The 58,982-nt window shown below is 41.3% G+C and overlaps 11 protein-coding genes, 1 long non-coding RNA gene and 1 pseudogene across 14 annotated transcripts; 7 read left to right on the forward strand and 6 right to left on the reverse strand.

Annotated features, from left to right (window-relative positions):
• Window positions 1-1,632: 1,632 nt before the first annotated feature.
• Window positions 1,633-2,135, forward strand: LOC116189982. The gene is made up of 2 exons (XR_004152579.1): window positions 1,633-1,830; window positions 1,949-2,135. It is a non-coding gene; the product is annotated as an uncharacterized LOC116189982 (long non-coding RNA).
• A 3,983-nt stretch (window positions 2,136-6,118) lies between these two features.
• On the forward strand, window positions 6,119-8,889 carry LOC116189970 (PXMP2/4 family protein 4-like). The gene is given in 5 exon segments (XM_031519636.1): window positions 6,119-6,350; window positions 6,352-6,604; window positions 7,423-7,651; window positions 7,950-8,074; window positions 8,519-8,889. Coding segments are annotated over 5 exon segments (783 nt in total). The 5' UTR covers window positions 6,119-6,264; the 3' UTR covers window positions 8,609-8,889.
• Window positions 8,890-9,308: 419 nt separating this feature from the next.
• On the forward strand, window positions 9,309-10,975 carry LOC116189976 (40S ribosomal protein S29-like). Its single transcript, XM_031519645.1, has 3 exons — window positions 9,309-9,466; window positions 10,459-10,558; window positions 10,783-10,975. Exons 1-3 carry the CDS (start codon window positions 9,405-9,407, stop codon window positions 10,789-10,791), a joined length of 171 nt encoding a protein of 56 aa, XP_031375505.1. The 5' UTR covers window positions 9,309-9,404; the 3' UTR covers window positions 10,792-10,975.
• Window positions 10,976-11,791: 816 nt separating this feature from the next.
• Window positions 11,792-15,177, forward strand: LOC116189972 (ATP-dependent Clp protease proteolytic subunit-related protein 1, chloroplastic-like). Its single transcript, XM_031519639.1, has 9 exons — window positions 11,792-12,117; window positions 12,558-12,673; window positions 13,000-13,203; window positions 13,279-13,383; window positions 13,560-13,622; window positions 13,910-14,021; window positions 14,378-14,439; window positions 14,517-14,699; window positions 14,821-15,177. The coding sequence occupies exons 1-9, from the start codon at window positions 11,865-11,867 to the stop codon at window positions 14,905-14,907; spliced, it is 1,185 nt and encodes a 394-aa protein (XP_031375499.1). The 5' UTR covers window positions 11,792-11,864; the 3' UTR covers window positions 14,908-15,177.
• A 349-nt stretch (window positions 15,178-15,526) lies between these two features.
• Window positions 15,527-18,317, reverse strand: LOC116189973 (mitotic checkpoint protein BUB3.2). The gene is made up of 9 exons (XM_031519640.1): window positions 18,055-18,317; window positions 17,750-17,880; window positions 17,476-17,558; window positions 16,910-17,176; window positions 16,583-16,658; window positions 16,420-16,500; window positions 16,252-16,330; window positions 16,071-16,171; window positions 15,527-15,823 (listed from the first exon to the last, which is right to left on the reverse strand). The coding sequence occupies exons 1-9, from the start codon at window positions 18,172-18,174 to the stop codon at window positions 15,736-15,738; spliced, it is 1,026 nt and encodes a 341-aa protein (XP_031375500.1). The 5' UTR covers window positions 18,175-18,317; the 3' UTR covers window positions 15,527-15,735.
• Window positions 18,318-18,863: 546 nt separating this feature from the next.
• LOC116189974 (zinc finger protein-like 1 homolog) lies at window positions 18,864-22,820 on the forward strand. 3 transcript variants are annotated; one of them, XM_031519642.1, is made up of 9 exons: window positions 18,864-19,141; window positions 19,289-19,476; window positions 19,570-19,650; window positions 20,109-20,229; window positions 21,031-21,102; window positions 21,371-21,595; window positions 21,738-21,846; window positions 21,937-22,120; window positions 22,472-22,820. In XM_031519642.1, exons 2-9 carry the CDS (start codon window positions 19,463-19,465, stop codon window positions 22,557-22,559), a joined length of 894 nt encoding a protein of 297 aa, XP_031375502.1. In that variant the 5' UTR covers window positions 18,864-19,141; window positions 19,289-19,462; the 3' UTR covers window positions 22,560-22,820. The 3 variants fall into 3 exon arrangements, with proteins under 3 accessions (XP_031375502.1, XP_031375503.1, XP_031375501.1); XM_031519641.1 differs by lacking the exon at window positions 19,289-19,476 and adding an exon at window positions 20,371-20,465 and having other exon boundaries at window positions 18,866-19,141; XM_031519643.1 differs by lacking the exon at window positions 19,289-19,476 and having other exon boundaries at window positions 18,865-19,141.
• A 302-nt stretch (window positions 22,821-23,122) lies between these two features.
• On the reverse strand, window positions 23,123-24,969 carry LOC116189975 (vesicle transport v-SNARE 13-like). The gene is made up of 6 exons (XM_031519644.1): window positions 24,812-24,969; window positions 24,599-24,692; window positions 24,336-24,394; window positions 24,063-24,251; window positions 23,686-23,856; window positions 23,123-23,496 (listed from the first exon to the last, which is right to left on the reverse strand). The coding sequence occupies exons 2-6, from the start codon at window positions 24,690-24,692 to the stop codon at window positions 23,347-23,349; spliced, it is 663 nt and encodes a 220-aa protein (XP_031375504.1). The 5' UTR covers window positions 24,812-24,969; the 3' UTR covers window positions 23,123-23,346.
• A 5,343-nt stretch (window positions 24,970-30,312) lies between these two features.
• On the reverse strand, window positions 30,313-33,396 carry LOC116189981. Its single transcript, XM_031519649.1, has 4 exons — window positions 32,486-33,396; window positions 32,141-32,398; window positions 31,921-32,012; window positions 30,313-31,524 (listed from the first exon to the last, which is right to left on the reverse strand). The coding sequence occupies exons 1-4, from the start codon at window positions 33,215-33,217 to the stop codon at window positions 30,798-30,800; spliced, it is 1,809 nt and encodes a 602-aa protein (XP_031375509.1). The 5' UTR covers window positions 33,218-33,396; the 3' UTR covers window positions 30,313-30,797.
• Window positions 33,397-34,587: 1,191 nt separating this feature from the next.
• LOC116189980 (probable beta-D-xylosidase 5) lies at window positions 34,588-37,808 on the forward strand. The gene is made up of 5 exons (XM_031519648.1): window positions 34,588-35,311; window positions 35,400-35,569; window positions 35,655-35,752; window positions 35,982-36,746; window positions 36,961-37,808. The coding sequence occupies exons 1-5, from the start codon at window positions 34,634-34,636 to the stop codon at window positions 37,641-37,643; spliced, it is 2,394 nt and encodes a 797-aa protein (XP_031375508.1). The 5' UTR covers window positions 34,588-34,633; the 3' UTR covers window positions 37,644-37,808.
• Window positions 37,809-37,925: 117 nt separating this feature from the next.
• LOC116189979 (5-oxoprolinase-like) lies at window positions 37,926-42,479 on the reverse strand. The gene is given in 3 exon segments (XM_031519647.1): window positions 37,926-39,593; window positions 39,596-41,877; window positions 42,320-42,479. Coding segments are annotated over 2 exon segments (3,807 nt in total). The 5' UTR covers window positions 41,862-41,877; window positions 42,320-42,479; the 3' UTR covers window positions 37,926-38,052.
• Window positions 42,480-44,965: 2,486 nt separating this feature from the next.
• Window positions 44,966-47,629, reverse strand: LOC116189971. Its single transcript, XM_031519637.1, has 8 exons — window positions 47,403-47,629; window positions 47,128-47,218; window positions 46,936-47,016; window positions 46,098-46,180; window positions 45,903-46,009; window positions 45,713-45,823; window positions 45,356-45,456; window positions 44,966-45,224 (listed from the first exon to the last, which is right to left on the reverse strand). Exons 1-8 carry the CDS (start codon window positions 47,419-47,421, stop codon window positions 45,038-45,040), a joined length of 780 nt encoding a protein of 259 aa, XP_031375497.1. The 5' UTR covers window positions 47,422-47,629; the 3' UTR covers window positions 44,966-45,037.
• A 1,002-nt stretch (window positions 47,630-48,631) lies between these two features.
• LOC116189977 lies at window positions 48,632-49,774 on the reverse strand. The gene is made up of 2 exons (XM_031519646.1): window positions 49,253-49,774; window positions 48,632-48,873 (listed from the first exon to the last, which is right to left on the reverse strand). Exons 1-2 carry the CDS (start codon window positions 49,715-49,717, stop codon window positions 48,703-48,705), a joined length of 636 nt encoding a protein of 211 aa, XP_031375506.1. The 5' UTR covers window positions 49,718-49,774; the 3' UTR covers window positions 48,632-48,702.
• A 2,970-nt stretch (window positions 49,775-52,744) lies between these two features.
• LOC116189983 lies at window positions 52,745-55,843 on the forward strand (annotated as a pseudogene).
• The last annotated feature ends 3,139 nt before the right edge of the window (window positions 55,844-58,982 follow it).

The raw sequence follows: 58,982 nt of genomic DNA on the forward strand, positions 1-58,982 counted from the left end.
AAGAGAAGGCAGTCTTTTGAGAATCTTGAACACGGAAAAGATTGTTAATATGATTGTTTGAGAGGCTCAAAGGTTTGCAGGAAAATGACATTTCTTCACTGGCTACAATAGTTGCAACATGTGGTTTAAATGCTGCCCTTGCTGAAGTAGAGAGCAAGAAGTCTCATGAGCCTGGGGCTTCTTGTGAGCATACCAATAATTCCGCAGAATGTCATCATGTGGAGTGGGAAGTGGTAGAAATTATTATCTCAAAAGGTTCACAAAGAGAAGTCAAACAGAGTCTGAACTCCCGAGCCTGGACAAGTTTTTGGTCAAGCACGAGACAAAGCTTGAAAAAGAAGTCCGAGAAGCCAGGGATCATAAGAGTAACCAGGCTAGGGATGAAGCAACAGTGGCTAGTAACAGTAGTGACATAAGCGTGCACTCAGAACTTCCTGATCTAGAGAAGTCTTAGTAAAGCATACGTCAAAACTCGAGAGAGAGGTGCTAGAAGCCAAGGCTAGTAAGACTTCTACGGATGTTAGGAAAGTCGTAGAACAAGAGGTAGGGGAAGTTTTAGATAATGGCTCTGATATGAGACGTCGGAATTCAGAGAAAGGTGTCCCCGAGGTTCCCAGCCTAGACAAGGTTCTTCTGAAACATGTCCTCAAGGCTTGAAAGAGAAGTCTTAGAAGCAAGGAACAGGAGGACTGAACTTGTCGGGAAAGAAAATATGAAGTCGAATCTGGCTGACGGGGAAGTGAGGGAAGGTGCGTTGATATCTTAGTCAAGCCCGTGCACCGTCTAGAGAAGGACAACAGCAAGCTCTTTCTTCTGGAACCAATTATGAATATCAGAAGCACCAAAAGAAGCAAGGAAGAGATGGAAATTGTGCCACCGACTGTGAGAGTTTGGACAAAGTTTTGGTGAGGCATGTGTCTCGACTGAAAGAGAGAGAATGAAGATCAAACCAGAGGACTTTTTGCCAAAGCCAAAAGGAATGATTCAAATAAGCACTCATGGGAAGAAGAAAAAGACGGCCTCGACATATTTTCGTGAGACACAAGTCGAGGCTCGAGAGGGAAAAGGCAGCATCTCATCTAGAGCCACGAGGGGGACACCAAGCTCTCGATTCGCGTAAAGCAGCACGGGAAAATGAGTTGCAGGAAGCTTGGGGAGGTATGAGCCTGGGGAATGTCATGAGGAGCGATTCAAATATGCCTCGCAGGAAGAAGAAAAAGACGGCCTCGGCCATATTTTGTTGAGGCACAAGTCGAGGCTCGAAAGGGAAAAGGCAGCATCTCATCTAGAGCCACGAGAGGACACCAAGCTCTCGATTTCGCGTAAAGCAGCACGGGAAAATGAGTTGCAGGAAGCTTGGGGAGGTATGAGCCTGGGAATGTCATGAGGAGCGATTCAAATATGCACTCGCAGGAAGAAGAAAAAGACGGCCTCGGCCATATTTTGTTGAGGCACAAGTCGAGGCTCGAGAGGGAAAAGGCAGCATCTCATCCGGAGCCACGAGAGGAGACCAAGCTCTCGATTTCACGTAAAGCAGCACGGGAAAAGGAGTTGCAGGAAGCTTGGGAGGTATGAGCTTGGGGAATGTCATGAGGAGTGATTCAAATATGCACTCACAGGAAGAAGAAAGACGGCCTCGACCATATTTTGTTGAGGCACAAGTTGAGGCTCGAGAGGGAAAAGGCAGCGTCTCATCCGGAGCCACGAGAGGAGACCAAGCTCTCGATTTCACGTAAAGCAGCACGGGAAAAGGAGTTGCAGGAAGCTTGGGGTGGTACGAGCTTGGGGAATGCCATGAGGCCGCACCTCTCGAAACTCGAACTAGATAAAGTAAGTTCTCTTTCTCAGTTTCGGATTCGGATTTTTTTTTTTACTTAACTACCAATATCCATGTACGAGGGATAACTGATTTAAAAGCTTTCTGTTGTGACTGATGTTTGTGATCAAGGCTGCCTGGATCAAAGCTGAAGAGGAGGAAAGGAGAAAAGCTCTCAAGGGGATGTAAATGCTGTGCTGTTACTCACAAACTCTCGTGTCAACCCTGTGAGTTACATCAAAAAGCTCTGTGAATTGCTCACAAACACTTGTGTCAACCCTGTGAATTACATCAAAAGCTCGGTGAATTACTCACAAAACTCTTACGACGTCAATTCTACGACAAATACCCGACTCGTCATTTTGTTTCTTCAAGCTGTTCAATAGAATGTTGACTATTTCTCGTGTCCCGTATTATTCGTTGCTCCCAATTACCGGTTGTTTTTAAGCTGGGGTCCTCTCAGAGGAACCGTTTATCGGAGAGTTTGATATGGACATGCACTATATATATAGCACACGAGGGAGACGCAGATAATCATGTTGAATCAGAGATTTCCTTCGAGTAAACATTACAAAGAGTTGTTCCCTTTTTTATCAAATGATGAAAAAGTGGGCAGCTGCTTTCTGTGATTTTAGTCTGCAAGGGTCAAAATGCATTCCACAAGTTGATCTGATGAACAAAGGTTTATAAATGGTTCAGCATCAACCGGTTTGGTTGGGTTCGGTCGGGCTATCTATATATTATTATCTATATATATACATATATCTATATAAATGTTACGTTGTTTAGAATTCTGTATTCTCGCGACTGTGATTCGTTTTCGTTTATTTTTGTTATATTTTAAAAAAATTATTTTACTTGTAACATATTCTATTCGACTTTCGATGAATAAACTAACGAAAGTAATAAGTGTGTTCATATTACTATTTCGTCTTATTAGGCAAATAAATTTTTAAGGATGAAACAAATAATAAAATTATAAAGTAATACAATAATAAATACGTTGTTTAACGATAAAGTAAATAATAATATTATATAATATATTACTATATACGTTTACTCAATTATAAGGTAAATAATATTAATATGCTATTTTATTTTTCTATAAATTTTACAACAAATTAATTTCAAGAATCTATTTATCTCTCTCTATCTTTATATCTATATGAATGGTGTGCTATTTAGTGCGACATAAGAGAGTATGATTCGAATTTCGTATGTCTCTCTGCGATTGTAATTCATTTTGTTTGTTTTTTTTATTATATTTTTAATAAATTCATTATATATATAATATATTTTAGATCAAGCAGATGATTTTCTCACATACAACATACCCCAATCTACCATTCCGATGCAAATGTTCAGATCTATTATGACATAGTCTTTTAGGATTTAAGGTAGTATGTGTACTATGCAGATTCTATACTATACCATACTTTCATTTTTTATATATATATTTTATTGAAAAAATAATAAACTTTATTGATTTGTCACATTTACTTGTTGAAAGTTAATTAATGTGTAGCTTTCAAATCATTTTTCACAAATTACAAAATGTGTTGTTTTTTGCCGCTTAACTAGCACATGTTAATTTTGACATTATCCAAGGAGAATGATTCCTAGGTTCATTAATTGCTTCAATTTAATTTTCACCGACTATGTAACATTGATTATCCTATTAATTTTAAATTGATCAATCTCACATAATTCTTTCCATTAACTATCCTATATTAGTTTAAATGCCACAATAAAATATTTTCGTAATAACATCATTAATGACCATGTGCGTAACACGGCCATCACCCCAGTTTCATTAGTGTTTTGAAACCCATATGGGAAGTTTGCAAATATTGAATCGATGAAATTAGGTTTTTTATTCTAAGTGAGACGGTTCATAATTCTTTCCTACGCCATTGGTTAGATCTGTTCGACTTTAGCCTAAGTCCACTCTTCTCTTGCTCTGGTGAATGAGTTGATCTGCTCGCTTCAATTCATCATCCTGTTTTCAGCGTCTGAGTTTACTGACAGGACGTGTGAGTAATCTTACTTGACACACACCGATTTGATAACCCAACTACAATTTCAGCAAATGCAAGCAAATGATGTCGTAATTTTTACTTTTATTGTAGGAATTTCATTCGTTTTACTTCGCCACATATCCGTAAGGTAAGATGGAGACATATCACATAATAAGTCAGTAAAATAAGCAAAATTGGAAAAACTAAAAAAGTATCGGGGGAAAATTCGATGATAAAAAACTTCTGGGTAAAATTAGGAGATTATCTAAAACATTGCCTGGCGCGTCTGTTCTGTAGTTGAGACGGACTACCGGTTCACGTCCAATGCGTGAGATTGGCTGCCCCATTTGTAGGGCCGAAAATCCCAGCTGAGCTGTTTCCGAATATTCGGATTTTTATACCCTATTTTTTTTTCCGGTGAAAAGGATTTTTTGTACCCAATTTGGCTGTAGAGTTAGTCACATTAATTTTTTTCTCGTTTACGTGGGGAGGGCACTTCAAGGTTTAATACAATAAAATTGAAACTCTAACAACTAATAAAAGGAAAGCAATAGTATCACAACGAGTATCAAATCTAGAATCTTTTGATCAACATGTGAGGATATACGCCATGCCACTGATTACACCCTCTTTGATACGCGTTGTTATTTACCCGTTTGAAAATGTAAAAATCAACCAAATACCCCTGACATGTCTTGAGTTTATTCAAATTTTAATATATTGAAATATATTGGGGTTGTACGTTAGAAATTATGATGGTTTGTGAAGTGAATATTGCTAATGATGGTGAGTCGCAAAACGGATTATATCATCAAAATAATAATCTCCTGCGATGATAGATGATTCTTTAGAAAGGGTAACGGAAATTGTTCCTTAGGCTGTTTTTAGTTGGACCGGGGAACCAGCAATGAAAAATTGCCCTATTTTGCAGCTATGCCTAAATGTCTATTTGATTTCTCTCGCTTCTGGATTTGATAAATCTGCTCATAACATCAATTTGAGAATATCCTTTTATTTTTTTTATTTTGTAAAACTGATCAAATTCTTTTGCTTTTTCTCTGCTTGCTGAATCACTCGAAGTTGTACACTTTCAAAAGTGCCTATCTTTAACAAATATTGATTCGGTAATTTATGCAGGGAGCTATACAGGGAATGATATTGAAAGAACATACCAAAGGAGCTGGGAAATCTAACGAATCTTGTCAGCATCATGGATTTGTTTAGCAACAAAACAGAGGGACACATACCGAAATCTTTCTCCTAGTCGAAGTCACTCAGATGTCTGTAAGCATTACTTACTTCCTTTGGCTTCTTGAAAATAGAGGAAGTCTTTGCAGCTTCGATTCTTTTCTTCTCAAGAGAGGAGAAAATCAGGAAATGCGTGAGGTTCATTGCGCTTTCAAAAGGAAAACTGGTATTCTTTTCTCATTGTTAACTTGATCTTCCAGTCGTCTCAACGATAACAAGCTAACAGGACTTTATCCCCAACGATAACAATGAGTAATTTAAGATACCTATCCGTGCCTTGTAGAACGCAGCAGGTTTGCATATCTGAACATAAACTGAAAGTCGATGTAAGAGCAAAATAGTGACTGGAGATACGAAAATCCAAACTTCTACTAGTTTAGGGTGCGTTTGATTTCAGAGTTAAAGTAACTTTGATTTTGATTTTGATTTTGATTGTGGAAAATAACAAATATGATGAGATTATAAATTTGACTTGGAAAACGTGTGTTTTTGTTGTGTAGTGTGTTGAGTTAAAATCACACTAACAAATCAAACGCAGCATTAATGATCTGAGACGTCTTAGACTAATGTTTGTCGAATTTGCCATTTCCAGCAGTTCCTTTGCGAAATTTTTGATATCGAAGCACCCTACAAGCCAGAAATTTAGTAAAAACTAAACAGGACTGCAGCCAGCAGGGGTTCACTTGAAACAATAATCCAGAATGCGGGGTGGTCAGTCAGATAAGCGAGATTTCCGGGGACATTTCTGTGAAGAAGCTGCCAGTCAGGAGCATGAATGAAACGCGTTTGGTCGTTTGGACACGTGGCATCACGGGATGGCTGGGTTGACACGTGTCACGAGAACGGTGGCTCGCCTTCAGCCATCAACGAGCTTAATTTCTTGCTTACGACAAAAGAGAGATTTCTTCTTCTTCAACCTTCTCGCGAGTACAGAAATTTCATACTCGCCGGGACAATTCGGAGGACAGAGTAGAGACGCATGCTCCATAGCGCCATTGTTTGTCATTTCCTCCCTCCCTCCCTCTGCTCCCATATATTTGCAATCTCTCTCTCTCTCTCTCCCCAAACCCTTCTTCCTCCTCCTTGCTGCAAAATCCTCGATCCATAGTCCTCCATAGCCGCCCAGCAAGCCTGTGCTCGGTCTCGTTATTCTGCTGAAGAGACCGGAGCTAGGAGGCGAAGATGAGTGGTGTGCTGCGGAGAAGCTCTACCCTGCTCCGCACGCTGCAGAAGCAGGGACCCAGTTTCAGCAACCACCGGTTTCCCATTCCCACCATTTCCCGGGAGCCAAGCGCAGAGCAGGCCCTACTTCGGTAAATTACCCAACTTTCCCAGGAGAATCAGGGAGTGCAATGATCTTACCCCCACGACCGCGATGTTCTCCTCCTCCTCGTCGGCTGGGGCGGCTTCGTCCAAGGTCGGCCTTGTCGGGTGGTATTTGGGGATGGTCAAGTCTAGGCCTATCATCACGAAGAGCGTCACCTGCGCGCTTATTTACACGGCTGCTGATTTGTCGTCTCAGGTGAAGAAAAAAAATGAGTTCTTGGATGTTTGGGTGTTCTCTATGTTCCTTGGATGGATTGAATTTGATTTGGTACGTTTTTGGTTTTCATCATTGCATCGCTTTGTGGTACGGAAATGTGAGGACTCGTTTGGAAAAGGTTGTTCTGTTTTAGTTTCTACTTTTTGCTGGAATATGGAGAATGTGATAAAAACATGTCGGGATTATGTTAATTATTGGGAATGGCCGTGTTTAAGTAGAAAATGGAAGAGTTTCTGGCACCACATGTGCCCTGAATCTGTTCTTTTCTTGTCCTTTCAGAACATGTTGTGGGATAAACATTTGGGCGTATGTTTAATGTTCTGATTCTTTGAGTGGATAATATGGCCTTGCTGAATTCCTGGCTTTGGTTGCTCACCGATATTCTCTGTAATATATAGCATATGACCCTTTATCTATCAGTCGAATTCTCCGTGTTGAAGTGCGTCGAGGATATACAGTACTGCTGAAGTATTAGTGTTTTTGCATTCGAATGCCTAAGAGTGTCTTGCTGATTTGAAGTAAAATCCTCATTATCTAGTTGCACTTTAACAAAGGTTTCGTTGGTACTATTGGCATTAGTGTGAACCAAATTGTTTTGACAATATCAAGCCTTGTTGATATTTTAAGTATTGTTCATTAATACCCGTGTGAAGTCCATATTGTATCATCCATTTTGTGCTTAAAGTTAGGTATCGTATCAACTCTTCACTTGTATTACTGAATGAGTGATCATGTAGTTGTGCTTCTTTCACCCATATCATCGATGACTTTCCACTCACAATTGTGTTTTTTTGCAGACAATTGCAAGAGCACAATCAGATTCATATGATCTTCAGAGGACACTAAGAATGGCTGGATATGGGATGGTTATATTAGGACCTTCCCTTCACTTCTGGTTCAATCTAGTGTCGCAGCTCTTCCCAAAACGAGATCTCATCTCCACTCTGAAGAAGATGGTCATGGGCCAGGCCATCTATGGACCCATCATGACTGTTGTGTTCTTCTGTGTAAATGCACATCTACAAGGTATTTAGACATCTGAATGTGTTTAATCTTCTAATCTGTCAATGCATACTAGACCCAAGATTGTCTCCCAACTGATATGTAGAAAAATCATTAGAAGTGACTGATGTGTTGTTAAGTTAACATAGCATCTGGTTATCTAACCTACTCTTCAAGATAATCGGAAGAAAGGATGTTTCTGCTTATATTACGTTGATTACTTGAGACATTGCAGTTGGAGGTAGTTTCAAAAGCTTAATGCCAATTGCTAAACTTGTGCCAACGACACCTCTAAGGCATTTCGTATCATTCCCATATTCAGGTGAAAATGGGGCAGAGATCGTTGCACGATTGAAACGAGACTTGGTCCCTACATTGATTAGTGGTGTTATGTACTGGCCCGCTTGCGATTTCATCACCTTCAAATTCATCCCTGTCCATCTACAGGTATAAGAGTTTTCCCATTTCTTCGCTTTTATGACTCGTTTTCTTTTTCTTCGCCTCCTTTTAGCCTTATGTGCTTGCTAATTCTGCATTCACTCTGTGTATGGTGGATAATATGTCAAATCATGTTCAAGATGCTATCAAGGAGACTCTTTTATGGGAGAATGTTTTTGAGCTCGGGTGTATTGCGAGCTTTTCCTAATTATTGCAAATAGGCTTTTGTGAGTTGCAACCTTTTATAAAAACCGTCAGCTGCAACAGTTTTTCAGCAACCTTTGTTTGCTTCAAGGATAGTTTTTTGACACTATATGTTCCGAATTTCCTTCACGGCTACTCTCAAGTGGCTCCATAATTGCACTAGATTAAGCTAGAATGGCCTCTTTAGTGTTTTCTCCTCTTTAGTTTAGTGTTTTATAAATCCATGTTTCGTGGTTTTGGATTTTGCAGCCACTGATGAGCAACTCGTTCTCGTACCTGTGGACTATTTACCTCACTTACATGGCAAGCTTAGAGAAAGTGGAGACTTCTTCTTGTTGAACACCAGCGTTAGTCAACTACTCCGCCCTCGGCAAATAATTTCACAGCGGATATTTCGGACTTCAGGCACGAGAAATCGTCCCCGAAATTCGGTACTGGCGGAGTCTCTGATCCCATAGTCGGCTCATAGTTTTGGGGCAGCGATCAACTCCCTGGCTGCAAATTATTTTACTGCAATTGTTTGAATTAATTTTGCTTACAGTAGTAGGTGTAATTTACAAAGTGTAAGAACAGTGCATCTTTGGATGTCAATGTGGCAAAAGAAGTACCCTTTCTCGTAATTCTTGTCGCCGAATACTCCTTCCCCGATGTTTACTTCGTATCCTCGGAGTCTATCGATCGAAAAGCAGAGTGTATTCTTATTCTAAAGTCCCGAAAGGAGGCTGCTAAAATTCAAAAACGATGAGGAACTTATTGGCATTTATTTTGAACACGACACTAGTATCAACGTGCAATATATCAACAGAGGCCCGGTCCGACTCGTTGCATCACGTATTATATTACTTGGTCTTCTCAAAAAGCTTTTAATAGCCTCCTTTGCGAAGTTAATAAGAGTTAAAGACTAAGACCATTTCCAGAACTGATCGCCAGTGGAAGGGCTTAAAAAGCATGTCACGAAAAGTTGGGTGGCTAAAAAGTAATTACGTACTTTTGTCCAGCTGGGAAATTAGGGTTCCCCGAGGTGTCCGTCCATATATAAACACCAAAATTGCGGAGTTCTCCTCCTCCATCTTCTGCAGCGGCCCCGCGCAATTTTCCCGTAGCAGTCTGCGTTCTCTGCGTCGAGCTGAAAGCAATGGGCCACTCCAACATCTGGAACTCCCATCCCAAGAACTATGGCCCCGGTTCCCGCGCATGGTACCCCTCGCTCTCTCTCTCTCTCATCATTCTCCCGGAAGTCGCTCAGTAAATGAGCTGAAGTTCCTCGTTTGGTTGTCCTCTGATCGTTGTACTTTAGAGATCGTAGAATAGTATGCTAAAGGTTGCATCTTGTAGTCTTACTTTTGATTGTGAGAGCTCGGTTAATGGCGGCTGAGCTTCTCAACTCTTTCGCTATGTTTCTTTCCTTTTTCTTGTCCGGGATTTGCCGAGTAATTATTTTGTAGTTTGATATTGGAGTTTTTTGGACTGTAATTGCTCTCCAGTTCAATTAGTGACGGCATAATCATGTTCAGTCTTCTGCAGTCTGTCGAGTTCAGGATTACAAGTAATTGTGTGCGTGTCTAACGCGTGTTTAAGGTTTTTGGTTCGGTTTATTTGGCAAAACTATGATGAGAAAGAGGGAGAAAAAAAAAAACTGCGCTGGAAATCGGATGCATCATCCAATAAGGAGATGAGTATGATGTTGAACCCAATTGAGCAGTAATCAATTATGCACTATAGCAGTTTATATATTTGAGTTACTTATAATCGAGAGAGAACATGATAATGCTGAATCGACATTAAATTGCGTGAATATCTTAAGGTAGGGTTCGTGAAAGTAAAGCCTATGTTATTGAGACCTGATCATACACTGGTGAATCTGAATTTTCGTCATCTAAACTGGAAAATTCCCTAGAGGATAGGGTTCCTTATAGCTTAGCTTCTGTACTTTGAATCCCCAATGTTGTATTTCTCCTGAAATAACCATGCGATGTATTGATGCTTTGTGTGGAACCTTTGGCTGCAGTTATCGTCTAAGACTCCATCATGGCGATGCTTCCACTGAAATTTATTATCTTTTCTACTAGCTTCTGGTGTTTGCATTAGATAATTGCCATTTCCGTGCAGTTTACTACCTGAACTGATTTTTCTGCATATTTTGCAATACCTTGGTTAAAGATTGATGACATTTCTGTCACCTATTACAGCCGTGTGTGTGGGAACCCCCATGGGTTGATCAGGAAGTATGGACTCATGTGCTGCAGACAGTGTTTCCGCAGCAACGCCAAGGAGATTGGCTTCATTAAGGTATACTCTCTGAGTTTTCAGCTCCATCATCTTATTAAGGGGATAGTGATTGGTAGATCTATTTTCATACTTGCCATCTCTTGGGCATTAAAAATGTGACTAGAAGTTATGATTTATTCTTCGGTTAGTGGTCCCAAGATCACCAGTACATTTTTCTTCTCAATCTTATGATGTTGAATCACAGTGCTGGTCGCTTGTTCTTATGTTTTCTCATTGATTTGCAGTACCGCTGAAGAGCCTTGCACTTTCCCGGGCTGCTGCGCCTAAGCATCTGAGAACTGAGATAGTCTTCCAGGAACTTGCATAATGTATTTCTTTTCCTTTACGTGTATTTGACATTGAACCAGATCGCCTATCTTCATACATTTTGGCATTATTATTATTATTATTATGGATTGAATATATCTAATTCCTGAACTCCAGTCCATTTTCTCTCTAATGGCCCTGAATGTTTGCATGAAAAGTCAATCGCGGCGGCCCTGATGGTCACTCGCATCATCAGACATGATCTTAATGGAGCAGATAGCTATTTTCAAGTTACCTGACGTTTTGAGTTGTGGTCGGAAAGTTTCGACATAGTATAAGAGTTGGGTATTTGTTTGCTCATCTGTTCCGACAATTAATTCTGAGTTATGGTCACTCTTTTGGCACCATGCCTAGTAGATAGTAAACTGCGCATTCATCTTGTTAGCTTGATATGGTCTTCCTATAGTCTACTTTATTGTTCCTCTGAGTTACGAGTCATCAATAGTCTACAACTACTGCTTAGAACAATAAAACTGCATACTCAAACTGCCCTCCGACGATGATCGGGGAATTCTGGGTCTGGTGGGCAGGTGAATTAATAGTTGATCGAAATTCGAGGCCATTTTATTTCGATAAAAGATCTACACCCAAGTTCTGTAGCCTTGGGTGGGTACGCTATTCTGATCGCGATTTTCCTATCCCGAGTCCACACCATGTCATTGTGAGAAAGAGTGCAAAGTTTTTACTTATAGGGTGAAATCGAACCTTTCAAGTTTGGCTTTGGGGACTCGGTGAACGTTTTGTGAAAAACTGACAGGCCTATCCGGGCCCGAAATTTTCTATCAGGACCGGCCCGATTCTAAGGGCACAGATCACGACAAGGCCCGCCCATTCTCAGCCCGATCATGACGGGCCGGACAGTCCAAAGTACGATGCATGAGACAGAGAGGGAAGCATCAAGCAACCCACCGGTAGCCCCGGAAGTCTCCATCATAAAAAATCCGAGCTTTCTTCCTACACTCTCCCTCTCTCCTCTCATTCTCCTCGAAAAAACTCTTCCATGGCGACCTCTGTGATGCTCTCGTCCACAATCCCAGCTGCTTCTCCGACCCCGGAAGTGGGTCCCTCTACTGGGGTCCCGAAGTCGCCATTTCTGAGCTCCATCAAGCTTTTGGCGAGCCGTTCTTCACTTTCTCAGCTCAAAGCAAGCGTGGGAGTTGGAAGGAGCAGGAGAAGGGAACGGGGCCCGGTCGTCAGGGCTTCGCTCGACCACATACCGAAGCAGTTCAGGCAAGAGAATCTGAAGGAAGGATGTGAGTGTTGAAAATCTGAACTCTTTTCGGTTGCTGTGGTTGTCGAGCTAAGTCTGCCCCGGGGAGGTCATGTTCTGAGTTTTCCGATTGGATAGTATTCAAGTTGTGGTTGATTGCAGAAATTGATGCAATTTGAACAGCAATTACCATGTAGGATTGTGTGTTCAGGGATTAGGAAATCACTTTTGTTGTGTAAGCATGTTTGGAAATCGTCTTATCCGTTCCTGAGTGCCTGAAACTTTTGTTTGAGGTCAAAGTACTCGTCTTATTGATGAGCTAAGCTCAAGTTTCGTTATTTTCTGTAGAGCTTAAGAGTATTTACTCATAGCTCAAATTTGTAGGGTGTTAAGCTATTGGAAATCAAGAGCGTTGAAGTCTCTCTTCGCCTCATCGCCGTATAGTCTTTAGGGTTGTCTAATATTCTTTTCTTCCATTTGCAGTGGCTGAAAATTTTAAGAATGTTCCCCAGTATCTTTATGGCCTGTCACCTTCGCAAATGGATATGTTCATGACAGAAGATAATCCTGTTCGCAGGCAGTCACAGAAAGTCACTGAGGTCATATCTTACTTGCCCTTCTTATCCACAGTGGTTGTCTTGTGGGACTATCATTGATACAGTGGTCTAGTTGCATGTTGGCTGGAGAAAAATCTTGAAAAATTGTAATTCTTCTTCAAAAAGTGAGATCCAAGTAGATAATGCATTCTGTTATTGTTTAAAAGGTTGTTCTTAATATGGAACTATGGAACTACTCTTTTACTCGTGATAATGGAAAGAGAAACATGAGCTTGTTTAACCACATGAAGTGGGAATTCTCTATCACCAAATAGAAGTATGTCTATTGCGAGAGACAAAATACTGAATAACTGTGGGACTCCTGACAGGAAAGTATCTCATCAGCACGAAACTATTTGGATAATGGAGGCATGTGGAGTTTATCAGGAACGGACTACAAGAGTCCTTCCAAATATAGTATGAGTGTGAGCATGTATCGAGGAGGTGCCAGAGGATATGGAAGGCCGAGAACTGCTCCGCCGGATTTGCCTTCACTGCTCTTAGATGCTCGAATATGCTACCTTGGCATGCCCGTAAGCCACTATACATCTTGAGATACCTTGTTGCTTTGATATGTTACTGACACATTGTCTTTGCGCCTGCTGCAGATTGTGCCAGCAGTGACTGAGCTTCTAGTTGCTCAGTTCATGTGGTTGGATTATGATAACCCTTCAAAGCCTATATATTTATACATCAATTCACCTGGGACCCAGGTAAAATGAAAATACTTTTGTTTGTGATTCTAATTTACGAGTCAATATGGTGTATTCATAGTGTTTTGGTACTGCGTGAAGGATATTTGCATTTATAGTTCTTTTTTCGTGGCCATCAATTTGAAGTTCTTTATACATATATAATTACTTGATTCTTATAGTGATACGTATTGCAGAATGAGAAGATGGAGACTGTGGGATCTGAAACAGAGGCATATGCCATCGCTGACACAATGGCTGTGAGTATCATTTCACCCTGAGTTGGCATCTAGAGCGATAGTTATTACATAATCAACACAATGAAATGCTCAAGAGGTCATAGGACTTCTGGGATTATTTTTTATGATAAGACGAAGCTTGACATTCTGCTGCTCACACATATATTGATAATTCAGATTCAGGAGTGTGTCAAAATCTGTTGGATTTGAAACTGGGAAGAAAAAAATTAAGATCCATTAGTGAATTTCCTGTGACTTACCCTACTTGATTCTAACATTTGAGTGGTTCTGCTTTCCCTTGTTGAAAGTACTGCAAATCTGATGTTTACACTGTGAACTGCGGGATGGCGTACGGTCAAGCAGCAATGCTACTGTCTCTTGGAACTAAGGGTTTCCGTGCTCTCCAGCCAAACTCTTCCAGTATGTTCTATTCTTTCTAAACATAGCTCTTTTTCCCTGATTTCAAATGATAATATTGTTTGGATGCTCTTTTATCGTGTCTGGATTAAGTTTTTCACGGTTGCTTGTGAGAAATTATGGAATCAAATAGAAGAATTCATCGTTGTGCTGTTACTTCCTAAGTATATTCGGAAGTTGGACAGGTATTATACTTTCAAAGGTAAATTAAAGCATCTAGAAATCAAAGTCCGCTGTCAGAATTTTGTTTCTGTTGTAATTCGCTACTGCAATTGATTGGTATAAATTTCTTCCATGCTCGTTTTTATAGATAGTTATAGCTATGTTTATGTATTCACTTATTTAGCTTTGAAATGCAGCGAAATTGTACTTGCCTAAGGTCAATAGATCAAGTGGAGCTGTCATAGACATGTGGATTAAGGTACCATTTCTCTGTCCATCTCTCTCTCTCTCTCTCTCTCCCCCCCTCGATGATATCATGACTCAAAACTTTCTCAGGCGAAAGAGCTTGATGCCAACACTGAGTATTACATCGAACTACTAGCAAAGGGCATAGGGAAGCCCAAAGAAGAAATTTCTAAGGACATTCAGCGGCCCAAGTACTTTAGAGCACAAGAAGCCATTGATTATGGGATCGCTGACAAGATTATCGACTCGAGGGATGCTGCTTTCGAGAAAAGGGTACTGTTACCATTTGCCGACATCTTGTACTCACCCCATAAGAAGCAGTCTGGAATTTGTATTTTTCCTGACCTCTTTCTGGTTTTGTCATATAAATGCTAACATTTACTTCTCTGAGCAGAACTACGATGAGATGCTCGCTCAATCAAAAGCAATGCGAAGAGGGGCTGGAATCGGTCCACAAGCTGCTCCATCTGGGTTTAGGTGATTGCAAAAGCCACTTCTTTTCATCTATGTATAAAGGACAGAAGTTGGAGAGCTTTCCCTTTTCTTCCCCCCTATGTGTACGATAAGCCTCGAACATGCTCTTCTGTGGGCATATTGGCTCTTGATATTCACCATACTGGAAGTGGGTTCGCATGTGGTTGATAGAGTAGAATACTACTCAGCTTTGCCTAGAATTGTGTACTCATAGGATTTTCGAAATACGTTTTTACAAGCCGTATAAAGTTAAAAAGGAAAGCTTTAATTATCGCCAGTACAGGTTCTCACTGCTGTTTCCGCTTAATAGCTGGATAGCTGAAACATGGAAAAGCAAGCATGTCTTGGCATCCATAATCAGGTCCTATAATTTGCAGATACTAATTCCCCTATTCATTTTGCACAATCATCTCGTTCAAGTAATGTAATTGAGACTAAATTCCAAGGAGTTTGACATAATGATTAAAGAGGAGCTCTAGTATCAACCCAATCTCAAGTTCAAGATCCCTTGGAGTTATCGGAGCGCTTCTGACGTGATTATTTGCTCCGTGCGTCGTCGGAGGTTTACAGAGCCCTAGAGATTAGTCGAGCGAAAGCCTAGACACTCCGGATTAGCAAAAAAAAAAGAAGTAATTGAGACTAGTCCTCGCTATTTCCATTGATCTCAAGAAAGGAAACAGGGGAAGTGAGAGCAGAATCACACTACTATACGAATAAAACTTGAATCAAGTGTATCACGCTACATTGGGAAGATGAAGCCTCTAGAAGGGTCTTATACGGTAATACATCTCCACACCAGAATGACACAGTAGGAAACCTCATATATCATTCAAATCTATGCTGGGGGATTAGGATAAACTTTTGGCTTTGGCTTGACTTCTATTTCGTTTATGCTTCGAACGAATATTGCATCAGGTTCATGCCTGCAAAATGAACAGATAACTCAGAAAACAAGGTATGCTAAAGGCGTTTGATCTCTATATAACAAGTTTCAAATGTTACTGGGAAAACATCCGAAGTGGATATGAACAGAAATTTGATATGATTATTCCATGTGCTTTGAATGGATTAAACTTTCTGAAGACAGAAACAAGTCAACATGAAATGAAGCTGGCCTGAATTATTAACAGAAAAGAAATGGTAAATGTTGTGTAAGAGAGAGAGGATTACGGTTTATCTCCTTCCTCGTATGTGTAACTTGAGGCCACAGCTAAAAGGCGGCCATCTCTGCTGAAAGAGAGGGCGGCTATGCTTGTTGGGTATTTAGAGTACTGGACAGTTCCAACAATTAGTGAGAACCACATAGATGAAATATAGTCATATTATTGACTCTTCCTGGACGAAATCTTACCTGGTAGAGCCGCTTCTTGTTGTTCCCATCCCAGACATTGACAAAACCGTCGCAACCACCAGTAGCAAACGTGCCATAGCTGCAGGTTTGCATTAATGAGTTAATATCCCAAAAGAGAGGTAGGATATGCACTCAGGCTATGATCCTCTAGTCCATAGAGGCACTTACATTGGGTGGAAAGCAATGGCATTAACTGGGTACACGATGTCCCTTCCTGCCTCTGATTTTCGATGACACTTGAATGCATATCTGCAAGAAACTTGAAATGATTAATGATCAAAACAATGAAGATTGGAAAGTAGCATCCGACCTCAAAACCTGCTGTGCTTACTTTTTAGCTTGACTAGCTTCAGAGAGATCAAAGAACTCCATGGCAACCCTTCCTTCAACAGAGCTAAGGGCATATCCTGCAAAGATAATAGGCAGTTTGAAAGACTAATGGATCAATATAACATAGTGCACCCAAGTAAGAGAATTTAATTAGACTGGCAGGAGGACTGATCCTATTCTTGGGTGACCAAGAGTTCCCCCTACAACTAAAACCTAGAAATCCAAGTTCAAAGGTCCTGGGCCAGTTGGAAGCAACCCAAGAAGAATTTCATGCAAGATGATCATTCATTGGCAGTTAATGAAACTCAAGTATATGATGGAGGCATACCTGTCCCATTTGGATAACAACGGACGCATCTGGTTTGATATTTCAGAGAAGATTCCCTACGCTGCTCTGGTTGAGACATATTTCGAAGATCATAGATATTTACATGTCTTCCTGCAGTTGCCACCACCAGACGATTTCCAACAAGAGACAGCGAGTAGATACGTTCAGGTTGTGGGTATGTCCCAACAAGAGTCCGCTCCTGCCCACTAGCACCTCTAGGATCCCAACATTTTAATTTTTTATCCCAGCTGCCAGTGATAACTTGCCCTGTATCAAAGATGGATGAAAACATTATCGAGTGTGTCAGGTTAGTGCATGATAACATAAACAAACAAGTTTGGTACTCTGTGTCCGTCTAGAAAGAAAAGCCATGGCCTTATAACAACAAATTCAAGTACAAGAAACAGTATGAGCTAATTTGCGAAAAGAGAAAAGATTACTGCTTACGCTTCAAGGGACGACACAATACATGAATTATTGGAAAAAGTCAATCCAATTATTTCATCAAAAGTCAGCCAACATCTCTCAGACCAAAAGGTAACACCTTGTTGGAAAGCAAAACCCACCTGCAGAATAAGAGTACTCAACACATCGAACGGGAGCTTCATGCTTTCCCAAAATATCCTCTTTGCCATGGTTGAACACAAGCCTGAACCATCACGTTTCAAAAACCCCTAATGAGGAAAATTTCTAATTTTCAACTGCTTAGCCACTAACCATGAGTACCAAAAGTAAACAGCAAGCAAGCAATATCAGGTAACAGTACAATTAGTTGAAAGTTACTTAAAAAGAAGAAAAAAATCAAGACAAAGAAGAACATAGAGAAGTACGAGCACAAACCGGCGGACAGTATTATCAGCACTGGCACTGAAACCAGAGGAGTCATCGTGGAAGCAGCAGTCGAGCACTGCACCACCGTGCATGAACTCGCCTCGGAGGACGTTAGCACTTGCATCGTACAATCTCACCGTCTGTTGCACTCAGAAAGAAGATTTTTTAAGCTCAATTCAGCAGAGATGGACACAACACCCCATTTTAGTAAGAATCAAAGTGACATGGGAATGGCATCCTAGCACTACATAGCTCAGGAAGTGAGCTAGGGTTTTGAGGATGAAGGAGAAATGAGAGACGGAGCGGCCGCGTACCTTGTCCCAGGAGGAAACGAGGAGGTGGTCGCTGTGGTTGGAGAACCGGAGGTTGGATACGCCGTCGGAGGGCGGGTTGGAGAGCTCCCGGGAGGCCGCCGGCGGCTGGACGGAGGCCATTTGGCAGGACCTGGCGGCGGGCGGAGGCGATTCAGGGAGGTAGGGTTTTAGGGTCGCCGAGAAAGATGGAGAAGGAGAGGGAAATGGATTCGATTTTGAAAATGGGGAAATTTGATTTGAAAGCCAATTCGGCTTTTGAATTTGAAAGAAGGGGAGACGAAGGGGAGGGGCCTTTATGCGACTTCCTCGATTTTTTAAGGGGCATAAATAAATTACTCAGTTTGCCCAGTATTCATTAAAATTTAAAATACACCCTTATTGTTTGAGTTGATTTTGGATCTTCTGAACCAGTGCTTGTACAACTATCATGCCCAGATTGGTCCTTTACTCGGATTTTATGCTGATTCTACACCTTACCTTCTCGGCAGCGTGCTAAGGAAGTGACAAGAAACACCCTCGAAGTCTGCCCTTTCTCCGAGCAACAAATTATATTTATAAGTTTATGCTGCAATTAGTTTAAAATACTCATTGTTGTTATTTAATAAGTTTTGGTCTGCAGTTGACACACCTCAACTATGTTGTGTGATCTCGGAGAGAGATTTCGAACCCGCAGTCATCGGGACAATCGAAGCCACTGGGGTGAAGTGAGAGGAGGATAAAACATTTAGGAGTAAAATGAAATTAACTAAAGACAATGGATTAGAACTTAGAACAGAAACATACATCTCCGACATGGCAGTAATTGTAAATTCGACCAATCGGGTTCTGTTGGCCTTCCCTCTTCTGCGAGAGATCGGCAGGAAGGCATCTTCTGTCTCTGCTTCAGATCCATCTCTGAGCTGCCAATTGCTGATTCGAGTTTGCGCCCTGACGAGATTTCTCCCAATTCAGCTCGAATCTCCGGTTTTCCAGGCAGAGCAATCTCATGCTCAGCTGGTATAGTGTGCACTGACAGTGATTGCTGACCCGGTCGTGTCTTCAACTTGGCTAGCTGCTCACTGCAATGGTGGTCTGCAAATGCCGCAAGGTAATAATCGGTTGGCCGCGTTAGGCATTGGGATGTTCAATTAGTGACGGGGGCGTTGGTGATGGAGTGTTTGGAGCTGGAGGTTTAGATCTGATCGAGGTTTACTGGCGCTCTTTTAGGTTTCTGGTTTGATTTTGATGTCTTTAGGTTAATTGGGGCAAATCAAATTGGCGTGGCAGTAATCAGAGCTCGAGAATTTAGGAGGAAAAACTGAGACTTCGGCGTTTCCGCACTCGATAGCTGTATGAGTCAAAGATACGCCTTTATGTGACAGCTGAATGAAGTTGGTTTCAATTTAGTTATGGTTATTTAGCTTCCATTATGCTTCTTCAGAGGTAACAATTGTCCCGAATAAAGCGGCAGCATGTTTTAGCTATATCATGTATAATAATATGTAACCTTAAATATGCATGTCTTCAATTTTGCAGGCTACTAAATTGTACTGTTTCGTGCACAATGTACCAGTTTGTGGTGAATGCATCTGCTTTGCGGAGCATCGGATATGTGTGGTAAGTCATGTGGTATGCGTGTTTTAATCTTGGTTGGCAAATAAGTTCTTAAAGAATGTTAGATTGTAAACTTTTGAAATTTCATAAATTTGTAATTAATGAAGTACTGGTTATTGATAACCTTGACGTTGAACTCTGGTATAATCCTTCCTCCATTTATATGCTTTGGTTGCTCCAGCAAAGTAAGTTGTTTTTTTCTGTGGAATGAGGTTGTTGTCAACAAAATGTAGTCAGTGATGTCATTTTTAAATGCATATGTTTTTGTAACCACTCTTCTGTTAACATTTTCTTCTGGTTCATTTTTGTTTTTTGTGCAGAATTTCTATATTTTTCCTTGATGTTGGGATGATATCTGTCTGTACTGGATGCTTGTCCTAATTATATCCTTCTTTATTGTGCATTCTCTGTTGATCTTGAGCTTAGATTTATAAATATTGGCATCAATTGTGAGCTTGTAGGTTCGTACTTACTCGGAATGGGTTATTGATGGAGAGTATGACTGGCCTCCTAATTGCTGCAAGTGTCAATCTGTTCTTGAAGAGGGGAATGCTTCTGAGACCACTCGGCTGGGTTGCCTGCGTATGTTGCTGTTTTCCTTTTGACCTTTTCTCTTGTTGCTATTCATGAGCCTTACCAAAAGTCAATTTCTTTCAAAAAAAAAAAACTATGGATTTTTAGCTATCAATTATGTGATGGGCCTTCCCTCTGTGCTTATTTTAGATGTCGTACATACAAATTGCTTGGTATCGCACATTAAAAGCTTTCCTCCGCATACTGCACCAGCTGGTTATGTATGCCCTGCATGTTCCACATCAGTAAGTTCAGGCTTCACTCAGCGAGTTATTTATTGCATGAACTCAATAACTTAACAATTTACCACGGCCACTTCTTTTTCTGCATGTACATGTTAACAATTGTACTTCTGGTTCTGAAAGACTAATGACACTGCATTCCGGTTCTCATTGTTTAGCAAGAAAACTGAAGCCAAGATGAAGAGTTAATTAGGAACGTTTTGATTTGTGGTATTCTGCGGAATCCATGATCTTATTCTGATGGCACATTCTTTTTTATATATTTTGGAGATTGAATATTCTGGTTGTAGCTATATATATCTCTACTATCAAGAAATTGGAGCAACCATGCACGCTTGTCCTTCCTTGTTAGGATTAGTTTATTTATGGTAACCTGTATACGCAGCCATCTGCTTGTCCTTAGTTCTGACAATAACCTCTTCAATTATTTTTATTCCATTCTTCCGTTGCTTATACTTACTGATTTTATCGCTATGGATGGCACACTGTTTTTTTCTCATATATCCTTGTCATCTAACAATTTCTTCTTGCCTGATATGGACCATTTTTATGCGCTTTGCTGCTGTAGTTATGGCCTCCTAAGAATTTCAAGGATTCGGGATCGCGCTTTCATTCACTACTGAGGGAAGCTATTTTGCAGGTGTGCTTTTAGTCGAATTCTCCGTAAGGTTAATATACAGGAAGCTAGATAACAAAGTTTCATTTTCAAGTCTGTATTCGTGTGTATAGCTCACTAGCATTGGTGTAGATATTGATGCAACCTCGTAACAAATATCTCTGGCATCTACTGCATGAGATAATATCCACGATATGTTATTCTACATGCTGATCATCAAGATCAGGATTTTCAAAATCAGATCCAGTTCTTAAAAATCAATATTTACATCATTTTATCTTAATCTTTGCAGTCTGGCATAGAGAAGAACTTGTTTGGAAACCATCCAGTAGTAAAAACTTCCTCGGATCCACCTCTGCTGTCCACGTCAGCTTCATCGCTAAACAATGGAAAAATTGTAAATGATGGATATATACCTACAAATGGTACAGGATCTAAATTATCTGTGTCAGACATCGTGGAGGTAGATGTTCCTAGCTCTGCTGGGAACCTCATGAAAAGTACTAGTCCTGTTGGTGTAAGTGATTCAATTGATAAAGTTATGCATCTTATGTTCTAATGACACATGATCTATTCTTGGTCCATTATAAAATGAATGAGTAAATCAGTGCGATCGTTGACATTGATGTTTGTGGCATCTTGATGGAGCTGTGATTCAGGCCGGTGCAACAACACGGAAGGGTGCCTTTCCTGTTGATCAGCAAAGTTCTGATGTCCCACATTACTCCGATGATGAAGATGGCAATCGAAAAAAATACAGTCGAAGAGGTGAGTTGTACTTTTGGAATCATTTGAATCCATAAACTCACATATGCCTGTCATAGTTCAGTATAGATTCAATGGGCTGTTTCTTTTCAGGTTCATTTCGCCGTAAGTTCCTCAGAGCATTGCTTCCTTTCTGGTCCAGTTCATTACCTACTCTGCCAGTCACTGCGCCACCACGTAAAGATGCATTAAATACAGATGATGCTTCAGAGGGCCGTCTGCGCCATAAAAAATCAAGGACGGACCCACAGAAGATACTTCTATTCATCGCAATCATGTAACTACTTCACCTCAGATTTTACCTGCTCATCAAGTAATTGGTGAAAACTATGCTTAAAAAGGGGAGGGAAGATGGACTTTCTTTTTTCTTTTTCCAAAACCTTGTTTTGCATTCTTTTTCATTGGTGCTACTCGATTTTCGGAAACAGTAACTTTGTCCTCCGTTTGGATGGAGGGAAAAGGAAAGGGAGGGGAGAGGAGGGGAGAGGAGGGGAGGGGATGGGAGGGAAAGTTGTATGCCTTTCCTTTCCCTCCATTTCTCTCCTATCCAAACGCACTGTTAATGTTGCTGTATGTCAGAAACAGTAGCCCTCGCATCTGTTAATTCAACCTTTGGAAATTTGTGCAGAGCATGCTTAGCGACTATGGGCATCCTCTACTACAGAATCGCGCAAGGGGGTTTTGGAGATGATCCGATTGATGAGGACCAGCAATAGTTTGTTCATCGGTGAAATCTCGTCCATATATATGCGTTCTCATACTTGCCTGACCCTTGATGGGGTGATATTGATCTTGTGAAAGATGAGAGTTTCTGTTTCTTCACCTTTTCATGGCATGCCCTTTTGTTGTGCTAAGTTGAGAATTGGGTCGAAGGAAAAAATACGTCCTCAAGATGTATTATTGTGTAGTTATTGCTTCCTGAGAATAAAAACGTTAGAAGCTGAAATCAATGCATTTCAATCAGTTTCATTTCGACATACTGCTTGCAGTTGCGGGTCATATTGCGTGAACTGTCGTGTTTGGGAGTGTCGGCAGAATGGGCATTGCCTTCAGATCCCAATCACGAGACCACTGATTCAGAATATGCATGCTCCAGCTTGGTGGGATCCTCATTCCATCTCTCCTGTAGTTCAACGGCATTGGAAAGTCGCTGTGATCCACTAATAAGTAGCGCGCAAAATTGCCAAGCTCCACCAGTGGGTGGATTACGAATCAAAATTCCAGTGAACATTAGCCTGATGATCGATGAAGCCAAATCAAAAAACAAAACACTCACCCCTACAAGAAATTACACCATTACTTGCTCATGCTTTGCATTGCGTAATTTTTGTTCACCACACTTCAAATTCAGTTAACTGTTTCACATATCATCACTCACACTCAAAAACACAAATACAAACTGAATGAATAAGACACTCGAGCCAGAAAAATCAAGAGGCAGGCCTGACTCATCTCTGGTAGAATCTTGGAAACCAAAAAGGGAAGAAAGAACCGGCAGATCCACTACTTGAGCTTGAAGTACAGTATCAATATGATGGCAACAACAAGGACAGCAATTATAGAGCCAATGATCCATTTGTTCCGGTCCATTCTCCTGGAAATGGAAGTCAAGATTCTCTTGCTCCTCCCGATGTTGTCATCTACGCCGTGAAGCTGTGAGAAAAATGAATCGCTATAGGAAACATATTCTGGCAAGTAATACGACATTTCTATCTACCCATAATAGCCACACAAGTCTCAGGATGTTGTACGCGAAAGTTAGGATGAGCTCAGGGAATAAAACACACGATTTTATCAGAACATCCCATCAGTACTCGAAAAGAAAGTGCAAGTTTCACTAACAGTGTTATTAGCGTGAAGTAGAGACTGTCTCTGCTGATGCAAATCTTGAAGAATTGACACACCAAGCTCTTCTGTTTCCAGCATTGTCCTCCTGCTCTCCTTGATCCGATAACCAGAGTGATTTAATCTTTCTGTTGACATCATCAGCCTCCCTTTTTGATCAGCTGATGCCTGTATCAACCATATTAGAAACTCAGAGTCAATAGGAGAATGCACAAAACATCGAAAGGACAGTAACGACAAGGAATCATCACACAGCAGAGAGGGGGAAGAAACATTTACCATATGACATTCTACTGTCACAAAATCTAAACAATGGACTAAAGAACAGCAACATCTGTTCAATCATTGAGGTAGCTGTGGAGATTCAGACATACCGTAAGAGCATCAGCCATTCCTGATTCTAATAAATCATCTCGGGCAGACAAATTGTTGCCACCAGAAGTCAGTCTTTTAACTTCGGTTTTGACATTGTTAAGGTCCGATTTGTACTCCCTGAGCTTAGCAAGCAGCACTGCCTTCACGTTCGGCTGCAAGCTTCTTGCCTCGAGGTCCATTTTCCGAATCTAACCAAGAAATGCAGGGGGTCACATTCCATGAATAGAAAGAGGCAGATTCTCTTTACATGATCGGTTTTACAACCCAATTACCAATGATTCCGCTTCATCAATTCCAGCTTTCACATCCGAAATCTTTTGCTTCTTTTGCTCTGCAGATCAGATAATCGAGTCAGCCCTATACCAGCAATGCATATGCTATTCAATTCAACACTGAAATTGGCGAAGAATTGCCGAAAGGCATGCATTTGCTCATCTATACTGCTGGATCACCATGAATAACCGACCGTGAAGGTGTAGATGGAGAGATATGAACAAAAATTCGACAAAAAGGCATGTGGAAGTTCCAAAATCACCTCCATCAAGAGCGGCAGCTGCGTAGCACTTCCTCGAAAGGTTCGCCGACAGCTCGCAGTACTGTCGTTCGTATCTCTCAAACACCTCACTCATCTTCCCTCCCCGCAGGCGACAATCCACAAAAAGCCAATTTCAACTCATCAAATGAACATCTGTAAATCAGGTAAATCAATCCAATTAAGCCAGAAATCTACAATTCCAAAACTTGTCACCTTCTTCAATATCTTCTGCGGGCTGTGGACAACGGCAAGGCGGCTTCAGGGGCGGAAGAACGCCCCTGCAGATCGGACAGAGAGAAAGCGAAAGCGACAGCGACACAGAGAGAGAGGATGAAGAAACCAATGGAGGAAACGGGGAGAGCGAAAGGGGCCGGGCCTTGAAAATGATGAAAAATAATTGGGCCAGGCCCATATCATTTCAGGTCCGCAAACCAAGATAGAGTTCCTCTTTTTTGTTGGTATGTATAAGTTGAGCTGGCCATCCTCATTCGAAACTTTTGTGGCCGAAATTATTGCATAAAACGTAAATTGCACTGGTGGTCTAAAAGATTTTATAAATATTTTAATATAGTACAAAAAGATTTTTGGTTACTTGATGGTACAAAATATTTCAATATTGTTTCAGTATAGTACAAACCGTTATTTCGCTATTAACGCCGTCAAACCGTCCTTTACAAGACTGTAAATATTGCACCATCATGTAACTTATGTAAAATATTTTGTACTATTAAGTTACAACTTCAAAATATTTTGTACCATCATGTAACGTCCCACAAAAATCGATTTTGCACCATCAACGTCGGCTTGACAGCGTCAATAGCGAGATGACGGTTTGTACTATATTGAAACAACTTTGAAACATTTTGTACCATCAAGTAGCAAAAAAAAAATTATACCATATTGAAACATTTGTAAAACTTTTTGACCCACTAGTGCAATTTACCTTAATTTTAAACCAATGCACTCAATCACTCATATTCCATAGATAATGCCATGATGGCAAGCCCGGGGTCGTAAGAAGCTTGCACGTCGAATGAGAAATTTGTAATCTGTAATGAAATTGATATATAACTGTTATTAGCTCTATAAGCCGCATGATTCGACATTCTGAGCGTACACAGTAATATGTATGTATATATGTATACTACTTGATCTTATATTAGACATGGAGACGTGTACTATGCTATTGATTATTTTTTTCCTACCCTGAGAAGGAATAAACAAATTAAATATATAGGAAAGTATAATTGTAAGCATAATTAGCAATATTTAATTAAGTAATATATATTATATGGATTGGTATAAACTTAAACTCTGAATATGATTATCATGTTGCCTGATTGTCTCTATTTCCTAGCAAGAAAGATGGAACCCCGTAAGCGATCATTTCAATAACTTTAACAGCATAAAATAAAGATAAATAAAATTTCAAGAAAAAGAGCAATTAATGTTAGGTCAGTCATCAGTGAGCTTGAAAATGGTGTCCCGTAATTCTTTATTTTCCCAAAATATATGTAATTATACATACAGGGAAAAAGAAAGAATAAAAGACGGAGAGAGAAAGAACGAAAGACTAGTTTTTGTTAATTTTTAGGCAACCGAAGATTTTCCTTTTTGTTGAATGGATATGGACATTTCTCTATATAGAAGCTTCCATATTGAAAGGTGGATAATACCTTCTACTCAAACTCGAAATTCTACTTTCATCATTCAGCCAAGAAAAACCTGATTTCACCCAAAAAAAAAAAAAGAGAGCTTGAAATCCTGCAAATTTTTAGTTGATTACTGGCATTTAACAGCTCCATCAGGAAGAACTAATGGGAGCAATTAATAGCTGATTAATTATCTAGCAATTAAAAATAACTTAAAAATTAGAAAAACCATGAAATTGAAGTTCTAATTTATACTGCGTCTGACCAAATAGACACCTCATTGTTTCCATAAAAGTTATTCTTAAAAAAAAAAAAAACATTTCGGCCACTGAAAAAAAATTGGAACTCGATTTGATCAAAGTATCTTTATATTATATGGACTCGACGTGTGTGTCGTGCAATGGAGCATAAAATATTAGTCAAGCAAAAATAATCAATCGATGAAATTATTATGGGGAGCTAGATTAGTGGAACTTGGCCTTGTAAACCTAGAGGAGCTGAGGATAGACACATTTATGATTGATTGGAGAGATTCAATGTGATCGGATATAAACCTAATTAATGAAGAAGTTTTCAATTGATCAAATGCCTCACTTTGGGGATCGTCGATGTGGTTTATGGCAGCAAACAACATCAATAAATCGTTGTATTTTAGTGAAGAGGCTCGGGTACTCCGATTTACGTCATCTTAGGGTTTGAGACTTGATCGACGTTAGGTTTTGTGCTTCAACAGGTTGATATAAGCACGATGCTCGAAGAACCCGTCCACTATGTGAAGTTCTTGCAATTGCCAATTGAGGTAAATAGAGCAAAGAAGCCCTTATGAATTCGCATATGGAAAGGAGTTCCTTGTAATTTACATACGTATTTAATATCTAGTTAGATCTATGCAGTGATATATAATTTTGGTGACGAATTTGTGCAGCTTTTGAGCTCAGGTGAACGGTAGATGTACGCTCCCGTAGCTTACGACGGAATGGACATTGGACAGATCAATAAGATAATATGATGGAGACAGTCGTAAAGTGATGATGGACGTACCGATTGATCGATAACCTTCTCTGGTTTCGATTCGTCCAGCTTGAACTGACAATGGAATTAAAGACTATTCTTCTGCAATAAACCATTCTTCTGCAATAAAAAATGGTAATTGTTCAAAGAATTATCTTTTAAGACCACAATGATTTTCTCTGTCTTCTGCTGTATCTGTCTAGAATATATGGCTGGATTTTGGAAATTGAGAAAATTGAGGGCCATACCGAGCAAGCGTCGTCTAGTTAAATTACCGATCAAGTCTCTCAATTGTAGCATCACCTTACATGTGTATATATATATATATATATATATATCATGTACATCTCACCATGTTTCATTCGACAATCTGCAAAGTTTCAATGGATATCATTTTGAAATGATATTTTATAACATTCGTTCTAATGTTAAATTCATTGGATCTGCAAAAATGAGGCTCGATTAGAGTAAATAACCACGAAAGCAATCATGATCATTTGTGGAGAAAAACTGAGAGATTCAACCAAGTATGTTGGCTCAAATGGATTGACGCTTGTTTCGCTTCACGCTGGGAGAGCTTTACCCCTTAGTGGGCCAGTGTGGCTCAACTGGATTAGTTATGGTCCAATTGAGTTTTCGAATATTATAGTTCACATCGAAAAAAAGAGAGAGAATTTTTATGTTTTGGCCCACAAATGGCCCATTGTATAACCTCTAAGCCATCAAATCGCACTCCCGCCCCACAGTTCATTGCAAATGCGACCGTTGTGAAGGTACAAGTGACCATCCGGGAAAAAGACCTGATATGAATTATTCAAAAAATCGACGAAGACGGACTCAAATAATAGGAACCACGTTACCCGTGGGCCTAAGTCTCACTGAAGTTGTGCGTCTTGGGTCTCCTTCTCCTTCAAAACGGGCCCAGAGGCCTCTTCCTCTCCGACTCTGCTCTGCCCATGTTGGCTATGGCTTCCCCTACTTCTGCAGGTTATTGTGAATCTCTTTCTCGATTGGTTAACATGAATGCAACTTCGATATACTTTCGAAGTTCCACTCCTTCTTTCACCTGCCCAAGTAAGAGCTTGGAAGTGGCTTTTCGGCCTTCCATTTGGGCAGTCGCTGGATTCTGTTTCTCCGTGATCAAAATTAATTCAGACTGAACTTAATGAACAGATGGAGCCATCGTCGTGATAAAGTTTGGAATTTTAGTCTCTGTTTTTTTTTTTTTATGAGCTCAACAGATCCAATTTCCAGCTTTTGCATTTGAAATGGAGCGTATTCCCATCTCATTCATGTGATTTCGTGTTTGTAAAGGTTAATGCATTTGATAACATGGTTATGGCTTTCTGGGCAATGGATCATCTGCAGGGGCAGGAAGTGTCAATGCTCATGCGATGCGAGAATAGCTGCAAAAAGAAAAACGGCTATTAAGAATAATAACAAGAATGTTGTGTCATGGAAGAGGACAGAACTTCCATTCTTGGTTCTCTATGTGATTGCATATTACGCGATCATCATTCGCACATCTCTTCAGCTCTCTCATGGTAATAACGTACAACAATATCTTCAGTCACTTGCTATTGATGAATTTTTGTATAACCTTTCGTCTTTGACTCCCAAACTTTTCCTGCATTGGGTTTGTTTGTTTGTAACAGATCATTACTCCAAACTTTATGGATTGTGACCAGGTTGGCTTGCCGTTCGATTCAGGGTAAGCTTCTCCTCTGACAAAGTTTATAGTCATAAATAAATTTTGAGCATGATAACATAAGTTAGGGACAATATAGAAGTCTTTGAGGTGGGTTTCCTTGAGCTTAGTTTCTTCTTGGACGACTCCTCATCAGATTCATAGCCTGCTTCACTTGGTCGGTATTAGAGGAAAAAAGACTCAAAGTTAATGTTATAAGGACATCAGTTCAGTTATACCAGCTGAATTCATTAATTTGAATCTAAGTTCAGTTAGTTAAGTATTAGTGAAGCATCATAGCTTTGAATTGTAATACAATGTTTGTTACCTCGAATGTACTTTTCCTACTTTAAATACCTTTATGCGTGATGTCTCTGATGCTCGATGAAGAAATTTCCGTGGGCTATATTCTCTTCTTATCTTTTTCTAGGACGAAAGTGCTCTTGGGGAGTTATTTTTCTGTGAAGTCAGTGCCCTTGCCGGTTCAGTCACAAATTCACAATCACTCGTCTCACGGTCTGTCTATTTGCTTCTCTCATGTATTGAGCACGTTTTCTTCCTACTTCTTGTACGTTCAGAGTGAGTTCTTTATATTGTTTAATATTTCGTCGATCAATACCGTTCGGGTCGCAAATCTTGTCGGCTTTGTTGTTGGACCATCTGGCAGCAATTGGTCGATTTCTTGATTCCTCGGCAGAGAAGGTAGGCCTAGAAGTGATGCAGCCTTTTTTCTTTTTTCTCCTTCTTAATGCCCATCCTTTCACACAACAGCTCGTAGAAAATATTAGTGACCTTTTTTTCTTTTCCTCTCCTCTTCTTTGTATTGTTAGAAATTTGGTGGATGTATTTTTCTTCTGATGATTTTCCAGACTTCATTAGGTCTTGCTTAACTTGACTCGCAAAACGGGAGCTGAGAAAAATCGAGTATTATTTTTCAAGCTGCAGCTCAACTCATGTGCTTGAGCTCAGCTCAGTCTTCTAGGGAGCTAAAAAAATTAGTCGAATTTGAGTGTCAGCAAGTTGAATCTGAGTAGCTCAGATCATGGTTTAATCTAAGTATTTGCTTCGCTATCATATGATGGATGTTTGTAGGGCTCCTAGACAAGACATAGGGCATGTGTTGAAGTCCCGTCCCGCGTCTTTAGCAACTTACTAAGCCCTAAATCTTGTCACTTTCTAAACTTAGGTCCATTTATTCAGCTGAATGCTTGGATCAGATTCAGAACTAGTGCGAATTCCTAAGGATATTTTAATCTTGCAGGACTCCCTATCCTTCATGGCTTGCTTGTGAAGTTTTATGTTGGGACAAAGTTAAAACAACTGACCTTCAGTTCTTCCAAGGAAAAAGTCACCAGAGAATTTAAGATTACTTGCCTGCCACTCGAATCTCCTCCAACATTTTGCAGCTCATGTTCCATATTGAGGACGCCAAAAGAAGAGCTCAGTAAATTCACTATTTAGACTGCCATTTTTCCCGACCAAGTATCAGAACATGGAACCAATTATATAGGTTGCAAAAAGATGAAGCTGCTGCTTGGGTATCAAGTGACAGGTTCAAGAATCGAGACACTTCCGTGACAGCATATTCTAGGAAGGCTTACGTAGCTGGTGTTAGTCTGAGAATTTACTGCTCCAACCATCGTTAGTTGGTTCATTTTTGGAGGCTACTATACTACTACCGACTGCTGCATGGTTTGAACTTGCCGGAAGAAAATCGTAATTAATTGTTTTCCTCCTTTTTGTATCTGACAGTACTCCTGTATATGTTTGTACAATAAATGTTACATAGCTAGGACCCGAACACGAACATTTTCCCGTGTCCGCTAGTGGAAATTTTCCAACAAACTTTTTAATCCACAGAAGCCTCGCTCATATCTTCCCACACCATGGCAGTTTTCTCAATGTGCATGAGAAGAATTCTATATATCTTATTTTTTACCCTTCCATAGATGTCGAACTCAGAATCATCAGATTTAGAACCGCTCTTTAAGCAGTTTGCTTCCTTTTTGGCCATCAAATCAATCCAATCGCTAACCTTCTTGATTTGAAGCATCGTTCCCACCATCGCGTTGCTTGATTCCTGAGAAAATCTGTGTCGAAGGCCATCCAAGTATTGCTCCACGAAGACTAGAAACAATGCCCTGCTCTCGTTCTGCAGAGAACTTGCCAAATCACCTGTCGCACACAGTGAACTTCCTCTCGACCACTCAAGCTTACGATCTGAGCTTCCCAATTTAACCTTTGGCTCATAACTGCTCAGCTTTCGAGAAGTGCATGTGCCCTTCAGGCTATTGTCATAATCGCTTGCCTTCTCAGTGGAGGTTGGCGTGGTGAGATCGGATGCCAGAGCAGCTTTTATCCAGGATTGTGCATTTTTCGTCCTCTCAGATGCTACTCTCAGTACATCTTTGTTTGATTCCTCTTCAGGTTCAGAGGATTTCGATCTGGTTCTGATATTGAGGGACTCAACGATCAGTCGACTCCGGGATAAGTCATCCTGGAGGTTGAAGAATTGATCGACTAATGCCTCGGTTTCACGATCCTCTGAATTTGCCGCTTGAAGCTCCGAGTATGCACTGAAAAACCGGTTGAGGGGGGAAGAATTAATAAAATAGTAAGCAGAGATGGAATGGAGTAGAATTTCAATTCTACTCTGAGACCAAACGAAGCCTAGATTATTTCTGAGTTTAGTAAGATAATAGTGGTTATTATGTTTAGTAAATCGTTGAGGTCTCCACCGAAAATAGCTTCAGACGTTACTTTTTCCGTAATATTTTCCGTAAGGAAGTTGTTTTCTGATGTCCCAACTAATCTAAATAATCATGTCCTGCCAGACCGTCTTTAGTACTTAGGAATGGAGATATAGAGAGAAAACAGGATGGCTGCATAGTATGGTTCTGTTTTGCCATTCAGCACTGTTCCGTTCGTCTGTATTCCATACTATTCCTCGAAGTTGAATCGAGTTTACTGACCTTAGGCATTTGAGCAATCTCTCGGCAGCTGCAGCCTCCTGCAGAGCCTCCATGGAAGCAAGCAATGCTGCATCTCTCCGCTTCAGGACTTCCTGCAGATAAAATAAATGCACTTTCCACATGTAAAAGACCTCTGCATTTTGGATCAATGTTGCTACAGTTTCGAACGTGATTAAGACAATAGTGTTCCAACATTCTGGTTTGTATGTATTTGAAGTACCTTGCCGAGCATGAGTAAACTCGACGGTAGCGAAGCCCACACGATTGTGTCTTCTGTCCTGGTCCTGTTATTTAAGGAACTGAAAATAGCAGTTTGATCCAAGGAAACCTCACTAGTAGTCTTTTTCGAGGTCGCGGAGACCTTATTGCTCTTCAAATTCCTTGACGCCTTTGGTGATAGCACACTCTTACTCTTTCTCAATGCCTTGGAAATCGGTAATTCAACCGTGCTGTCATGCCTCAGATGCACCACGGAACTCTGCCGAGATGAGTAAATAAACAATTAGACGAACAACACATCAAAAAGCCCTTTATTGATATGTTGTTCTGGGCAGATTGGACTTACACTAGAGCTGGGGCTATGACGAATGGGCTTCAGTCTGCGCCTGATACTCGGGATTTCCAGAATCTCATCTAGTCTAGAATTATCTGCATCATTCCAGCTTCTTCTCTTTGAGATCCGAGAAACAGAAGAACACGTGGATATGGTGCTCTCCGTATCGCTGTCCCTATCGACCTTCCTTGAGCAATCAGAATCAGACAGATCCCTCTCTCTAGAAGACTTCTGGGCCATATTCCTAACAGTCCTGATGCCAGGGACTGCCCCGGAAGTGCTCGTGGACCGGACCTTCATCCTCGGTTTTTCTTCTGCATCTTTAATTACTTCCTTCACCAGTTCCTGGTTGGATGCATCACCAATCTCTACCAGGTTGTCGATCGAGATGAGGCCCTTCCGGGCCCCGGTGCACGAGTTCCGGCCCAGATAGGGCCTGACACCAACGAGCAATGGTACAGGGTATGAGGTTTCCAATCTATCAGCATATATGAATTGCCCGAGATGCAATTTGTTGCAAAGAACGAACTCATCCTGATCGTGCGGAAGGGAAACATACATTGCGTGCGAGGCGTCGGAGACCTTGAGGTAGAACCCCTGGTTAGGCCAGAGATCGCCTTCTGCCAGGACGGGGATAATGCTTCGGATCTGTAAGAGGGCAGGCTTCCGGTCATCCAAAGCGGCCTCCTCCGCATTCATGTCCTCGAGGAGCTTCACAAGGACCCCGGAATTCAAAGAAGCCATGCTGTTATTGAAATATCAAATCAACAACCCTCCAAGTACTTGCAGAATTTCGGCTAATTTCGATATTAAAACTAAAGAAACATAATCTTCTTCTTCTCCCTCTCTCTCTCTCTCTCTCTCTATGGGATTGAAGGGTTGAAAGAACAAAAAGGTCATCGGAAAATGGATTTTTTTGGTCAGAAAATATTCCAAAGTCGAGCTGTTATCACCCTGTGAATAGCAAGGGAAAGATGATAAAGATAAGTATTTTGGTGGTAATTTTTTTTTGTCTATTTTTCTTATAATTCAATAATTTTTAAAAAATGGAGGGATGAACAAAAGGAAATGGTAGTTAAAACCGTTGGCTTCAACAAAAAAAAAAAGGGGGTTAAAACCGCTGCCAGATGTCCAAATCTTCTGCTTATATTATGCATAGAATTCAATTGGGCTGGGTTTTGCTTAGACATGAAGTATTGCTCAGAATTAATTTGCACTGTCAATGTGATGGCCCGAGTTCCACATCAATGTACGGATAGATTGGCCGATATTTCTGTAGTCCCAGACCAGTGAAATCAGGGATGTGCCGGGATTTGTGCAACTTCCCTCGTGTCGAGAAGCGTTTGAAAGACCTTCTGCTAGTTTTTCAAAACAGGCAGGCCGACTGGCACAGGCTGTCGGATGCCATGCCTTCAGCGGTATCGAACAATAATGGTGAAACAGAATGAACCGGTAATAACATCACATAGGGATATGTTACGTGGTGATTTTATTTGCTTCCTGTTTCACTTTCTCGTACTTAATGCGGCCTCATTGATCTTAAGGTTAATAAATTGGAAGCTTGTGAATGCGCATTCATGAAATGTGCCGGTATCTACGAATTCCCTTCAAAGGCAAGTGCGTGGCTAATCACTTCCCGTTTTAGTAAAATATCGACTTACTGAATCATGAAGTGGAGACTAGATCTGACTGCAAAGAAGATATTAATTATGCTTACTTCAAATGATTCTCCATTATACTAATCTGCTGCTGCAAAAGGAAGAAAAGTCACTTTTCTTCCGTTAAAAGCAAAAGGCAGGACAATCGATGAGACAGCACACCTATTCCTAGACACAATTGAGCTCGATGTGTCTGCTACTGGTTAGCTAAATGCGCCGGTCCCGACTCGTGCTGGACCATGAATCACTTCTGCAGACCAATATAAATCAGTATCGTAGCTTAAAGAGAGGTAGAGAGGCTTTTGACTCTCCGAAGCATCATTTGTCCCAAATTTGCAATGGCCTGCCTATATCTCAGTCCACAAGCAACCTTCCCTTTCCAGTGTGAAAAAGAAAAACCCAAGATGGGCATTTGGGCAACCTTAATTGATCAGAGCACTATTTAAGTATTAGTGCTGTTAGTGTTCATGACTACAACGAGAAGCATTGAGTACGGGAAACCATGAAAGACAAACTTCTCTTCCTGGTTTGCCTATCGATTGTGCTCATAATCCAGTTTCCGGTTGCTTTTCAACAGTATGCTTGTGATATCAATGACCCAAAAACGAGCGGATTCCCCTTTTGCAACACTTCATTGCCTTACCAAGACAGGGCCATGGACCTGGTCTCGAGGCTGACTCTCCAAGAAAAGGTGCAGCAGTTAGTAGACCGAGCCACAGGCATTCCTAGGCTTGGAGTGCCGCCCTACAACTGGTGGTCAGAAGCCCTCCATGGTGTCTCGTCAGTAGGAAGGGGAGTGCACTTCAACGAAACCGTGCCCGGGGCCACGAGCTTCCCCGCAGTTATACTATCCGCTGCGAGCTTCAATGCCTCACTGTGGTACAGGATGGGCCAGGTCGTGTCCAACGAGGCCCGGGCAATGCACAACGTGGGCCTCGCTGGACTCACGTACTGGAGCCCGAATGTGAATGTGTTCCGTGACCCAAGGTGGGGCCGGGGGCAGGAGACACCCGGGGAGGACCCACTAGTTGTGTCAAGGTATGCAGTTAACTATATTCGGGGTCTTCAGGAAGTGAGCCCTACGAGCGAGAGGCTGAAGGTCTCTAGCTGCTGCAAGCATTACACCGCATACGATCTGGACAAATGGAAAGATATTGATCGGTTTCACTTTGATGCGAAGGTAACAGTGAGGAAGTTATTGAAACAAAGGAGATAGTTATTCTAAAACAGCAAATGGTTACAACATAAGACTTGCTGTGACGCTGCAGGTGACAAAACAAGACATGGAGGACACTTTTCAGCCCCCGTTTAAGAGCTGCGTTCAGGATGGACATGTAAGTAGTGTCATGTGTTCATACAACCGAGTGAACGGCATCCCAACTTGTGCCGATCCTGATCTGCTGAAGGGAATTGTCAGAGGCCAGTGGGGATTGAATGGGTCCGTTCTGTTCAAATATTGTGATCTACTGCTTTTATGCTTTTCCTGTGATGCACATCTAATGTATATCCTGTGTCTTGGGCAGATATGTCGTTTCCGACTGTGACTCCGTTGAGGTTTATTATGATCAACTCCACTACACCAACACGCCTGAAGACGCTGTAGCCCTTGCCCTGAAAGCAGGTATATTCGATCACAAGCCTTCCACTTCTGTTTTAGGAGAGTTGAGAAGAAATTTCCCGTTTTTCGTAGAGAAATGCATCTGATCATATATCATCCAACGTTTTTATGCTATGACCCTAATTGTCATCAAAGTAAAACCCCATGAATTTTCTTGTACTTCAGTGTAGAAAACTTAAACTGATAAATTCTTCCGAGTTTTCTCATCATTTCCAGAAATTATGTATGACAGGTCTGAACATGAACTGTGGAGATTTCCTTGGCAAGTACACCGAAAATGCTGTTAACTTGAAGAAGGTGGATGAGTCGGTCGTAGATGAGTCCTTGATATACAACTATGTCGTCCTGATGAGGCTAGGCTTCTTTGACGGGGACCCGCAATACCTCGAGTTTGGAGATTTGGGCCCAGAAGATGTATGCACCGAAGAGAACCAGCTACTGGCAATTGAAGCAGCAAAGCAAGGAATAGTATTGCTGAAGAACAATGGAGCCCTTCCTCTTTCCAAAAACACGACCAAGAGGTTAGCAGTTATTGGACAAAACGGCAATGCAACTTCCACTATGATAAGCAACTATGCAGGAGTACCTTGCCGCTACACTAGCCCGTTGAAGGGGCTGCAAAAGTATTTGGCGACTGTGACGTACGAAGTGGGATGTGCTGACGTGAAGTGTGCTGATGACTCTCTGGTACCAGCTGCGGTGGAGGCTGCAGGAGAGGCCGATGTGGTAGTGCTGGTTGTGGGTCTTGACCAGTCGATTGAAGCGGAAGGGTTGGATCGGGAGAACTTGATGCTACCTGGATTCCAGGAGAAGCTTGTTATGCAAGTGACTAATGCGACAAAAGGGTCTGTCATTCTTGTTGTTATGTCAGCAGGCCCCATTGATGTTTCGTTTGCAAAGAATATCAATAAGATCGGGGGAATGTTGTGGGTAGGATACCCTGGTCAGGATGGAGGAGAGGCCATAGCTCAGGTCATCTTTGGAGATTACAACCCAAGTATGTATCTCTCTCCCCCTTCCTCCTCTCGTTCCATTTCTAGCCAACATGGCAAGACGGCCCGACCTGGCACGGAGACAACATGAAACTCACTTGACCAACATAAGCTTTAACTCGAAAAAAGACAATTTGTCATGCTTCAAAGATAAAATTAGCAATTTTACAGGTTCACCGCTTCTTCGACACAAATTATGGCCGATGGTTATTTTTGCAGGCGGGAGGTCCCCTTTCACATGGTATTCCCAGGAGTATGTTGATCTACTGCCAATGACAGACATGAACATGAGAGCTAACACCTCCACGAACTTCCCCGGAAGAACCTACCGTTTCTACACAGGACAGCCTGTCTACCCATTTGGCCATGGGCTCAGCTACTCCAGGTACACCAAGACCATGGTATCTGCCCCTACTACAATAACTGTCCGACCGAAATCCTCTCAGACCATGAACGAGGATCATCTTTCCAGCCAAGCCATCCTACATAGTCCTTACTCCAATGCCCAGACTGTGAATGTTTCGGCAGTCAACTGCACCGGACTGGTAGTCAGTTTCTTGGTGGGGGTGAAGAATAACGGGAAGCGGGCAGGAGATCATGTGGTTTTGGTGTTCTGGAAACCCTCAAGATCACGGGCTCCGGTAGGTGCACCGAATCTGCAGCTGGTGGGGTTTGAGAGGGTGCATGTTGATGCAGGGAAGACGGTGACCGTTATGGTGAGAATGGATGTGTGTAAGGACCTAAGCATGGCAGACAAGGAGGGGACACGGGTTCTCGTCCTAGGACAGTATGATTTTGTGGTTGGAGCTCCGGGTGAAAGCCAAGTGAGCCACCAGGTCAACTTCAGGCTGAGTAATGGAGGTGAGAACGATGCCGAATTGGAATACACCGGATCGATGTAATAGCAGCAGAAAGCAGTTATAGTGGACAGATAGTAAAGCGGACCCAACTTATGTAACTAAACATTTTCATTCTATCCCTTGTTAATTCCGAGTTGCCTATATATGATGGAACTGCAATAGCAATTATCATATCAATAAGAAATAAGTGTCGTGACACATTCTTGACCTTCTTTCTTGGGATGAAGATACCAATGACGATGAAATGAGTTGATGTAGGTGAAACAGAGAATTATATGATTCTTAGGAACGTAGGAGTATGTAAGGAGTGAGAATCCTCCGAGATTAGAATACTAAAAAATGACTTAAGATTTTATTCGATCAAACAAATGTAATTTGAGAGCAAGAAGTCCGAAAATTTCGACATGAAGATCATATACTGCGTTGGAGTTCAATACATACAAGAACAGAGCTAGGGATGAGGGCAGCCCCAGCCGCCACCTCCCGGAGTCAAGATCTGAAGGATTTCCCCCGGCTGAACACTAACTGTGTTTTTACCTCCAAGGTAGACTCCCCGGCCATCCCTTGTGATCAGAAAGTTCGCTCCACAGGCACCGGGACTCCCTTCATTCAGCCCTCTCGGTGCATGCACTCGCCTCTCTGAAAGGATACTCACCACCACAGGCCGCTTGAACTCGATTTCCCGAACCAACCCATCTCCTCCACTGTGAATCCCTACTCCTCCACTGTTCTCCCTGATCCCGAACCTGTGAAGAAGCACAGGGTACCTCTGCTCGAAGATCTCCGGGTCAGTCATCCGTGTGTTGGTCATGTGGCACTGGACCCCACTAGTGCCATTCCAGGTGGGCCCGGCCCCACTCCCACCACCGATTGTTTCGTAGTACCCAAAAGTTTCATCCCCGAAGGTTAAGTTATTCATACAACCCTGAGAGCAAGCACAGGCCCGAAAGGCCATGAGGACAACATCAGTCACTCGCTGCGACGTCAGCACATTGCCTCCCACCACTGCAGCTTTATCACTGGGTGAGAGGAATGAACCCTCAGGGATAATAATTCTCACAGGGGCCAAGCAGCCTTGATTGAGCGGAATCTCGACGTCCACTAGGCAGCGGAGGCAGTATATCACTGCTGCAGCAGTAACTGCCTCTGGGGCGTTCCAGTTCCCATAGACCTCTGGGCTAGTCCCATGAAAATCAAAGACTGCCTCCCCTTTGATAGGATCGATCGTGAGTGTCAATTTTATGCTTGAACCGTCATCCATGTAATCCTCTTCCTCAATTGTGACCATCTTTTCCTCTGACGTGACTTTGCCTGCGACAGACTTGAGCATCTCTCTCACAGCTTGTTCTGCGTTGCTCTGTACATGTTTCATGTATGCTTGGACAGTTTCCAACCCGTACTGCCCAATCAGCTCTTTGATCAATGAGATCCCTCTCTGGTTTGCTGCTACTTGCGCGTGAAGATCGGATAAATTATCTTGTAATCTTCGTGTTCCTGGAATCTTATTCCCTGAAGACTCGTCAGGGCACGGAAATTTAAGTAGCTTCACAATTCCTTCTTCTTGGAACACCCCCTTCTCTACTAGTTTGAATGCCTTGATTGCTGCCCCTTCCTCCCATATGAACTTCGAGAAGGGCGGCATGCTCCCCGGGGTAATTCCCCCAATCTCTGCATGGTGGCCCCGACTTGCTACAAAAAACACAAGCTTCCCATTGTCAAAAACAGGAGTAATAACAGTGATGTCTGGGAGGTGGCTCCCACCACTACAGGGATGATTAGTCACCAGAACATCTCCTTCAATCAGATTTTCTACCCAGTACTTGAGTTGCCACTTCACAGTGCTCGACATGGCGCCAAGGTGGACAGGGACATGCGGGGCATTTGCCACGAGCCCACCCTCAGGATCAAAAAGCGCACACGAGAAGTCTAACCGCTCTTTTATATTAGTTGATATTGAAGTTCTCTGTAGGGTCCGCCCCATTTGCTCGGCAATCCCATAAAACGGTGATTGAAGATCGACAACTGCACCACATCGGCGACTTTGCTATTATCTGCCACATTGGAAGTGCTACTAGTAGCATCAGGCTCAATCTCAATCTTTAAGTTCCCGTAGTTCGTTATAACTGCTCTACACATGGGCTCCACAATCACAGTGCTGTTCCCGTTCATGATGATAACAGGACCTAGCACAGCATGCCCAGGACCCATGTTCTCGAGTTTGTACAGAGGTGCCTCATGCCATCCATTCCCGAAGTATATCTTATAACAGCCTTCGGCTTTAGGGGTTGTAGTCAAAGCAGGGTGCTGGACTTGCGGCTTCAGTATGTTTGTAACTCCTATCCCACGAACTCTGACATCACATATTAACACGTTCCTGTTCTGCAGTTTAAAGCCATACTCTCGCTGAAAGAGCTTCACAAACTCCACAGCATAGTCAAACCCTGAACATTCTTGTCGCTTTACCATGATTGCAGTATCTGTGCCTTCATACCTCAGATTCAAGTATGTCTCTGTTGTTATATTTTCTTCTTTGAACCCTTGCTTGAGTAACTTTTTCTTCACCTGCTCGGATAACATAGCTTCTCTACGAGAGGATTCAAGGATTGATTCATTGCTGTAAATAGACGAATAGGGCTCTTGGGCCTCTTCAATAACATCTGCTAATCCCATTCCATATGCACTTAAAATGCCACAAAATCGGTGAATTAGTACTTCCCTCATTCCCAACAACCGAGCAATAGCACAGGAATGCTGTGGACCTGCACCTCCAAAACAAGCTAGTGCGTGATTGCCTGTCTCGTGGCCCTTCATTTCTGTCAGCTGCCTTATAGGGCGGCACATTGTTTCATTGGCCACATTCACAAAGCCGAGAGCAATCTCCTCCACAGACATGTCTTTTGTGTGAGGGTCCTGGCTCTTTCGATAAGAATTAATTTCCTCGGAGAGCTTCTCAAATGCTCTCCTTGTGGCCTCAACATCTAATGGCTGGTCCTCTTTCGGGCCGAAGATGGACGGAAAATAGTCGGGAATGACATAGCCTAGGATCAAGTTTGCATCAGTAACTGCCAATTCCCCACCCTTGCGATAGCACACAGGCCCAGGATGGGCACCGACCGACTCGGGCCCCACGCGGAACGCCCCGAACTGGAACTTCAGCTTTGACCCACCACCAGCAGCCACAGTGTTAATGTCCAACTGAGGGGCTTGAATTATTGCTCCAGCAATTTGGGTCTCTAGGACCTGCTCGTAGGTCCCGTCATAACGGCTCACGTCTGTAGACGTGCCCCCCATGTCGAACCCAATGAGTGGCTTCTCAGTCTCGAGCCTAAAAAGGGTTTGAGTGTAACCCACCACACCTCCTGCCGGGCCGGATAATATGGCCTTGTGACCTGAGAAACGGCTCTCTGGGGCAAGCCCACCATCCGACTGCATGAACAGAACATTCACTTTCTCCACTCCTTCATCAAATCGAGATATAAATCCAGAAAGGTACTCTTTGATGACTGGTGTTAAATACGCATCCACTGTGGCGGTTAAACCCCGAGGAACAGCCCGAACCATCGGGGTTAGGGCTGAGGACAGGGACACATGGCGGAATCCCATTCTTCGAGCCAATCTCTCCACTGCGATCTCATGCTCCTGATAAGTGTAGGAATGCATCAAAACTACAGCCAAACAGCTTATCCCTTTCTCGAGCAAACCCTTCAGCGACTGGGTCAGGGATTCTTCATCAATTGGCTTTATAACTCTGACAAGCTCCCCAGAAACCCCACTAATGGGCCCTGTGGAAGAGGAGCTTCGCTTATCATCAGCTTCATTAGGTGAAACGAGCTCGACCCTCTCATCAACTTCAATAACCTCCTCATACAAGTTTGAAGGCTTTGTCACTGTGAGGTCGAATATGTTAGGCCGGGCCTGATTGCCTATCTGCAGCAGATCCTTAAAGCCTTGGGTCACACACAAAGCAATCCTCTCACCCTTTCTCTCAAGAAGAGCATTCGTGGCCACAGTTGTGCCCATCCTTATCCATTCAATCTTGTCGGTTGGAATCTTTGAGGTTCGTGGGATCTTCTCCCCGGTATATTCCTCAAGGATCCTCCTGATCCCCTCCACAGGGGCGTCTTCATAGTTGGCAGGGTCTACGGATAAGAGCTTCAGAACTTGTCCGTCACGGTGTCCAGGGATTTCTGCATAGACGTCAGTGAAAGTCCCACCTCTGTCAATGCAAAATCTGAGCTTTTCAACATTAGCACTCCCCATACCAAGATCAAAAGGCCTGAAATTCGAACCAAGCGAGAAGACAAATCAATATTAACAGCATCGGAAGTATAACAAAGTCTCTCGAAATTCAATCTAGCAGCTCCAACTTTATGTAATGAACTCGATTTCGAGATTCTATCTAAAAAACTGGAATTTTGAGCTCCTCAAAGCAGTAACAATCGAAAGACTCAACCGATACAACCTTTCCATCAGACATAGTAATCACAGCAATTGAGCTCCTTTCATCAACTGGGGGAAATGAGGATGAAAGGAAAGGATATCTCGCTTCAACCACACAAAACCCAGATAAAAAAAAATGGATTAATTGTGAAAAATGACTCAGTAAAATAAAAAGTTCAAAGCTTTACGTCGTCAATCAAATCTTTCGACAACTCTTCCAATCAACTAGAGCGAATGCAGCAACACAAGGATTATTGACAAACAGGGTCAGCGGGTACCGATGAAATTAATCGGAAAAAGTCCCATGAAACAATTGTAAAGCTTGATAGCGCAGCAGAATACAATCGACAGGATCAGATGCCGTCAGCTGTTCTACGAAGCATTCAACATCTTAAATCAGAAATGGGAAGGAGTTGTGATTGATGAGGAACAAGAAATCAGTATAAAGCTTACGACTTGAGACCGGGAAGAAGACGAAGGAGAAGAAGAAGCTGGAAGCTCTCAGCGTCAGCGGTGATAGCACTGCACTGCAGCACTGATGTTATGATGATCTAATGATATAGAGTTGCCTCTCTCCTTCCCTTCAACTGATTTTTTATTTTTTTTATTTTTTATTTCATCATTTATATTCGGAAGCCCACGAATCACAGCTTAATTTAGGTCCAAATCAGATCGACCGGGTAAAATGTTTTCGTGAATTTTCTCCGTTCACGACTCCACGTCAAAACTCAAGATGAACAAGACCTAAACCTTCCCTGCATGGATTTATTTTTTCCATTTGCTAATATTCATTGTGATAAACGTTGAATATTCTTTAAAATATTTTTCGGAAGAAATTTTACTGATATAATAAAAAGGATAAAAATCCAAAAGGAAATGATCCGATGTGACCTGGCTCTAGCGTCAGGTAGCCGAATGCATGATCTTCTCCATTCTTTTTTCTATTTTTCTTTTTCTATTTGTCAGCCTTTTCCCTTTCTAGCCTAGGCTCTGTCTTATTTACCAAAAAAAGAGAGCAAAAAGTTTTCGCACTTTAATTTAACAGTTTTATACAAGAGGATAACACACAAATGGTTGAAATTAAAATCAGTCACGAAATCTATAGAATTTCCACTCGGTAGGTAATGTCTAACAGTCAATAAATGGGGCCAGATGTGGCACTTTCCGAGCCAGCGTAGGAATCCAGTGGCCTGATATTCTTGAGTCAGCTCGAAGCTGACCCGATAGGGTGAATCTATATTGCCAATACCTTGTTGGAAAGTAATTATTTTCTGTAATATGACGAGTATAGTATTGCAACTAAATGTCATATTCCTTTTCCTTTTGTTGGCAAATCGTAGAATACAGTGAGTAAATAATTTAAATACCATAACCAAAAAAAAAAAAACTAAGATTACAATTTTTTCGGGATTTCTACGGTATTCTACCTAATAAATAAACGAATAAATCAGGAAAAATTAATTGTTTTCTAGTGCAAAAACTAATAGTACAGAAAATAATGAGTCCTTAGGTGGTGTTGTCTTCCGGATATCAGAATTCTTCCTCTTCGGAAATAAAGTACCCAAGATGTCTTTCCTGCAAAATTTTAAAACGAAAACAGATAAAGACCAAAAAATATATATCATATATTGAAACTTCCAACGTGTTTTTTTTTTTTAAAAAAATTGTCATATATTAAAACTTCCACAGTGAGAAGGAAGTTATCATTTCATCAATTTTCTTGGCGAGGCACAATACAGAATGCAACGGTGGAGAGTTTCTCCATAAATTCGAACATGAGAACCAAAAACCGCTTTGCACCAGCAAGGCTAGTTTTCATTACTGACTGATGCAAATCGATGTCATCTGAGAAGATCTTTCATCTCCTATCAACTTTCCTCTCGTATCAACTTCTGTTTTCTTTTTCTTTCAAGTAGTTTCTCTCCCTCCATAGGTTTTTCAGCTGTATTATATAGGCTTACCTGTGCCTGCGTGCGTTTTTTGTTCCGCAGTTGGGTTCGTGCTTTGCTTATAGGTGCGTTTTTGGACTTGTAGATCCTCTGCAACCGAAAAGAAAACCGGATACGGTTAATGAGATATAGCATAGTAGAGGAAAATTTCCGATGACCTTCTCGTAGTGTTGGATCTAATGGTGCAAGGATGATGCAATCCGAGGATCCATACTCTACAGAGTTATTATATATAATAAGTGTTCATTACACCATAGATCTAGTCGAACTGAAAATTTTAGTACCTGACGAATTCCTCTGTCCCTACGGCTGATATATACTAGCATGCCATCATCTTCATAGTCTACTCCAGGGATCGAGGCTATGGATCCAGCAGGCGGAATATAACGTTTAGCGATCTGTTAAATCATGAAATTACCAGGTATACTTAGACCCATGGGAAGGGAATGAGTAATTCGTAAGCATCTGCGATAGTTGTGAAGCTGAATGTTAGATATAGAATTACCTTTTCTTCTTCTGCTTCGTAGAGTTCACATCTTGGAGCACTCTCCACTTTCATTCTAAACTCAAATACATCTCGGACGAGCTCATTTTCCTAATCGAACCCAGACGAGTCAGCAAAGAAGAAATCTTGGAGCAGTAATAGTGGAAATGTCACCAAAAATAAAAGAACTAACCCGCATGTGCAAGTCAAATCCTTCGCTTCCTAAAAACTTCTTAAAGAATTTCAGCTGTTGGTATACAAGAGGAAGCAAGTCAAGTTTCAAACTCGATAGAAAAGTTGAATGCCAGGGGGGGAAAAAGGAAACGCTGAGAGGACATGATTAAAATACCTGCACCCTTTGAGCATATGTAGACAGGACTACTTCCTGTTTACCAATCTTCTGACTTTTTTCCTGGATATCCGAAGAAATAAAGGATTCAATGTCTGTTGAGAATCCACTAAGTGCACTATCATTTGAAATGAAACTGCTACCTGAAAGTATTTTGAAACATCAGATTTCGAGTCTGAGATGTTGTTTTTAAGCAGCTTGTCTATCTCTTCCTTTAATTCCATCGTTGATGAATTATTTTCGGCAGCAATGTTTGTATATTGAACTGCTTCATCTTTGGATCTAACAAGGTCCCCAGAAAATTATGTAGAGACCCATTTTCATATATCAAAAAAAGTGCCTCCAAAGCCACACCATGAAGCACTTCATCCTCCAACAATCTGGAGAAGTAAGAAATCGCCCTGCATTAATTAGCACTGCATTGTTAATATCACATCGCAATCATATTTCTTATAAGCAGAGTTGAAGATCTTGGTGATATGGAAAGGGTATCTTAGCCCAACTAGTGTGTTGAGAAAGGATGCACGCTCACCCTTTCCAACATCTGCAACTGAGTCTCCATCCATCAAGAGTTGACAGGAGAAAAGACCACGCAGATATCAGACACATCTTCCTGTCAGTATTTCCTGTTGCCTGAGAGGAAGAAGCCATAAAATATTTACAAGTCAATGAAATTGTTTAATATTTCAATGATAGTTCCTTATTTTCCCACATCAAACAATGTTAAAGTTTCAAAACTTGATCAGAGGAGACAGATTATGCACTTACAACACCATTATAAGAACCCAGATATGTCATACACTATAACTTTGACTGGAACTGACTGTAAAAGATGCCAACTGAATTCAATAAACAGAACAGTCCATGTCATGGCAGTAGAAATACATACAGTTGAGTCACTGCCTTGATGGATGTTGTCCCATATTATCTGCATCATATTCTCCACCTCCATTGAATTCTCATTACAGAAAAATGTGATGATGGCCAAACCATCTAATTCCTGGAGAAAGTTTTCCATATCACTAAAAATATTCCACATCAAATAATGATATGAAGTTAATTGCACAAGTTTTAAATACCTTTGAAGTATTAGAATTGGAATTTAGAGCCTTGGACAGTAAGGGTGTTGACTCATTGTAGAGCTCATGTGCCTTATCCCTGCAATGGATGGTCATTGCCAGCAGTCCTACAAAATATACAGAGGAGCAATTTTAGATTCGGACAATAGATGAGTTCCAGTGGGGTATGAGACTAGAAAAAAATCGAAAACTTACCAAGTGCATTAGAGGCGAGATCTCTCTCTCTGGCAGGGCCCTTCTTCAGCGAAATTAGGAACCGATACAATAAGGTTGCAAAACTACGAGGGAACAAAATTGCCTAACGTCACCAAGTTGAGTACAGCAGGAATGTGAATAAACTGTAGTCACTAACAAACCGCTCAAACCAAGAAAAGAAGGAACACAGAAGTTATTCACTTCAGAAACTCATAGCAAGAAGAAAACTGTGTAACCTAATCTTACCAATATCTTGTCTGACAAGATACTACTGTCTACATTATCTGTACCGCTGTAAAGGCTGAAGAAGCCTTTCCGTCTCAATTCCACTTCCCAAAAATATCCTCAGTAAAATAAATGTAATTAAGAGCGACCATTAGATTTAGGCTATAATAATAATTTTACTAAAATGACTACCCCCTTCAACATATTTTCACTCATCCACTCCCCACTCTCTCCCCTCTCGACCTCTCCCCTCTAGTTTTACCTAATTACTTCTGTAAATTTTCTTTTAGCTATTCCTTTTGAGTTATATTTCAAATTAACTTAATTAAAATATCCGTATCATGCAACAATTTGCTGACCTTGGTAAGTCGATTTTAGAATTTAACAAGAAACTAATTTATTTTATATTATTGTAATTTGTTATTCAATAATTAAGGTTTAATCAAGCCCGCGAGTAGCACGGACATACGTCTAGTATCATAGGTTCATTGTTATGAACATCAACAAACGAATGAGAAGCTCTTAAAATTCCCAGCGCTCGAATACAGCAAGTACGATATCGCCTTCGACTGATGTGATAGAAGAATTAAGCCAAACGGAGAAGACAACTCACTTTTTCTCTACGAACTCAGTCTGCATCCTGCTGGACAAGATCCGAATAATAGATGTCAGAGCATCCACTCTCTTCGAAACCCTGCACTCGCCCCCACAAACAAGGATTAATCAAACACGACACAGACATTCCCAATGCTCAAATTTTATGCTTGAGAGTTGAGAGTCCTAGAGGAGGGGGGGAAGATAGTACTTTTTCTTTAACAGCTCATCCAGATAGTGATCTATTCGCATTGATATGCTCGGCAATGCCGCAGCACTATCCCCATCATCAGCCTCTCCACCTGCAACAAAGACATCCACGGAATCAGCCGTAAAGGAAATTCATTTCCGCCACAAAGAAGCAAACTGACAAATCCCGGGAGGCCCCAATGGTGAATTCTCTCGAACACATGAAAGGCAGGTCAGAAAGCGCAAGCTAAAGCCAACCCACAAAGACAATCAATCCCAGAGGAATCCGTCACTTACGCATCTTCCCAGCAGTCATGCTTGCGATCTATCCAAGCACTTCACAACGGATTCAGAGGTCGCGAAATCCGTTCACAGCAGGGACAGTGGCTTTTGGTGAGGAGTTGATCGGTAAGTCTTCGGAGATTCCTTGGAGGGAGAGGGAGAGGGAGAGGGAGAGGAAAGAACTTCATGCCTTATATAGGCTTTTGTGGGAGTAACAGCTAAACAGAATCTTTACTCCAAGTTAATAATAAACCCCGCAAAATCTTATATAAATGTCCATATCCATATCTGTATCTATACATCTATATCTATCTATATGCATCTTTAATTAAGTGGAGCTGTAATAAGTCTCAGGATTGCTCAATCAAATTTTCTCGATTTTTTTAGTAGTTTTTCAAGCAACAAATATTTTAATAATTTTTTAAATATATAGATATAGATCTTAGGGTTGTTCATTATTTTATGGATTGTTTTTTTATTAACAGTAACATTTTTCTGAACGTCCAACGTAATTTACACTGGATTGTTTAGCTTTCTTGAAATAGAATATCAATCTTTATGTTTTAAAATTTTTAAAAACATTATATATAGATCTGCAGACCGATCGTTATTTTTCTTGGATGTTAGAGCTTTTCTTTAGAAAATAAATTTTTAAATTTTTTAAAACATATTATCAACCGATGTTTTCTTGATTTTTCATTTTTTTACGAAAGTGAATTTTTAATTTTTTTAAAACATACCAATATAGGGATCCTTATTATTTTCTCGATTTTTGGTCTTTTCAAAAATGTGTGTTTATTTTCCTAGAGCTCGTCAAACAATTGATCCCTACCCACTTCCTTTGATTTTCATCGGCACAAGCAGAAGCTCTCTTGAATTCGAGACATAGCCTCCGCATCTTCCCTGCCCGCTCGAAGAACAATGCTCGTGCAATTTGCCCTATGCTGGAAAAGAGGGAAAATAACCATACTAAGCAAGTACATGGAAGGAGAAGTAAGGATCTAAATCCTCTACGCCGATGATCGAATTGGATCAAGAACATGTTCATTACAGTAGCCCAAAGAAACGGATGATCACAGCAGAAGTAATATGCAGAAAGAATATACTATGCTTCCTTCGGGAAATTTTGTACGACCCAATGATCTGATCAGTGGAGCAAAGATAGATCTTGACTCGAATCAGAACAACTAGGGAAGCACATTTTTGCCCCGACTCGATGGATGTATTTTGAGTTTCTCCCTCCCTAAGCATCTTCTCCAGCTATCATTAACAAAAGAACTCTCAGGAGCCACTCTAGGCTGCTCCACAGTCGGGATTATTCTCGGCGCTTGAACCGGGAGCACCATTTCACCAGAAGCTCGTCTATATCAGCATCCATTCGGGTCCCAACTCCTCCCCAGACTAGCATGTGGGCTAGGTCTCCCATTGTAGAACCCGTTACCTCATGCACGGCTTTGAACCCGAGTCTCGTGTAGAACCTCACCAGCTGGGAAAGACAAATACGCGCGGATGTCACTAACAATTTAAACTCGACCCCTTGTAAATTGGGGAGTAAGTTAAAAGCATCATAAGAAAAAGAGAACTCTACCATGAAATCTCCTGGCGGATTATTATAAGGAAACGCTTTATATGTTTCGATGGAGAACAGAACAACGTAGACGATGTCTGTAAACCGGAAAGGATCGAACTTCCGCTCTGATACCGTATTGCCAACTAATTAACCGTGCTAAATTTCATAAGACTACTCGCAAACTAACATATATCGACTGTTTAACAGTTTCTTAGACGTTCAAGTTTCGACATTTCGCAGCAATTAACAACTGAAAAAACCGGAATCACCGTTCTCGGATTCAAAAAGGGGCTACCTTGGAGTGGTAGAGATCCGAGTCGTTGATCGCGAGCAGCTCGGCCTTCCTGCACCCACAATCGAACCCATACCGTATCGCGACAGCTCCGATGAACACTCCAATCCCGAATATTGACTTCTCCATCCCCAGCGTCTCCCTCCTCAGCCTGATTGAGTCCAAGTGGAGGATCCTCCCTCCGGCCCAGACCCTAATCATACCCTCAAACCTCCCTAGCTCCCTTCCGGTCTCGGAGCCTCTAGCAGTGATCCTGAAGAAGGGTCCCAGTTTACTAAGCTGGAGGTCGAGTTTCTGAGCTCGCGAGGCGGCGAGGATGTCGTCCATGGTTGGTACTGAGATGGAACCGCCATTACTCTCGAGCTTGCTCGTCAGTTTCTGGTTCAGAAAAGGAGGATTCGGGGACATTGATATGATTGTCGAGGCCGCCATTGACGCCTTCTCACCTGTCTCGCACCTCACTCTCATGGCTGCCCGGAGCACCTCAGCCTCTCATCTCAAGCTTGTGGCAGGGGAGCCAGGAAGTGGACAAATTTCAAATATATGAAAACATCGGGGGGAATAAGGAGATGGCGAGTAAAATTCAGGGCGGCGTAAGTTGCAATAATACCGAATTATTCAGGCCCATCCATAGAAAAGCCCGAAAGCCTAACAATTTGCCGGATAGAAAAGTTGAGCAGCCTAAGCGGCAACCTTGCCGCCTTTTGTTACGTAATATTCGAATTCTCGTATTAAATCGCAAATTAATTTCAAGAAGGTTAAGCCTAAACCCTCCAAAATGATCAACCCTTTGAGGCCCCAAGAGTTCAAAAACAAAGAAGAGATTAATAAGTTTTTAATTTGTCCCATCTAGACCAACGCAAATTCAGTTTTGGTGAGAGCTGAGCCCGTGGGTGTGGCGGTTTGTGGTGGCCTGGCAGTGGAGATACGCAGCGATAGGCGGAGAGGGACCGAGGGGTGGCGGCCACCGATTTCTCATGGGCCGGCCGGTTGGGCTGACTTTCTAGACCTTGTTAATGTCTTTAGAGCCAGTCCATATCAGTTGTCTTCCAGTTTCGAGCGAGATTATTAAATTAAAATGTCCCAAATAAAAACTTATTGTGCTTGGAAAGAAAAAAAGCTTCAAGAAAAGAGAATTCATTCTCTATATACTCTTTAGTTGCCCCATTCTTGGTAGCGCATAATTTCATTGGAGTTGGTACGGTGCAGGGCTACGCGCGTTTCTCAATCCATATGTAATATTACAGAATCTGATTTATCGAAATCAAAAATTTTTTAAATATGACTTTAAGTTGTGAAAAACGGACTATGAAATGTTAATGGTGCGTTTGATTTTAGAGTTAAAGTAAGTTTGATTTTGATTTTGATTTTGATTGTGGAAAATGACAAATGAGATGAGATTATAAATTTGACTTGGGAAACGTGTATTTTTTGTTATATAGTGTATTGAGTTAAAATCAAAATTATGATTGTAAAATCAAATTTCCAAATCAAACGGGGCCTAAGAGTCGCCCATAACTTATTTTCTAGGAGGAATTATGGATGGCTGGGCATGTTGTGATCATATCCGTGCTAAATCCAATCACTTAGCATTTCAGATGAGTCAGATCTGAGCACCCTGTAACGGCTTAGACGTCTTTATCGAGACATGGGCAATCCTAAGTCCTGTTTGGATTCTCAAACACTTAATTTTAATTTAACTTTAACTTTAACTCAACACACTATAAAACAAAAACACACATTTTCCAAGTCAAAAATTTTAACTTTAACTTTAACTCAACACACTACATAATAAAAACACACGTTTCCAAAATCAAATTTATAATCACATCTCATTGTCCTTTTTCATAATCAAAATCAAAGTTACTTTAACTCTGAATCCAAATGCCCCCTAGATTCTAATCCAAAAACTTGTATTGACCCTCGGCCCATGATCGAGTCTATGACAGACACTATATATTATCAATGAGTAATTGGAGACATCTGCAGGTTCACCAAATTGGTCATCAGGTCCAAAACCACTTGTGGGATGATGATGAATGAAAGGAAGAAAAGGGTAACCGTTTGGAGTTTCACATGAGCAAATGAAGATAAGAAGGGTCAGTGCAAGGATTAAGTTTTTAATTATCCCTCTTGCGCTTGGATTTCCAGGATCAGTCTAGGCCGGCTTCGCTTTCACATATGTCTAGTTCACTGTGCTGTTTATGCATTCCGTTTGTTCCTTGCTCACACGATGCGACATTCTACGTGCCTTGCTTCGCGTTATGGCTTTGCATCTTGATGTTCTCGTACCATTCGCATCCATGCGCACGAGGGCAGGGTACTAAGGATCTCAGATCCCACGAGAGGGAAAAAAAAAGAAGAAGAGAGAGAGAGAGAGAGAGTTACACATGGACTTTAGATGCTGAAACTTACAAAGATTTTCTTGAGCCTAAAGCATCTTATATTGACTTCTCAAAAACAGAAATAATATTCTTCTTATAAGGAAGAAGAAGCAAATTATTTGTTTCGTTATCCCTTTTTGCAGAACATAATATTGCAAATACAAAAAACAAGTAATTACCACCTCTGCTGAGTCCAAAAAAAAAAAAGAACAGGAAGGTAATTACTAAAGAATATAGAGAATTGATATAAAACTCACTCACATAATTGTGCGGAGATTATTCTTATTTATAGATCATGATTACAACCAATATTAAAACATAATATTACATTATAATTAACATCCCATAAATATAAAAGATTCCCCATAATCCCCTAGATCATGTCAATCCCTATCCTTAATTCTCTCCAATAATTACTATCTTCCACCAATTTTTTTTAAAAAAAGAAAGAAAAACCCTTTTGTAATTTATTGGGACAAATTTCCCATTTTGAGGGTCATCTCTGTGGCAAAATTACCAAATTTTTAAAAGGGAACATAGTCAATAAATTAATTTACCATAGCTGTTTCTGGAGAGTCTTAGTTCTTCTTCTTCTTCTTTTATTTTTTTATTCTTTTGGTATTAGCTCTGTTCCAAATTATTTCTTAAAAAGAAATGTCAATCAAATATCTTCTGATCATTAGAAAAGGCGGTTAAAATATCCAGAAAAATTTCGTACGAGATTAAGAAGATAGTAATGAGTTGTATCTGCACATCAAATATAGCAGAAGTGGGATACCCTGTCCACGTTGCACCATGAAAGATTGCTGCAATGTATTTTCTTTTTTCTTTCCTTGCTGACATGACAATGGAATATTACTGTAACTATTAGCAGACATGATAATGTGCATCGCTCTCAAAATAGTTTTTGGTAACTTCTAATTCGTAAAAAGCTGGACTAATAACAACATGACCATATATATATGATCCCATTCTAAGTGAAGATCCTCAAATGGACTGTCTGATAAATCCACGCCATGATTTAAATCTCTTCTTCATATATATACCCCACACAAATTTTCAGTGGTCATCCTTCTTCTTCATCCCCTTCCTCTTATTGAGATTCTGCGTGATGAGGTTTGCAGAGAGAAACTTGGTTGCATATGCAGTGGTGCTGCTTGTCTTTGCAGCCTTCCTCACAGGTTTGCTTTGTCTCTGGATTGCATCCGGAACAAAAAAAGACAAAAAAGATGTTTCGAATTATGGGTTTCTTCTTCTTCTTCTTCTTCTTCTTCTTCTTCTTCTTCTGTATAAAACCGAGATATGAAGTCGCTTCAGCAGATACAACTCGTATGAGTGTGTGATTAATTGCTAATGATGAAGATTATCATTGACATGTCACGCAATTAGAGTTTTGCTGACATGATTCTGTGACACGTTTAGTACTTCACTTCCAATATTTAGTATTTTTAATAATCGTGATTAGTACAAGTATTTCTTACTTCTATTTTCAATTTACGTGTTAGTATTACGATTGAAGTATTTACTATTTAGTATAATCCATACAAATAGCAAAAGTACTAAACACTTTAACTAAAATGCTAAATATTTGAACTAAAGTACTAAGCGTATCCCGATGACACATAGTCATATTAGAATTTCCCTATTATTAAGCAAACGAACCAAGAAAGACGGATTACAAGCAGGGGCTCTGCAATTCCTCTGCCAATAGGAAAATACATTATTCCATACTTCGTGCTAGAAATACGAAGCTATGCATGCGAAAATAAGATACTAAAGTAATGGAAAGGCAAAAGTAACTCGACTTTTTTTCTTCCGCAGGATTTGGAGCCGAAGCATTGTCTTATGATTATACGGCCACTACTGAGGTAAGTCTGCTTGGAAAAACACCGATAAGAAGCATTGATAGATTGTTTTGGCGACAAGAAATGATTATTTAATTATGTGATGTGTCAGTGCTTGCCTATCCCACACAAGCCTCAGTATAATGGAGGAATAATAAAGAACCCGGAGTTCAAATGGCCTGAAGGGATGGTCCAAGTCTGGGAACCCGAAGCTCGAGCACAGACGCATCGAGGGCAATGAGTTCATTGTAGCACATACAAGGAATCAACCATATGACAGCGTGTCACAGAAGATCTACCTGCAGAAGGATAAGCTTTACCTTTCTCTGGTATAGTTTCCATCTTCCATCAATCTGCTATTGGTAACATACAATATCAGGAACTTGTCAAATGGCAAACGCGATTCTTGTAGAACAACTAATATGGATATAAACCACAAAAACCATATTGAACCAAAAATGTTTCACCGAAGAGCTGAACCAATTATACAGTTTTAGACTTATTGATATCTTGTTACCCATGCCTTGAGTCGCGGATATTCAATTTGTTTTGATAACTATGGTGCTAATACTGGCAAAGGGTCCTTGGAATTGTAGATACCTTATTAACAAATTTGAATGTCGAGATAAGATTTTCCCGGTTCTCTGCAGCTTGGATACAGGTTAGTGAGGGAAAGATCCCAGTACGAGCTGTTTTCAAGATGAGCACTGGCTTCAAGCATGCTGGTACCGTTATGGCCCAATCAAAGTGCTGGTCCATGATCAAGGGCGGCCTCACAGCAGATGAATCGGGCCCGCGGAGCTTTACTTCGAGGTACTTCTCTGTGCTTGCTTGGTTCTCAGTGAAACTTTGATATGGCCGATATTACCGCAGCCTTCGTTTGGATTTTGTTTTTGGGGTTAACACCTTGGTTTGGTTAAATTACTAATAGTTGCTTGACAACTTTCAGGCCGAAAATGTTTCTGCTGCGATTTGGGTCGATAGCATCTCCCTGCAGCCGTTCACACAAGAAGAATGGAAGTCCCACCAACTGCAAAGCATCGAAAAAGTATGATAACCAATTCTCACGGGTGTTTGGTAATCGAAAACCCGGAAAAATATCCCAAACTAACGGAATTGTCAATATTGCAAGTTAGGCCTCTATAAGTTGTATGTACCAGTAAATTTTGAGTAGACTTCCCATACTCCATTGAATTGTGCAGACAAGGAAGACGAGGGTCAGAATCAGCGTGCTAGACAAGCAAAACAAGCCGATCCCTAACGCCAATATCACCATCAAGCAAAAGAAGCGGAGCTTCCCATTCGGTTGTGCCATCAACAAGAACATCCTCACAAATACGGCCTACCAAAACTGGTTCACGTCTAGGTTTGGAGTCACGGTATTCGAGAATGAGATGAAGTGGTACAGCACCGAGTACACCCAGGGCAAAGAGAACTATTCAGTCGCAGATGCTATGCTTCAGTTCACCGAACAGCATTCCATCTCTGTCCGGGGACACAATGTCCTGTGGGACGATCCAAGATACCAGCCAGGTTGGGTCCCTAAACTCCCAGCGACCAACTCTCTCAGGCTGTTACTAGGAGGGTTAACTATCATGCGCCGCTACAAAGGCCGGGTTATCGGTGGGACGTTGTGAACGAGAATTTGCACTTCTCATTATTTGAGAGCAAGCTCGGGCCGACAGCTTCCGCAGCTGTTTATGAGACTGCTAAGGCTATTGACGGGAGCACATCTCTGTTCTTGAATGAATACAACACCATTGAAGACAGCCGGGATAGTGCGTCTACCCCTGCTAAGTACATCCAAAAGATTAATGATATTCAAGCCTACAACAGAGACCATAAGAATCTAGCCATCGGGCTCGAGGGCCATTTCACCAGCCTTGACCTTGCTTACATGAGATCAGCCATTGACACGCTTGGATCCCTAGGACTGCCCATTTGGCTCACGGAAGTGGACGTCGGGGGCAGCTCACCAGCCCAGGTAATTACAACCTACCGATCAACCCACACACGAAAAGAAAATTAAATTAAAAAGACTGGCCCCGTTACTGTTATATGCTGAACAGGATTGTGGATGGATTGTTTTGCAAGCAGGCAGATATGTTGGAGCAATTACTGAGGGAGGCGCATTCTCATCCCAAGGTCAATGGGATCGTGATATGGTCGGCGTGGAAGCCTCAGGGATGTTACAGGATGTGCCTGACTGATAACAACTTCAAAAACTTGCCCACGGGGAACGTCGTGGAAAACTGCTGAAGGAATGGGGTGCAGCACCGTTGTCAGGCACGACTGACTCGGAAGGCTTCGTCGAGGCCTCCCTCTTTCGTGGAAAGTACCAGGTGAAAATCAATCATCTGGAATAGAAAATCTGTCTCGTACCGAAAGCTTTGAGGTTGCTCCAGTTGAGGAGTCTCGAGAGAGATGGTTCTGAGCATTTTGGTCTGAGTTGTTCAAGTTTTAGTTCCGATCAAGTCACTGTTGATACTGCTCTAAGTTAGAGAAATAATTCAATCCAATTGGATACCTTCATTCGTTACTTCCTGGTTCATTCGAATTGCTACATGGTCGATATGGCAGAAACCTATACCATGCCAATTTGTCCGTTGGTACAGAAAATAATTATAAGTAACATGAAACACGTTGAGATTATTTAAATGAAAACAATCCGAATGATACGCTCTAATTTTTAATGTACCTAACTCCAACTCTGCTGACACTGCACCTTCAATAATCACGTTTTTCCATGGGCCATCAACAGGCAACAGAGAGACAATAATGATTATTAGCAGACGGACACCGGAAAAAAAATGAAACCGTATCCCGAACATCTGCTATCAGAGTCCCCGAGCTGCTAAGAAGCATGACACGGCGGCGGCCACAATGATGGTGACGACGACAGAGCTCACGTCGTCGAAGATGTTCGAAAACCTCAGCTCCTGCAAGTCCCACAGTGTCGTGATGAATAGTCGTAGCCCATTGAAAATTCCCGGCAAAATGGCCATATAGTTGTATGTGCCTGTAATTTGTATAAACTATGTCTGCCGGCACAAGAGAGAAGAACACGTTTCGCTGGGATTAATACAGGTACAACTAGTTAAACAAGGCGGAGAAAGGGCAGCTGCCAAGAACCTTAGCAGTAGAGGGTCCTAACTCGGGTTTGTTCAACGTGAACGGGTGCAGCATCGCGGGAGAGAGCAATGCGACTAGTGCTTATATTAGAAGAGAGAAATGGGATGGCTGTGAAGGTGGTAAGGTGTAAATATGGGAGAGTTGGGATGAGAGAGTGATGGAATGCTGATCAAGATGATAAGAAGAAGAAGGAAACAGAGCTGGCAGCTGAATTAAGGAGCAAGAGGTTGGAGGAGGGGTTGGCGTGTTCATGGAGGATGAGTATATGTGCGGTGCAGTTAAGTGTAAAGAGATGAAAGTGAAGTAGGCTTCCACGATGCTTCCTCCTCTTGTCAATACAATAGGTGATCTTCTGTGGGCCCCCCCACCTACCTTCTGCAAATTTTGTCATGGCTCCCATCTCCTCAGGCTGGGTACCATGAATAGTCCAATGTCACTCCTCGAGCTTTTGTCAATTACTCAACCAGCTGATGGAAAGATATACGCATAGAGGAGGATGTAATTAATAAACTGGTTATTGATTTCGTAACATAAATATTCAAATACTGATAACGTGAAATGCTTGCATATATCTTCTAGTTTGGCAATATTGTCCAACCAGATCACTCATTGCCCTCATCGCACATGCCCAACGGCACTCACTGAAAGAGGATACCGATTGGTCATCCTCGAGGAGTCCTGACAAATGTCTTATACCGGACCTCAGAGAAGAAGGGAAAAGGGGACGGAGAGGGAGACTCATGCAGTAGGATCTAATGAGAAATCCCGATAAAGATACAATGGGTTCTACCTCCACGAATATCGACTTGGGCTTAATAGAGGCCGTCGTAGCTACTTGACGGCTGCATGTCCAATGTTGATCCGAGGGTAATAGATGATCAACCAATCAATTAAGAAATGTCAAATTAAATAACTTTTCCTTTTTAATTAAAAGATGGTGTATCGCAGTGGTACACACAAGGTTTCAGGTTTGATATTAGGGTGTGTTTATTTTAACGTAATTAAATAAATGTTTAAGAGTTAGTTACAAGTTGATTATAAGAGAAAATGAAATAATAAGAAGAGAGAAAAATGAAAGGTAAGGAAAATTATTTAACCATTAATAAAAAAAACTATTTCATAAAATAAGTAAAAGATTTTGACTTAAGTATTTAATTTTTAAATAACTAATTTATCAAACACCATCATAATTAATTAGCCATGTCCCTTTATTAGTTATTAGAATTTGTATTTTATTATATTAGGTCCACATTTCCGTTGTTGAAACACTTTTTTTGTTTCGATGTAATTAAAGAATGGGGAGCTAAGTAAGAAATCTAAAAGCTGAGGCCCATTTTGCTAATTGACCAGAGGCCAAAAGATAAATGATAATAAAACTTCTCGGAGACCTCAATTTGACTATTTTCACTTTGACCACTCGGAGACAAAAGGCCTGAGGAAGAATGTCAATCAGTAACAAAGCGACAAACCGACAAGAGTCTCGCAGGAGCACTCTCTTTTTCGCTTGGCAGGGAAGTGGGAAACGAGGTTCTCTCCGTAGAAAGGTAAAAGGCACTTTTTTGGTCGGCGATTACCGTGAACACCCAGAAACAAAGCATCTGGGCCGGAGAGTAACTCAAACACGAGCATCCATGTGTGTAACGACGAGGTAAGAAAGAGATATGCAGCCCTTGCCGTGAGCTCTACTTTTCTGGGTGGGTTCTTATTTGGCATGAGCTTTCTTGCGGTGATTTTTTTGGGAAATCCCTTCGCTGTCGCGATCTTTCCTGTCTGCCGAGATGAGAGGTTTTCAGAAGTTTGCTATTTTTCCGTTCATCTGAAGTTTTGGGGAAAAAAAAAATATTTTTCTTGTTGGGGAATATTTTTGGTTACCTTTAGTAAAGAGCTTCTGAAAATGCTAGGTTCTGCTTGAAGGTTCGTCCTTTCATCAGTGTGTTGGTGGTGAAATTTGTCGGTCTCATACTGTCTGCTGGGAATTGTTTCTAGTCGTCAGTCCCGATCTCGCTTGAGTGCTGCCTGGGTATGATAAATGACGTGGAAGTGTTCTTTTTTGTGCTTAGAGGTGCTTGTGTAGTTAAATTTGTCTTTGGTGGGATAAAAGCTGGCTCATTGGGAGGATGACTGTTCAGAATCAATAGAGAAAGCCTTCTGACATAATGTGGAAACCCTAAATCCTTGTCTGATGATATGTGGATCATTGCCATTTTCATGTATATTTCAACTAACCTGTTATACCATTCTTTCTTTACTAGGCGTTTTAAATGTCGGGAAAAAATCAGTTGAAAACATGGATCAGCACTGAGTTCAAGGCAATGATTACTGCTCTATGTTATGGTAAGACTTTCTCTAGATAAAAACATACTTGCTGTCATC

Source organism: Punica granatum, unplaced genomic scaffold (assembly GCF_007655135.1).
Source record: "Punica granatum isolate Tunisia-2019 unplaced genomic scaffold, ASM765513v2 Contig00055, whole genome shotgun sequence".
Taxonomy (NCBI): domain Eukaryota; kingdom Viridiplantae; phylum Streptophyta; class Magnoliopsida; order Myrtales; family Lythraceae; genus Punica; species Punica granatum.

What these genes read in the sequence shown, in the direction of transcription:
- LOC116189976 (XM_031519645.1), top strand. Translation starts at nt 9,405, where the DNA reads ATGGGCCACTCCAACATCTGGAACTCCCATCCCAAGAACTATGGCCCC. An exon ending in GGCCCCGGTTCCCGCGCATG is followed by an intron (nt 9,467 to 10,458) that starts GTACCCCTCGCT and finishes CACCTATTACAG; the next exon opens with CCGTGTGTGTGGGAACCCCC.
- LOC116189972 (XM_031519639.1), top strand. Translation starts at nt 11,865, where the DNA reads ATGGCGACCTCTGTGATGCTCTCGTCCACAATCCCAGCTGCTTCTCCG. An exon ending in TATGCTACCTTGGCATGCCC is followed by an intron (nt 13,204 to 13,278) that starts GTAAGCCACTAT and finishes CGCCTGCTGCAG; the next exon opens with ATTGTGCCAGCAGTGACTGA. An exon ending in TCATAGACATGTGGATTAAG is followed by an intron (nt 14,440 to 14,516) that starts GTACCATTTCTC and finishes AAACTTTCTCAG; the next exon opens with GCGAAAGAGCTTGATGCCAA.
- LOC116189973 (XM_031519640.1), bottom strand. Translation starts at nt 18,174, where the DNA reads ATGGCCTCCGTCCAGCCGCCGGCGGCCTCCCGGGAGCTCTCCAACCCG. An exon ending in GCTGATAATACTGTCCGCCG is followed by an intron (nt 17,559 to 17,749) that starts GTTTGTGCTCGT and finishes GTGATGGTTCAG; the next exon opens with GCTTGTGTTCAACCATGGCA. An exon ending in ACAAGAAGCGGCTCTACCAG is followed by an intron (nt 16,172 to 16,251) that starts GTAAGATTTCGT and finishes GGAACTGTCCAG; the next exon opens with TACTCTAAATACCCAACAAG.
- LOC116189974 (XM_031519641.1), top strand. Translation starts at nt 19,118, where the DNA reads ATGGTGGTCTGCAAATGCCGCAAG. An exon ending in GCCCTGCATGTTCCACATCA is followed by an intron (nt 20,466 to 21,030) that starts GTAAGTTCAGGC and finishes TTGCTGCTGTAG; the next exon opens with TTATGGCCTCCTAAGAATTT. An exon ending in TGAGGGAAGCTATTTTGCAG is followed by an intron (nt 21,103 to 21,370) that starts GTGTGCTTTTAG and finishes TAATCTTTGCAG; the next exon opens with TCTGGCATAGAGAAGAACTT.
- LOC116189975 (XM_031519644.1), bottom strand. Translation starts at nt 24,692, where the DNA reads ATGAGTGAGGTGTTTGAGAGATACGAACGACAGTACTGCGAGCTGTCG. An exon ending in AGCTGCCGCTCTTGATGGAG is followed by an intron (nt 24,395 to 24,598) that starts GTGATTTTGGAA and finishes TCTGATCTGCAG; the next exon opens with AGCAAAAGAAGCAAAAGATT. An exon ending in TTGATGAAGCGGAATCATTG is followed by an intron (nt 24,252 to 24,335) that starts GTAATTGGGTTG and finishes TTTCTTGGTTAG; the next exon opens with ATTCGGAAAATGGACCTCGA.
- LOC116189981 (XM_031519649.1), bottom strand. Translation starts at nt 33,217, where the DNA reads ATGGCTTCTTTGAATTCCGGGGTCCTTGTGAAGCTCCTCGAGGACATG. An exon ending in GTTTACTCATGCTCGGCAAG is followed by an intron (nt 32,013 to 32,140) that starts GTACTTCAAATA and finishes TTTTATCTGCAG; the next exon opens with GAAGTCCTGAAGCGGAGAGA. An exon ending in AGATTGCTCAAATGCCTAAG is followed by an intron (nt 31,525 to 31,920) that starts GTCAGTAAACTC and finishes CCGGTTTTTCAG; the next exon opens with TGCATACTCGGAGCTTCAAG.
- LOC116189980 (XM_031519648.1), top strand. Translation starts at nt 34,634, where the DNA reads ATGAAAGACAAACTTCTCTTCCTGGTTTGCCTATCGATTGTGCTCATA. An exon ending in GGTTTCACTTTGATGCGAAG is followed by an intron (nt 35,312 to 35,399) that starts GTAACAGTGAGG and finishes GTGACGCTGCAG; the next exon opens with GTGACAAAACAAGACATGGA. An exon ending in GGCCAGTGGGGATTGAATGG is followed by an intron (nt 35,570 to 35,654) that starts GTCCGTTCTGTT and finishes TGTCTTGGGCAG; the next exon opens with ATATGTCGTTTCCGACTGTG.
- LOC116189971 (XM_031519637.1), bottom strand. An exon ending in GATGAGCTGTTAAAGAAAAA is followed by an intron (nt 47,017 to 47,127) that starts GTACTATCTTCC and finishes GGGCGAGTGCAG; the next exon opens with GGTTTCGAAGAGAGTGGATG. An exon ending in ACTGAGTTCGTAGAGAAAAA is followed by an intron (nt 46,181 to 46,935) that starts GTGAGTTGTCTT and finishes GTTCCCTCGTAG; the next exon opens with TTTTGCAACCTTATTGTATC.
- LOC116189977 (XM_031519646.1), bottom strand. Translation starts at nt 49,717, where the DNA reads ATGAGAGTGAGGTGCGAGACAGGTGAGAAGGCGTCAATGGCGGCCTCG. An exon ending in CGGATCTCTACCACTCCAAG is followed by an intron (nt 48,874 to 49,252) that starts GTAGCCCCTTTT and finishes TGTCTTTCCCAG; the next exon opens with CTGGTGAGGTTCTACACGAG.